General features: G+C 44.6%; 2 protein-coding genes, 1 long non-coding RNA gene and 4 pseudogenes across 3 annotated transcripts; 5 read left to right on the top strand and 2 right to left on the bottom strand.

Annotated features, from left to right (window-relative positions):
* LOC147957100 (uncharacterized) overlaps positions 1-259 on the top strand; it is a 6,876-nt pseudogene extending 6,617 nt beyond the window's left edge.
* Positions 260-5,320: 5,061 nt separating this feature from the next.
* LOC147957099 (uncharacterized) lies at positions 5,321-7,083 on the bottom strand. The gene is made up of 2 exons (XM_087531579.1): positions 5,835-7,083; positions 5,321-5,667 (listed from the first exon to the last, which is right to left on the bottom strand). The coding sequence occupies exons 1-2, from the start codon at positions 7,081-7,083 to the stop codon at positions 5,321-5,323; spliced, it is 1,596 nt and encodes a 531-aa protein (XP_087387705.1).
* An 8,680-nt stretch (positions 7,084-15,763) lies between these two features.
* LOC147957098 (uncharacterized) lies at positions 15,764-17,259 on the bottom strand. Its single transcript, XR_015612363.1, has 4 exons — positions 17,171-17,259; positions 16,738-17,087; positions 16,450-16,647; positions 15,764-16,361 (listed from the first exon to the last, which is right to left on the bottom strand). It is a non-coding gene; the product is annotated as an uncharacterized LOC147957098 (long non-coding RNA).
* Positions 17,260-25,055: 7,796 nt separating this feature from the next.
* Positions 25,056-28,522, top strand: LOC125525839 (lipoxygenase 2.1, chloroplastic-like; annotated as a pseudogene).
* A 2,293-nt stretch (positions 28,523-30,815) lies between these two features.
* On the top strand, positions 30,816-33,048 carry LOC147957097 (uncharacterized; annotated as a pseudogene).
* Positions 33,049-33,129: 81 nt separating this feature from the next.
* LOC147957096 (uncharacterized) lies at positions 33,130-34,045 on the top strand (annotated as a pseudogene).
* Positions 34,046-34,069: 24 nt separating this feature from the next.
* Positions 34,070-62,075, top strand: LOC147957095 (uncharacterized). The gene is made up of 8 exons (XM_087531578.1): positions 34,070-34,147; positions 34,331-34,421; positions 34,614-34,730; positions 60,751-60,819; positions 60,881-60,976; positions 61,113-61,376; positions 61,489-61,508; positions 61,995-62,075. The coding sequence occupies exons 1-8, from the start codon at positions 34,070-34,072 to the stop codon at positions 62,073-62,075; spliced, it is 816 nt and encodes a 271-aa protein (XP_087387704.1).
* The last annotated feature ends 10,014 nt before the right edge of the window (positions 62,076-72,089 follow it).

Below are 72,089 nucleotides of genomic sequence, written 5' to 3'. Positions count from 1 at the left end.
TACGGAACTGCAACGCAAAGCCATGTCCAAGCTCGTCGGGCTGCAATTCTCGTTCAACTATAAGAAGGGAGCGGATAATGGTGCAGTTGACGCGCTCTCGAGGGTGGGACACAGACACGCGCTCGACGCGCTCTCGACGTGTCACCCGCAATGGCTGCAAGATGTGGCCAACTCTTATGAAACCGATGCGGCGTCACAGGAACTGCTGGCTCAGCTCGCTATTCAGAGTCTGGATGACCAAGGCTGCGTACTCCGCTAAGGGATCATTCGCCAGGGAGATCACTTATGGATTGGGGCCAACACTGCACTCCAAACGAAGCTAATATCTGCACTACATGACAGTGCCGTTAGGGGGCACTCCGGCACGGCCGCCACCTATCAGCGTGTCCGCGAACTATTTGCCTGGCCGGGTCTCAAACGTGTGGTGGAGGACTATGTTCACCAATGCCTCACTTGCCAGCATGCTAAGCACGAGCTGCGCCACCCAGCGGGCAAGTTGCGGCCACTTCCGATTCCGGCTAAACCATGGCACGATCCGACGATGGACTTTGTCGAAGGCCTTCCAACCTCAGAGGGATTTGACACGATCGTGGCGGTGGTCGACCAGCTGACAAAATTTGCTCATTTTGTGCCTCTTCATCACCCATTCAATGCCGTGCAGGTGGCCCGCGCATTCTGGGATTCTATCATCAAGCTCCATGGAGTACCGCACACCATCGTGTCTGATCGTGACAAGATTTTCACCAGCGCAATGTGGCGGGAGATTCTCACGATGGCTGGAACAAAGCTACTCTACTCCACTGCCTATCACCCCCAGACGGACGGCCAAACGGAACGAGTCAATCAATGCCTGAAGATGTTCCTGAGGTGCGCCATCAATGACCGGCCCAAACAATGGGCCAATAGCTCCTGTGCGACGTTTTTCATGCGAATTGGAAGGAGTGCGACGTTGTTGGAATGAATGGCTGTGATGCGATCTTTTAGAAACAAACAATAGCTCCAATGCGACATGGTTCTGTTTAACCATGACATGAAAAACACGAGGGGTTAGCGATTCGAGTTATGACACGCGGGACCTAGAAGTTACTCGCATGCGGGTGGGACCCACAACTTATCCACGCAAGCATGCCCGTGCTAGCATGCGGGTGGGACCCACAACTTATCCACGCAAGCATGCCCCGACCCGAGCCAGCCCACCCCACCCCCCCCCCCCCCCGCCCTCCATTGCTTGCCCTGCCCCTTTCCTTTCCCACCTTCTTCTTCCTCTGCTCCGGCAACGAAGCGCGCCGCCGGCGAGTGATGTCTAGCTCGACTTCGGCCTCCCGCCAATCATGGACGTAGTATGGTCCACTGCCGTTGACAAGATTCCCCGATTGCCCGCGCATGGAGCCTCTGAAGCGTTTGACTTGTGTGAGGGAAGAAAATGGCAACCGTGGGCGCGAGTTTGTGAAATGCTTGAGCAAGCCACAGCCGGGGCAGGTTAGATCTGTGTTCTTGACCAATCCTATGGTCTCCTTTCTCCCGATTTGTTTCTTTTTTCCTCGAATTAGGGCGGTGGATCTGGGTGGTGGATCTAGGATTCATGCGCCTCCGGCGCACTGTTTTTCAGGTTCTGAAGAAATGTGGGCATTTTGAGTGGCTCGATGACTATGTTGAAAGGTTGAAATTGGAGGGATCAACCGAAACCCAAGAGCTCAATTTTGGGGGGCGGCTTGCCGTGGAACAAGCCCCCAATTTGGCGGACAGAGCCGATCCGATGATGCATAGTGCAGAACTGAAGTGTGAATTGAAGAAAATTGGCAAGCAACTAAAGCATCTGATCGATTTGAAGCAGCAAGCAAATATGATGGCTGGAGCATTTTATGGTTGTGTCATTGCTATGGGTTTATTTTACTTGATGTTCGTCAATCGCTAGAATTTGTTAGAGTTTCAGTTAGTGTGTCAACTAGTTTCAGGGGTGCCCAGTAGTTTGAGTTAGCCAAGGACCATTTGTTAGATGAATTTGAATTAGTGTGAAGGAAAACTTGCTTGAATTATTGTAATGATATTCTCAGGGGCCCTATTCAGTGTTCATGCTCTGTTTCCTCTGTTTTTGTTCTTCAGTTAACAGAGTACACACCCAAATTCAGTTTCTAGTAAAAAAAACAAAACTGGGCTGCCCAATAGATGTTGGGCCATGAGAAAATGGGCCCTGAGAAAATAACCATGCCCAAGACCAGCCCACCCGCGTAGGGGCACCAGCCCACCTCTAACTTCGGCAAATAAAATGGGGCCCAATAAAATGTTACTTGTCCTTTTATTTTGCCTTTTTCTTGCACTAAATTTTGTGATGGATCATTTTTTGATGCACTAAAGCTAAATGTTAATTGTTTTTATGCATGTCTACTGTTCCATGAACTAAATGAGTTGCATGCTTGCATGAAGTGCCCGAAGTAAATTAGTTTGCATTTTCTAGTTGCACCCATGTCCATAGTGGGTTTGCATGGGGCTCCTAGTTGCATGTCCATGGTTTGGGGGCGCCCATGGTTTGGCCAATATTTTGAAGATGTTGTGTGTGGTGATTGGGGTGTAGAAACCCGGGCCCGTAGCAACCCATAGCAATACACCAATAATAAGCAAAAACAACCCCTAGCAATCCACAAATAATAGCACAAAACACACAATATATATAGTAGCATACCCTATGATTATATAGAAGCATAACGATTATATAGAAGCATACCCAACGATTATATAGTAGCATACTCATAGTTCCACGGGCCATGATAGCCTTACAACTTAAAGTACTAATAAAACTTAATAATAGTAGCATAACTATTACAACTTAAAAAAACTAATACGATAGATCTAAGCTAGATAGATAGGGGGCACCAAACGCGAGTTCTTCGGGTTCTTCTTCTCCTCCTCCTCCGGGGCCACCTCGCTCCTCGGGTGCCCTCGCTCCTCCGGGCGCCGCCCTTCACTCCTCCCCCTCCCTGTTGTTGATGGGGTACGGGAGCGTGTGCATCACGCCGTTGTTGGGGAAGATGCCGTTGAAGTCGGTGAAGATATTGTAGGTTGTGAAAACTATGAACTCACAACCTACCCAAAACGCTCGCCCGAGGAGATGGAAAGCATCGAAAGGGTTAGTGAAAGTGGCGAGGAGCCCAACCACAACGCCGTTGTGGTTGACCTCCTCAACATGGTACATCCGAGGAGAGCCGCGGGGGAGGTGGCGGAAGCCAGCCGCAAGGAAGAACTCCGTTAACTCCCTTGCGCCCCTCCACCTCGAGATCGCCCAAACCCTAAGGTTTCTCTCGACAAACACTCTAGCCGGGTAGAGCCTTTCCGGCGTGGTTGGGGGGAAGCGGTAGGTGGGGTCAGTGTACTGCATGGTGGCGGGGTGGCTCGAGGGCTCGATCGGATTTGATGGAGAAGAAGGAAGAAGGAGGGCAGAGGAGGCAGAGGATGGGGTGTGGATGAGGAGGGAGAGGAAGATGATAGTGCCCGGCTTAAATAGCCCAAGTGCGACGTGGTTTCACCGGTGAAGATGGGCGGGCGGCATTTGGTGGCGCCCTAGAATTAACGGGCGGGCAGCGTTTGGTGGCGCCTCATGAAAGTGTGTACACGAGCGTGGGAAACGGGCTGCGATCCTTCTGTGCCACCGTTCGCGGGTCAAGGGGGACGGGTTCACGCACGCGTCTGTGCCGTCGTGGGTCAAGGGGACACGCTTGCCCCGGGTTCTCTGCGTGTGCCGCCCGTGCATTCATGCCGTAGCCCATTAATTTGCACATCTTGCTAGTGCCTAGCTAGAGGGAGACGTGACAATAATGGACGCCTTCATTTGCCCATCTTGTAACGGGCAGCACGCCATTTGAACTGCATCGATACCCACATCGATACCCCATGCCAGTTTTGCGTCCTCAAAGAGGAGCACGCCATGTACAGCACGCCATGCAGCGTTGGCTTTTTGGTTGTCTTCATCGGGCTGCTGCATTGTGGCTGGGTGCATGCTTTGATGCGACGATGCATCAGTTGTAATGGTAGGCATGCGACAGCTTACTGCGTAGGGGTGGCGGAGCAGGGCTACGTCGAGGCCATGCATGCAAGCGGGCCCGCATGCAAGCATGGGCGCAGTTCTGCGGGTGAGCATGCATGCTGCGGGTGGGCACGGGCACGCATGCAACAATGGGAATGGGCACTGCGTAGGCTTGGTCCATGCACCGCGTCAACTCTTGTCGTTGGATTCAAATGAACGGTCCTGATGCCCCAACGAGAGAGGCTGATCCAAATCCCACCGATTCAACCAATCAGGGTATCTCATGCGGATCGATATACACTGTAGCTAACCCTAGCGCCTGATCTCAACCGTCCACGCACAACGATCGATGACCCAGTAGTGTGCGGGGTTTTGAGAGGGGTTTTGGCTGATTAGGGTTGAGCATAACTAATTCAAAAAAAATCAAAAAAATATAAAACTTGCGCACATAGTCTTATTATGTCGTATAGTAACGAGAAAAAAATATAAATATGATTTACATACACTTTTACGAAAAATCCTTCACAAAATTGTCATTCCTCGAACAATGTAGTATGGAGTTCAAGGGAGAGAGTAGTGGGCACCCGAGAGTATAGGTGGGGTTTTGAAAATGAAAAGTGTGAAAACCTCACCAAAACTTCATTTTGGATTGACTAAGAAAGATCTTAACTTACTTTTCTCATTTTCATGTTTTTAAACTTGTTTTATATATAATTTTCTATTAAACCTTGTTTTTCCAAAAAAAGGAAAATAATAGAAAATTAATTCAATAAATAGTGAGACTTTAGATTTACACTATATAGGTAGAATAGATGTGTAGAAAAATTATTTGTCTGGTTTAGACAAGGTGCAAAAAAACTTGCTTAAATATGAGGCCGTTTACCCTACATTTGAAGGTCATTTGAGACACACTTTTCATGACTATGAGTTCAACTTACCAAAAGGGCTGGGAATGATCAGCGAACAAACATATTTCAGTTGAGGTACTTTAGATAGCATTAAAACATCAATACCCCATCCCTAATTCAAATTTGAGCGCAAATTTGAATTTAAATTTGAATTTTATTTGGCTGGTTTAGACAAGGTACCAACAAACAAGTTTGAATAGAAATACGGGATACATAGTGACTACCAGTACGCACCAAGTTACAAATATTATTACATGCCCCAAATTTCAAAACTGTTCTCTGTTCTACCTCTTCCTACCACGTCGCATGCCCTTCTTCGCCTTACCACTTCTTGTTTTTGGTTCAACTACACACACAAGTTCACTGATCATCTTGGTTTTTTTCACTGGTCTTTTCAACACCTCGCCAACACCCTCGTGATCAGTGTCTTCAGTCTCAATGTTGACAGCAGTTTCAGTTTCTTCGGTGTGTACCTCAACATGGGTTTCTTCAGTCTGAACCTCGACACGCTCAGGTTCAGTTTCAACCTCGAGAGAAGTTTCTTCAGTCTGAACCTCGACACGCTCAGGTTCAGTTTCAACCTCGAGAGCAGTTTCTTCAGTCTGAATGTTGACTGCAGCAGGATTTTCTTCACTCTGCTCATGCTGAGGCACACTTCTCTTCTTTCTACCGCCATTGACTCTTGCTTTTTTTGTTGGCCAACACTATTCAACAACAAGGGGCTGACTTGCTCGCTTCCTCCTGGCCATTGGGAAAATGTTATAGATATAGTAATTGGAAAAAAGCACCAAATCAAAACAGAGACAAATAAACAAGAACATACTTTGGCTTATCAGCAGTGTAACGGCATTTGACAGATCCCACTCTGTGCCCAAGTTCCTGGCACAACTTGCATCTGTTTTTGTTACCTTTTTGGGCCCTTTTTGGCTTTCCATCTTTATTTCCCTTCTTACTACTCCCACCTTTCTCAAACCATGCCTTGAATCTACTCTGTTTAGGCCTGCCAGCCTTTCTTTTCGTCAAGGGAGGACACATGGAAAATTCAATGTCCACTTCAGGCCACTGAGACTGATCTGTTAGTGCTGGAATTGAAGTAGCATATGCAACTTTGAATTTTGCTACCGAATAATATTCATGCAAATATGGGTGCATGTTTATCTTTGGTTGGGATGCTAAGAAGAGAATGGTATGCTCACATGGTTTACCAGTGTGTTGCCACTCGAGGCAAGTGCAATCATGCAATTCAGTGTTAACAACATGTCTCCTTCCAATTTTGTTATCTCTAACTTCAGCACCCCAAGGTGAAGATTTTTCAACAAACAAGTGTGAAAGACATCTGCTCCTATTGACCACCTGTTGTACCACTGCTGGAAGCTTATCACCTTGCAGACAATCACCTATCCTTCTTCTCAATTCCCACAACCGCATGAGCATGATCCTGATTTGGTCAACCATGTCATGCACAGGCAAATCTTTTAACTCCTTCACCTTGTTGTTGAAACTCTCTGCCAAATTGTTGTTGATGTGGTCACACTTGATGGCAGTGTTGAATGCTGACCTATACCATAACAAAGAATGGTAGGTGTTCAGCCATGAACCAAACTCATCACATGCTGCCATTATCTTATCAAGATGATATTTGTGTGTCTGTCTAGTGTAAGATCTTGCTGCTGGCCACATGCGCCCAAATTCTTCTCCTCTAATTTTTTTGATCAAATTCATCCACAAATGACCGAAGCACTCCCTCTGCTCAGCATGTGGGAAAACATTTTTCACTAAATTTTCAAGCCCCTTGCATGCATCTGTGTGTATAGCCAAAGGTGACACTGGCCCTAGGCATCTTTTCAACTGGATCATGAACCATGTCCATGAAGTTTCTGTTTCTGACTGAAACAAGCCAACAGCAATAGGAAACATCCAGTTGTGTCCATCTAGAGCATTGCATGCTGCCAACTGACCATTCCACTTGCCTGTCAAAAATGATGAGTCTATGCTCAAATATGGACGGCACCCTGCTTTGAACCCATCAATGCAAGGCTTCAAAGCCATAAAAAACTTGGAGAACTTGACTTCACCTTTGGCTGATACCTCTGTATCTATCTCCACAACACTGCCAGGTGACCTCTTTTCCACCTCTGCTTTGAAGTTGTAAAGCATCCTAAATGTATTTGCCCAATCACCATACAAATTTTTCATTGCCCTGTGTTTTGCCTTGCACACTGTGGTATATTTCAGTTTAATGGGGTACATCTTTTCCAAGTCTACTTTGAGTTTCTTCGCAGTAGTGTTTGGTGTTTTGGCTAAAATTGGGGTGATCTTTTCTGCAACCCAAAGTTGTGATGTCATGGTTGATACTCTCTGTGAACTTGTAATACAAGTATGTTGATTGGGGATTTGGTTAACCCTGACAGTACTTTCATCAGGTTGCAGTCTAGCAGATATGTACCACTTGCAAGGCTTCACACTACCATCAAATCCTCTGCACCTCGCATAAAACTTCTTTCTATCAGTCCAAACAGTCTTGGCATCAAACTCATGTTTCACTGCATAAGTCTTGAAACACATCCTAAACTCCTTCATGCTTGGGAACAACTCACCTACTTCAATGACAGGGTTTTCTTTGTCATACACATGCACCAGCTCATCATCATGTGCATCATCTACCTCATCTGCAGCTTGTTCCATCAACTGTCCATCTACTTCTTCATCAGCATTAGCAGGCAAACTAGATTCACCCCTCTCCGGCTTATCTCTGTCATCGACTGGAATGCCAAAAAGTTTGGCCATCTCAATGTCAGGCATTGGTGCAATGACCAAATCAGTAGGCTCATCTAATTCAACTACATTCCAATCAATAGTTGCTGCAGTTTCAGTTTCAGTTCCAGTCACCTGCCCCTCTTCGGGTATTACTGTAAGTTCAGTACACATGGGAATCAATGGCCTCTGTGTAGTCCAATCATCATCTACCATCTGCGCTGCCAATTGTGATGGCACATATCCAACCTTCGAAAAAATGTTCAGATCAACGAGCTCAGCAAAAAAATTAGCCCGTTTGCTTGTCCAGCCGTTTTGCCGATCGATTTCTTCAACAATCTGTTCACCATCTTCTTCTCACATACTCTCCTTTCCAATCATCAAACCGCAACAGTGATACTTCTTGCTCTGGACCCCAAACAATATTCTCACCAATTTTTTCCACCCATTTCTTCACTGCCGTCTCTCCCATGTTCTGTATAACTTGTGGATCAATCTCTGTAAACTCAACCTCTCATTTAACAATAGTGTCTCTCTCAATGTTCTATATGCTACCATCAACTAATTTTGCCTTTGATGGAAAGAAATTGACTGTCAATTCGAAGGTCCGAGCGGCAGCATCCCCTCTGTCAGTAGAGGACAGTGTGAGCCCGTGAGAAAAAGCAGACGAGGCCACCCCCTAATTGCATGCAAAATTGGATCGGAGAGAGGCGCATTACCTATTCGAAGTTGAATCTGGTGGCTCCATCTCAGTATGCCCACGGGCTCCCCTCACAACCTATCGATTCCGCAAGCGAAAACAGAGGAAACGAGCTGAGATCTACGGGCCGGAGAGAGGAACGGGAGGGCGACTAGGGTTTGAATTCACTCACCATTTTCTGAGGACGAAGGCTCCGCCGCCGTTGAGAACGAGGGCTCCGCTGCCGCCACCGAGAACGCAAGATCCGCCGCCACCGGAGAAGAAGGGGGGCAGAGTGGCGGGCCCGGCACGGTCGGGCGGCAGGGCACGGTCAGCTGTTTTGAGGAACAATTAAGTTGGACCCACATGTCCTAACATAAACGGGCGGGCTTGGTTGACGACCAATTTAACCACATTTAACAGCCATGTCGTGCGTGGGCTATTTGCCTTCTCAAAATTGTCGCACCACAGCCATTTGCTCGAACAACGTCGCACTCCGTCCAATTCACCTCAAAAACGTCGCACAGGAGCTATTGGCCCCACAAACAATGGCGCAAGTGGCTGCCTGCCGCAGAGTTCTGGTACAACTCCACACACGACTCGTCTCTTTGATGCTCTCCATTCAAGGCTCTCTACGGGCACGAGCCCAATTTGGGAGGTTTGCCGCGTTCTCAGATGCGCTGCCATCGGATGCGGCGGTCGGTGACCTTGATTGGGTGGCGCACACCGAGCTACTGCGTGGACACCTCAATCGAGCTCAGGATCGCTTAAAGAAGCAGGCTGACAAGCAGCGCTCCGAGCGCCAATTCACCATCGGGGAACAAGTCCTCCTCAAGCTGCAACCCTACGTCCAAGTCTTCGTCGCCAGCCGCCCCTGCCGCAAGCTCGCCTACAAGTTCGTCGGCCACTTCACCGTGCTGGAACGTGTGGGCAACCTCGCCTACCGGCTGGATCTTCCTTTGGATGGCCGAATCCACCCAGTGTTCCACATCTCCCAACTGAAGTCATTCATCCCCAACTACTCGCCCGTCTTCGCGGAGCTGCCCAAGACGTTGGACCTGACCAGCACTCCGGTGCAGCCTGTCGCCATTCTAGAGCGACGCATGGTCAAGAAGGGAGATGCAACCCTCACACAGGTACGGGTGCAATGGTCTTCTTTTCCAGCGGACGCAACCACATGGGAGGATTACGAGGTCCTTCGCCGGCATTTTCCAGAAGCCACGCTATGGGAAGAAGATGAACCAGCCGCTCAAGGAGGGGCGAATGTCACACCTTCAGGTTCAGTACCGTCAGCTACCTGAACCAGAAGTGTTCCTGGTGCACGTTGTGCATCGTGGGTTCCCTGGGCTGAGGCCCATGTAAGTGTGAGCGTGTGTGAGAGCAAGGTCGTGGCCCTCGGCCCGTGGTGCTCAGCTACTTAGTCCAGTGTAATCGATGGAATCGCTAAGTTGAATGAGATCAGAACAATCTTCCTCTCCCCTTGGTCCTCACCTACCCTCTCTTCTCTGATCTCATCCCGATCTTCATCGGAATTAGCCAATACATGATTTCTTTCAACTGGCGGCAGAACGGTTTTCTGTCATTATCATCTGAAGCTAATGCACTCTTGCCATGCTTTATTAGAACTAGAAAATATGCCCGTGCGTTGCATCGGGAGAAAAAAAATATAGGCTCCAGACTCAATAACCACAACTGATTTTTTCACGAATACGCAAAGCTTGCGTATCATTAATTGATAGAGAGAAGATTAGTAGTACAAGCGTTCATGTAATCTAGTTCAAATTATACTCCTCATCCGAGTGGCCACAGTGTTCACCTGATTGCAGTTCATTCGAGCGTGATCAATTCCAATACGATGATCTTTGTCACCGCACCACGCACCTACAGTTGAGCCACACCAGCACAAATGCTTGTTTAAACATTTAAAACTAATCCCGCCAAGCGCAAGGGAATATTTAAACTTTTGAAACTAATCCCATCAAGCTGGTCGTGAGGGCCGCACTCTAAGAGCTACACCCTACACCTGGTCCATACATTATCTCTTATACTCCCACTTGTTTATTTTTTTAATGCATAGAAATTCTGCTAAAACATGTGAACACTTTTGAAATCACATTAACTTTAGAAAAAAAATGCATGGTACTTTTTATGAACATTTTATATGTCAAAACTTTTTTGAATTACATGGGCACTTTTGAAAAAAAAGGTGAACATTTTCAAATTATATGAACATTACTTCAATACATGAACGCCTTTTTTAACTACAGGGGCATGTTTAAAATGCACGAGTACCTTTTTAAAATTACATAGACATGTTTCAAAAGGTATGATACATTTTAAGTTTCAAAACATTTTTAAAAAGTGTGAACACTTATTAAAATTATATAAGCACATTTCTAAAACCATGAACCACCGAGCCCTTGGGATGGGAAGAAAATAAGTAAATTTGTGTGATCAAAGAAAGAACTATTGCCCAGCTTGGCCGTTCTTCACCACATGCAGCTATCTGTTTGCGCTCAGGTCCTGATGAGATTGTAAGCCTTTGTGGCAAAACCACTCATTAATATAATCTCTTTTACCCGCAAAAAAAAAGAACTATTGCCGCAAAAAACAGAACTATCAAAAGTGACATGGTTAACACGGTAGAAAGAAGGGGCATTATTACGTTAATTGAGTTCCCTAAATTTGAGCCGCCTTCCCCAGCGCACAAGCAAACCACCTGCGCCATGGCTTCGCTTGGCTTGCCTTGCCTGCGCTCCATAGTCGGCGGGCGGCGGCCACGACAATGGAGCACTACCAGATGCTCGAAGAAGATCGGTCAGGGCGTGTCGGGTGTTGTCTATAAGGCACGAGACCATCGCACCGTCGCCACCAACACCATTAAGCGTGCCTCAGTGGTTGCAGCTTCCGCAGTGAGGGGCTGCTCTCCGAGGACTTCCTATACGAGGCGGCATGCCTGGAAGCGTGCAGCAGCGACCCCGTCTGTTGTTTTCCCGCGGGCCGCGCACCACACTCCTGGATGGCGCCACGGGGATGCACGAGCTCTTGGTCCTGCACTGCGACCTCAAAGGTTGACAATGTGATTCCCGTCTCCATAATCCCTTCTTTTATTATATATATAGCAATGTCCGTACCTTACAACGGGAGAAAACGATTTAACGTTCTTTGTTAATAGAGCAAACGCAAAATGATGGATCAATTGAAAGTAGGGTTTGTTAGGGCGCTAGTTCAGGACATGGATAGTCAGCTGATTCAGGTGATTAATGCTAAATATGATTATTCATGTATAGTGGATATGGGCCACGTCTTCCTCGACTCTACAGAATGCCAAACGGTTTTTCTGACATTCTTAAATTCCCAAAAGATGTGTTGAGTAATAAGCAGAATTCACATTTTGTTTATAGAGTAAATAAGAACGAAGGGAGTAATAAAAAGTGATATTTGAATAAACCGAAAGCTGTCCCTCTTGAGTAATATTTAATATTGAATGAAGGTCCCTCTTGAGTAATATTTAATATTGAATGATGGACTGACTCGCAGCACACGTCAAGCTGATTGGTCCCGAGAAGACACACACACACTCCCGATCCCTTCCTCCTCTTGTCCTCCAGCAGACAAGCTTCTCTTGAGACCACCAGATATTTAATTAGCCACCTTGATCATGACCATACCTCTCTTCTCTTGCAACCATCAGATATTTAATTGGGGAGTGCTAGGCGCCGGCGCGCCGGGTCAAATTTGGACCGGTCGAGCGCAAGCCACCGGATCACAGTCGCCCTGGCTGTTGGATCTAGCGGAAAAAAGGGTTCGCCCAGAGACTTCCTCCTCGCGCAGCTTTCCCCGCATCTCACACAGTTTCTCCCACATCTCACCGTCTCCCATAGTTCCTCCATCGCCGCGCCCGCCCGCGCTCATCACCGGCCTCGTGCTCGACGGCAACCCGCCATCTCCTGTCACTGGTTGGCCCGCAGCTCATAGCAGGGGCAGATTGCAACAAAAAAGAAATACAGAAAGCAGCTTGTCACTTGTCATGGTCACGGTCAAGGAAACAAACGCGGTCGCTGTCGACCGCCGCCGGCCGACGCTCGCCCCTCGTCGGTGCTACTCCCCTCGCCCCCCTGCAGAATCATTGGCGACTACGTCATTTCTTGTATCGAACAACAGTGGTAGCAAAAGTTTGTGCTGGTTCCAGCAAAACCAAACAGGGTGGAAGTAAAAATGCCAAATTGGATGATGTTCCAGCAAAAATCGAACCACCGGTGGTAGCAAAAGCTTAAGCTGGTTCAAACAAACCAAAACACCATTGGTAGCAAAAATGCAAGAATGGAGTTGTTCCAGCAAAAGCAAAAAATGACGGTTGTAGCAAAAATTAGAGCTGGTTCAAGCAAACCAAAACACTGGTGGTAGCAAAATTGCAAAAGGTTGAAATCGATTCCAGCAAACCCAAACTGGGGATGGTAGCAAAAAATTATGTTGGTTCCAGTAAACCAAAAAACGGTGGTAACAAAAACAATGTAAAAATTGAGCCAAACCAGAATAGCACGTGGTGGTAACAAAACTGGGCGGTGGTCCCAGCATCAGGCTACCGCGGTTGTAGCACTCGCCGGCCATGGTCGCCCCGTCGTCGCCTACACGTCTCAGCTCGTGGCCAGCCTGAGATGCAGCTGCGAAAGGTCCCGGGGTCCCAACTCACAGATGTGCCGGATGCAGCTCGCAGCCATGAGAAAATTCGAGTGAGGACGCACAGGGGAAGAGCAGCCATGAATGGAGCTTCACCCGTGAGCCATGAAAAAAGGAGTTGCAAGGAGAAATTTGATCAGTTATCTCTCTTCCACTGGCCATGCAGAGTCACATCAGTCCATCACTTCGCATCTAGAAATCCATCCTTTGATTGGCCCATGCAGCGATCAGCCATCGTCACATCTCGTTTTCACATTCATTCAGCAGCCAGCTCCCACGTTAGTGCAAGTTTCATAGACATATATGAATTGGTCTAGATGGATCTAAGAGACCGAGGTGGTATTATTTAATGGCTGAAACTTCCTTTTTGAGACAAATTTAATCGCTGAAACAATCGATGCAAGAGACACGGGAGGTCCTAGTCGGCGCCTTAAGCGCCCGCGAACCTAACCGGCGCTCACAGGAGAACCTTAGTGGGCCAGCCCATAGACACGCAATGTACCGCAATACTGCTGTAGCGCGAAAATACCACCCAAACAAAAAACGGCATCCTGGGGAATTGAACTCATGCCACAACTATCCTCCAATAGACTGGCTACCACTACATCACCAGGCTACTAATGCCTCAATGCAGCGCGCACTGTTTAAGAACTACTCTAGATGCGCTATTTGAATTAGAACAAGTTCACTAATTTGAGGAAAAAAGTTCACAAATTGACTGGTCTGACCGGTTGACCATTGCATGTTCAAAAAATATGTGCATCTTTTCTCAAAAATTAGGAATTAAAAAAAACATTCACAAGAAAAACGTTCAGGGCTTAAAAAAAGGTTGACGAATTTAAAATAAAAAACTCATAAAGATGGAAAAGGTTCATCAATATTCAAAAATAGTTCATCAATTTTGAAAAAAGTTCACTCGATTTGAAAAAAGTTCATCGATTTTGGAAAAAGTTCATTTGATTTGAAAAAAGTTCATCGATTTTTGAAAAAGTTCATTCGATTTGAAAAAAGTTCATCAATTTTTGAAAAAGTTCATTTGATTTGAGAAAAAAGTTCATCAATCTTAAGAAAAATTTCATAAATTTTGAAAAATGTTCATCGAATTTGAAAAAAAAGTTCATCAAACTAGAAAAAGTTCATCAAATTTGAAAAAAAGTTCATTAAACTAGAAAATTTTCATCGAATTTGAAAAAAGTTCATCAAACTAGAAAAAGCTCATCGAATTTGAAAAAGAATTCGCGCATTTAAGAAGAAGAAAAAGGAAAAACAAAGAAAAAGGAAAAGGAAAAAAGAATAAAAACGTGTGGAAACTAAACAACGAACTGGGAAAAAAACCCGATGAATGTAATAATAAAAGAAAGAAAAACGCAAGGTGCAGAAGTCGAGGATGCTAGCGTGCTGGTTCCCGCTATTACCTACAATCGCAGGCGGTCTCTTCTCGATCGATTTCAATATATGACACGGAGCCATATGAACAGTTGTTTTTTTTCGGAAATCGTACAAACAATTATTATAAGGTGCCTTTCATTTATATAAGCAGACGTATGGGGAACTATGAAAGCCTCCGTCTTTTAATATTAGCTATAGATATAGATATAGATATGTTTCTATCATTGCGCTCTGAAACTAATGCACTTCTTCCTTAATCATGTTCTTGTTTTAGAGTGCAATACCTCCCATTTTTAGTGACTTGCTGCTATCTTTTCACAGGACCAGGCGACGAAGACAACAGGAGGGGCTAGGTGCCGTTGTCGGTGCTGGGATGGATCTTAAATTGTCGGTCGCCGGGTGAAGGCGAGGTAGGCACGTCCTACAGCCACGGTCCTGCTCGTGGTGAAGATTCCCTGGAGTCTGAGATGAGCCATTCTCAAGAGGAGAAGCATAGGTCACCCACCGAGTTTGTGTGAAACGATGCGGCCTCTGCACCACCAACCTCCATATGAATGGCGGTTGCTCGAACTCAACATGGGCGGCGAATCCGGGGTGGTCTGCTCGAGGCTTTCAACCGGAGATCCATGGCTCGCTCGCGTTGTCGCTACCCTTTGCTTCTCCCTCACGCAGCAACCTTCTTGACCATATGGTCTTCCTCCTCTCCCCATCCCTTAATTTCTAGGGTTTTGAAATTGGCTCAGTAGCTGGTTCACGGGCCATAAATTTGTGTAAAACGACCTTTTGGTTGGATGCACGGTGCTCCTTTCTCCAGCACCTCCCACCGCAGGTTGCACATCCCCACGTGAGCTCCGCCTTCTGATCTTGTCTACTTTATTTTAACTAGCAAAAATGCCCGTGCGTTGCAACAGGAGAAAAAATCATACTTTTTAAACAAGAAAAAAAATCATACTTTCATATCCATATAAGATGACCTAAGACTCTTCCCCTCGGCTCCACACACACACAGGTCCACATCCTCAATTTCAACACGGCCCTCATCCACATTGCCACTTATCCTCTCGCTCCATGTGTTTTGTGATCGCAATATTCCCATAAAATGCAAAAGTTAACAAGCCTATGAAAATGAAATCCAACTTCCCTAGAGTTTATGGAAGGTGAAAAAATCCCAACACATTTTTCCAGAAAAAGTAATAAAATAGAACAACACCTTGCCATAACATTATATTTTTGCTATGCACAAAACATTTATGCATAACCAAAAGTTGTAACTCATTGTCAACAAATTGGTAAAAGGTTGGCATTCATGGGGTGACGGGCGGGGGTCTCCACAGATCAATTATTCGACCATTATATTTATCTAGAATATAAGTCATATATTTCTAGGAAAGTGCTATTTTGAGCTCGAGCTCAGATGCACTTCATCTCCTGGGCCAGAGTCCGGTTTTACAAGTGCGTCAACCACACACACACACACACACGCGCGCGCGCGCGCACGCACGCACATCTAAATGTTTTAGCATCGTGCTACTGGTTATGCATTTAGGCAAATGCAAAAAAGTTCCAATACCTTTTTGGTCCACTCTATCCTGTAGCCAAGAACATCTTCCCGCATCATATTGCCCAGGAGTTCATAGTCAGTTGCAGCAGAATTTGTACATTAGCTCCTCCTGCAAATTGTATTTGGTTACAGCAGACGATGTACTATGGACACGCAACAGCCAGTAGACAAAATAGATTCACATAGCATGAAACGGATATCAAACAGATGCCTCTATCTTATTTTCCATGATCCATACATTTTCCCATCCTTGTATGCCAACATGCATGCAATCGCTGACCAACCAAGTCTACTTAATTTCCCATCAGGACAGCTACAAAATCATCACCATATAGCACGATCAAGTTCGTCACGACATGTTTAAACCATTTCCTGTGAACAATCACCCCAGAATTATTTGTTATGCCTTTGCATGAGTACGCCGATATAAGACAAGGACAACCATTACTGATGTACTTACTTGTCAAGGTCCAACCTTGTGTACTCCAGCATCTTTTCATAGAAATGAAGGAGATTTCTAGTATTAGGTTCATCGTGTTAAAGCCAAAACTTCTTTGGAAACTTATCACCCATCTCCCTTTTCACCTTAACTCTCACACCCATCTCCCACATGGCCTAGTACTAATATCGTCAGTTCCAACTCGTTCTAGAGCAGTGCCTACAATTGCAAACCATTAATACACATTGTCCAATAGAAAATTATTTAGTACAAAAACATGTTTGTCACAGGCGTGAGGGAGGCACATACCATCTGCACTGCTTCCTGCACTTCCTAACATGGCTGTCCCTAGCTCTTCCACCCTGTTTGACTTCGCTGACACGATTTCACTTGCCACCAATGTATGTAATCCATCTTCGTTGCTATCAGGGACATGTGCAGACTCACCGTCATCCTCGCTTTATGTGTTCTTCTCATCGCTAGATCTGCCTTTGCCCTCAGAGGATTCTCATGGGCATATTGTCTCCATAATGTTTGAGAACCGCACCCTCCGCCTCCTCTTGGATCTTCTTTTCGGCTTCTTCCCTTTTCGCCTTCAAAACCGCTTCATAGAACTCATGTTCGCAGACCGTGACGCACCACCAATTTTTAGGACCATCCTGCAAAGCAAGGTTGTCTCTACTTAATACTCAAACCGCATTCGGAAAACAAAGTTCCAAAAATTGCGTTTTCATGTACTAACTACGTTTGGTGTCACTAATTTCCGATATTTGCCAACCAGCGACGGCTACTCTCATCAGCATGTTCATTAACCTGAACGGTTGCATCTACAATAGTCAAAGCAGCTAAATTAGTCTCAGCATATTTCACACTTGCGGTATTGTTTTCACTTGAAAAATTTGTAACTATATGGCATGACATAAACAACCTCTAACCTACTCTGTTACAATCATACCTCTACGACCACACCTCCATGGGGCTTGCTTCTTGACCTGCATGTTTGACCTCCTGAGCAAGATTCCTGCTTGCTGATGCACTGCCTATCTGAGCTTCAGTAGCTGTAGAAAAACATAAATTAAATTAGTTTATTCATATCCAATACATTAGCACAATCTTTTGAATCACCTCATTTGCCTTCAGCCACACTTGCCATTTTGACCATACAGTTTTTGATACATCATTGCAACCTCGTGGTCTTCTTCTTCTTGAGGATCTTCATTTTTATCATACTTTTCGTGATGCATCTTCGCGACCTCTGCATCTTTCTCCTCTTGCTTCCTCAGCCTTCTCTCTGTCTCAACCAGTTTGGCGTGCTCAGGATCATCAGCAAGAGGAGAAACACAGAGGGCTATTTTCATTACCATGAAGTAACTAATTCAGCATTAGCTATATATACCACCTGTCCTAGAATGCCCACAACATGCATCAGGACCATTTACTGTTGATGTTATAAAATCAATGGAAGAACTCAAGATTAAAATTGTGGGCGTAACATGAACGACTTGAAGAAAAAATTTATGAGTAAAATATATTTAAAACATAGATTTCAAGGATACAGAGTTACTTTCCAGTTGAGTGGGAATGGGACTGACCGGCAACAAAATCGAATCTCAAGGAGGTGAACAACTTTTCTGCTAGTTGACTGGCTGCAGTGTTTTAATCCAACAGCGTCACCAATGGTGGCAGCCACACTATCTACCTCAAATAGTCGTTCGTACACCCCCTCTACTGCAATAATCAACTGGGAATAAATACATGAACTGAAGGCATTGGTCTGATGCATGTTCAGAACACGGAAGTTATGGAATTTCAAAGGATTCAGGTTGTAGAACAGATCACAGATTCATGGATTACTTGCCTACTTTTTAAGGATAGGAGTGCTCTAGTGCCATAGTTGCTCCACTCTGCAATCTGACCAACATTGGCGTCCATCTGATTTGGTTCTTCAAACTGCCTTTGATGCACACCTCCTTCTCCAATTTATGCCAATCAAATAGCAGTCCAAACTACTTACTCATGGCAAGCCTAATGACAATATATTAACCGTTTAAAACAACAAGCTTTCACACTAATTCGTACACAGCCGTGGTACACGGTAATGGAATCCTTCATAGCACAGCTCAAAACAACACTGTACGGCCGCGCACAGCATGAAAAAAATGCTACTGTACTGAAATTATTCATACTACACCTCAATTTAAATTCAGTTCCTCTCAGATCTTATTCCAACCAAGAGCCTGGGCATTCATCTTACCCGTACAGAGCCTCCTCCCATCGGCTGCCTCCCGCAAGGTCACCACCAGTAGGTGGAGGGGAGCCGTGAACGGCAAAGAAAGTTGCGGGTGAGGAGGAGATGGGAAGCAGGAGGCGGCCGGTGGCTCGCAGTGAGGTGTTGCGGGGCAGGAGGAGGGAGGCAGGAGGCGGTGCGGGTGAGGAGGATATGGCACCCGCCGGTGGTTATTACTCCTGGCGGGATCTAGACTGGCCCCACAGATCAATACTAGTTTTTTCTGCGCACTTTGTCCTCACTCATGCGCACCCAGGAGCGACTTCCCGGTCGGTCACCCATCCTGACACTACTCCAAGCTGAGCACGCTTAACTTTGGAGTTCTGTCCGAATGAGCTCCCGGAAAAGAAGGAATTCCTTATTGATATGAGTAGTCTATCATCCCTAATAAGCCAGGCCATCACATACACCCCCACTCAGAGAAACCGACGTCCTCGTCGGGCAACAGGAACGTTCCCTCTTGGCACATACGTCTGTGCTTCCAGTCCGGTACATGTGCCATGTCGTGTGCCATGACGGGTCACAAACGTCATGAACAACATGACCAAGCACCTGTCCGCAACCATCCGTGTAACCGCGAGGGTCGGCTCTGATACCAACTTGTAACGCCCTGGACACACCCGCCGGTGGTCATTACTCCTGGTGGGATCTAGACTGGCCCCACAGATCAATACTAGTCTTTTCTGCGCACTTTGTCCTCACTCATGTGCACCCAGGAGCGACTTCCCGGTCGGTCACCCATCCTGACACTACTCCAAGCTGAGCACGCTTAACTTTGGAGTTCTGTCCGAATGAGCTCCCGGAAAAGAAGGAATTCCTTATTGATATGAGTAGTCTATCATCCCTAATAAGCCAGGCCATCACAGTTGCGGAGCGGGGCGGGGCAGGAGGAGGGAGGCACGAGGCGGCCGGCGGCACGCGGGGCGGGGCAGGAGGTGGGTGGGGCGGGGCCCTGATACTTCGAAAGAGATTGTTCGTTTTGTACCCGAAGTGAATCCAGTTTTTGCCGTAACCCTCTCAATTTTTTAGCACATGCTATGTGGGTGGAATGATGATACCATGCCAACTTTCAACCTTTTTAGAGTTCATTTGAAGTGCTTTTGAATTTCAAGGTCATATAGCTTAAAAAAATCAGTAAATGCATGAAAAATAACAAATGAAGCCAGAAAGGGTTGAAAATTGATGATGTGCCTTTGAATGGTGCATTTTGAACATACAAAAAGTCTGGAGTTCAAATAAGTTCAAAAAAATAAAATCCCTTTGTAACAGATGAGCTTTCGTTCGAAACCCTGATACTTCAAAAGAGATTATCCGTTTTGTACACGAAGTGCATCCAGTTTTTACCGCAACCCTCTCAATTTTTTAGTACATGCTATGTGGGTAAAATGATGATACCATGCCAACTTTCAACCTCTTCAGAGTTTATCTGAAGTGCTTTTGAATTTCAGGGTCATTTAGCTTAAATAATGAACTAATATAAAAAAGAATGATTTGGAACACTTTTACGAAACTCTAATAGAAAAAATAATAAATTAAAAGAATGAACTAGAAAACTTTAATGAAACTCTAAAAGAAAAAGTATTATTGAAACTAAAATTATATAAAATTTATGAAACTAAAATTATCAAAGTATTTGGTGTTCAAAACATTATAAGAAAAAAGAATTTTCATAAAATAAATAAAAAAGAAAAAATAAAATAAAATAAATAAGTAGAAACAAAACAAAATAAAATAAAATAAACCTTAATAAAATGAAATAAATTTTTTAATAAAATAAATAAAAATAGCAACAGTAAAAAAGAAAAAAACTGGAAAAAAAATAAAAAAATGCCACCTACTGGGCCACCACGGCCTGAATACGACTAGGAACCCAGCTAGTTGGGCCAGGATTCAGGCCCGTAGAAGGCAAAGCAGGCCCACAGGCATAGCAGTGTGAGATTAGGCCCACATGCCTGTAATTCAGAGGAGTTCGAGAGATATGGCAGGGCGGCGCTTATAAACAGGTGCGGCAGCTCCTCAGCTAGCGAGGTGGGACTAAACATCCCACCCAACCACGGCTTTGGCAGGCACAGACCATTGGTCTCGGTTGGTGCCACGAACCGGGACCAATGCCCTACTTTGGTCCCGGTTTGTGGCACCAACCAGGACTAAAGGGGGGCATTGGTCCCGGTTGGTGCCACGAACCGGGACCAATGCATTGGTCCCGGTTTGTGGCACCAATCAGGACGAAAAGTCTTTGTTTCCCGCCCTTTGGGCTGCTGAAAAAAGACCTTTGGTCGCGGTTGGTGGGTCCCGGTTGGTGCCACGAACTAGGACCAATGCTTTATGTATATATAGCAACCACTTAGAAAGTTTCAGTTTTTGTCTAGCAGTTGCCACCGACGACGCGCGCGGAGGACCTCCTCGACGCCGCCAGGCTGCCGGACGTCGTCGCCATCGCCCCCGCCCCGGAGCCCACGCCGACGACGTCCGCCGCCCACAACGACACCGTCCCCGGCCCGCGCGCCCCCGCACGCCGTCGCCGTCGCCCGTGTCGCCGTCGGCTGCCCTCGCCGACCGGCCCCGCTGTGAGCCGCCGCCCCGGCTCTCTTTTTTTCATTTTTTTTCATATATGTATTTTTTTACTAAATTTTCTATTTGAACATTTCTTTTAAAAAACTAAGCAATACTATTTTTTTGAACATTCTCTGATTTAGGTTAGTGCATTAGATGTTAGGTTAGTGTGCATTTTAGATTAGTTGAGTTCGATGTTTTTAGTAAGTGTTTAATAGAATTAGTTAGAAAAAATAATAGAACTAGTTAAACTAGTTTATTTTTAATAAGTACTACTTTATTTTATTTATAGTAAGTGCTTAGTAGTTGAACTAGTTGATTTAATAAAACTACTTTATTTTACTATAGAAGTAGTTTATTTTTAGTAAGTATTACTTTATTTTATTTATAGTAAGTGCTTAGTAGTTGAACTAGTTGATTTAGTAAAACTACTTTATTTTACTATAGAAATAGTTTCTTTTTAGTAAGAAAATTAATTGAACTAGTTAGTTTTTTAGTTAAAGCAATTATTCCCGCATCGACGTGGACGATGCCTACCCCGCATCCTCGTGGTCGACTCGACGGAGGAGGCCTGCTTGATCAGATGGGCCATGTCTGGGACTAGGCTCCGCCGGGCTAGTATTGACATGCATTGTGTTGCATTTGTTTGCTCTGTTATTTATCTATTACCCCCCCCCTCCTTTATTCTTTCAGTAGACTCCGAGACTGCCGTTGCCCCAGAGTACGAATACGTCGACGATGACCGTCCTTCTTAGCAGAGCTTCCAGGCAAGGAAAAGCCCCTTGATCATCCAGATATCGCCCATTATTACTCTCTTATTCTTGCATTAGGTTTTGCTACTGTTATTGATCCGATAGCCCCTATTCCGATGCATAGTTTGTTTTTGATAACCTGCTATTGATACTTTATGTATCATCATATCTGCTTAGAATAGCTAAGTTAGTGTACCATCAGTGGCCCTAGTCCCTTGTCCATGTTGCCATGCCATACTATCTGGGTTGACCGAGATGATGCATCACTGTACCGACACCAGGACACCCCTAAAGTCTCTTACAACTGTACAACTCTACCGAGCCATACCAAGTGTGATCTACCGAGGATGATTCTTTGTATTTCACTCTCGATGGCGACTATGTAGTGTAGCACATCTAGTGTGATCTACTGATGGTGATTCCTCGTATTTTTCTCTAGGCGATGACTTTGCCGTGCAGTATATCATGGGAAACCTATCGAGCGTGATTCCTCCAGTTTCACCTTGATGGTATGGGCCTGAACCCCGACTGTTACAATGATAAAGACGGGTCGGCCCCAAGGGAACCCAGGAGAGATAATGTGGCGGAACAACAGGGTAGGTGGAGACCACCTAGTTGAGACGTGAGCCTCGTCCATGGTCATGGTCAGTGAGTTACCTAGTCGGTGCGATGGCCCTGGGCCGTCTCCGCGAGATGCTAATAATACACTAACGGATTTGGGCATTTTGCCTGAGTTGGGCTATGTTCCTTTGTCGCACTAACCACCATGCGGGATAATTGTATATGGGAACCTCGGCGTTGTACGTTCCTTCCGAAAGTGATCCAGATGTACAGTTCAGAGATGCGAGCTGATTGCTGGGGTGGGCGGCATGCCTGATCCCGACGCGGGCCTGGTCCCGGGCCAGTCAAGCAACGTGACGGAGTACTTAGGGTGATGGGCCCAGGACCCCTTCGTACATAGGATTTTGATTGGCGTGTTGACCTCTCTAGAGAGTCTAGGTTACTCTATGGCTTGTCGATCAGGCAAGCCCGGACATTACCCAGGAAAATGTGTCCTGCCAGATTTAATCATGCGTGTTGGGTAACTTGGTGCACCCCTGCAAGGAAGTAATCTATTCGAATAGCCGTGTCCATGGTAACAGGACGACTTGGAGCTGTATCCTAATCAACTACAACTAGAACTGGATACTATATTGAAACTTAAATGTTGTTCTGCTCCGGAATCGTTTTCTCGCAGGGTAGTCGAGGAAGGATCTCAAAGCATTGTTGATATAAACATGTTACTATATATTATTATATGCTCCTCTCCTATATTGCTGCAAGATGATGGCCGCCGATGATTAGTCCTCGATAGGACGAGCTTCTCCCCCTTAGTCTGGCATTTTCCCAGTATAGTCCATAGATAGTACCCCCTTTCCATCGATACCGATGCATATCTAGTATATATCTGATGTAAGTCTTGTGAGTACTTCGTATGAGTACTCACGATTGCTTTGCTACCTCTTTTCTTCTTCACGGATGTTGCGATCAGACGATGGACCCCAGGAGCTAGAGGATCCCGAGCTTGGCTACCGCGTGGAGATCTAGGACCAGGAGTAGTTTGGAGGTCCTAGGCCGCATGCCTTACATTTCGATCTAGTGTCGTTGTTTTGCTCAGCCCTCTTAGGGAAAATTTGTCTAACTATATATGTAGTCAGATATTATTCGCTTTGATGACTTATGTATTTTGGGTCCTTGTGACCCGGGCTTGTAATATATGGGTTTTGTGTTTATCCTTTGTGTCGTAGAGTTGTGTTGTGATATTGATGTGAGTCACCGTTCGTGATCGTGCATGATGCATGTATTATTAGGGCACAATTATAAATGGAGGCGTCACAGCCGGTCCTGAGGAGTATATTGAGTGGGAGATGTGTGCGGAGTATGTTTGAAAAAGTATTCACACATTTTATGGTAAAACTCACATATAATTAGAAACATGTTCACGCACTTCAAAAATGTGCAAGTAATTTCTAAGGTTTTTTCGAGTCAAATGTATTCATTTATTTTTGAAGTGTTCACGCACTTGTAAAAAATGTTAAGTTTGTCAAAAATAAATGCTCGCATATGCCAAAAATCTGTTCGTGTATATAGAAAAATATTCATGTCTTTTGTAATAAAAATCAGTATGTAAAAAAAGAAAATAGTAAAAAGACAAAAAGGAAAAAATATAAAAGAAAATGAAACCACAGAAAACGGATAGAAACAAACAAGGTAGATAGAAAACTGAAAAACCCGTACATATGATTCAGTGGAGCAATACATCCCAGCACTACCGAAGTGAAATAACAGAACACGCTTGCTAGCACTTGTCTCTTTTCTGTCTTTTCCTAGAATTGTAACATTGTTTCGGTACAAATGCAAACTTGCTTGCTTGTTAAGGACACAACGATCCATTGTGTAGACACAAATTGGCATTCCTATACTTTTGCATGTTTGAAACATGCATGCCGGTAAACATTCACCATGCATGCATTCCCAGTATTAGTAAACATTCACCATCCATTCCCTTTCTAAATTGGGATGCCAACGGCTCTGGGCGGTCGCTTTCCCCTCAAGAAACATTTGTCCACATTCCTAGCAGGGAGACCTCGCCGGAGCAGAACGTGGAACACGCTTCCGCGTGACGCCGCGAGAGGTGTCGCCAGCATCCTGGAGCGGAATCGTGGCCCACGCCTGCGGGCGCCGCTGGACCTTACAACTCTAACGCACACGCACATGCGAGCCCATATTGCAGACTTTTTTCATGTAAAAAATAATACTGCACTTAATATTGCATGGACCGTATGCATGCAATGCCAGATACTCCGTACCACGTAGTACCTACACCTCAGATCTACATGCGTTCCGCCGCTGGATACGTAAATAGATAAACAAATGCTAAATACTACTTCCATCGCTCTCTCTCTCTCTCGCTCTATTTAGAACGTGGACGATCTCTAGCTATAAATAGGACATCCAGGGCACACTCTCTCCGACACCAATCACTGCCATTTAGGACAGTGAAACTTGCACTCTTTCAGCCCTCTAACACTCCATCTCCCTGGTCGTCCGAGACTGCTAGCTAGCTAGCCAAAATGATAACGGCGACGAAGCCTCTAGTAGGCGGTGCGTGTGCCGCCCCGTCGTCGGCCTGGCGGCGGAGTTTCGTGGTGCCCGAGGCTCGCCGGAAAACAGGCAATGGCCGCCGCACAAGTGTCTCCAAGGTTAGCAGCACCAGCACAACCACCACTACGACCACCACCTTGTCCGACTCTAATGAGCCGGCCGCTGCACCACCACCACTCGCTCGCCCGGACGTCCACGTCGAGGACCGCACGCAGATCACCGAAATGAAGGCTACCGTGACAGTGCACATGAGTAAGGCAGCGGGCGTTCGTGATTTCCTGTACGATCTCATCCTAAAAACTTGGTTGCACGTTGACCTCGTCAGCTCCGAGTTGGATCCACGTGAGTGACAAACATCCCTTGTACGTACATTAATGCATGCATATGTACGTACAAGATTGATAATATGTGTTTGTGTGGTGTGCAGAAACGGGGCAGGAGTGGGAACCCATCTCCGGCGCCGTCAAGCACTCGGGTAGAGTGGACGACGAGTGGGACATGTACGAGGCCAGCTTCAAGGTGCCGTGCAGGTCACCAACTACCACCACAGTGAGATGTTGCTGGGGGACATCGAGGTCTTCCCCATCGGCCAGGAGGAGTCCGCCGCCACGTTCCACTGCAACTCCTGGATCGACCCCTCACACTGCAGCCCTGACAAGCGTGTTTTCTTTCCCGCGGTCTGTCAACTAATTAACTATCCAATCAGTCTTTGTTTACACGTAAATGGGGTCCTTGTTTTTTGAGTTGAAAACGCCATTGATCACTTAACGTTTTTTTTTTTAAAATTCATTGACCCCCTTAACTTTTTCCTTTATTTAAATTCACTGATCCCTTAACAGATTTAGCATGTATATATGTGTGTGGTGCAGTGCTCGTACCTTCCTTCGCAGACGCCCAAGGGCGTCGTGGGGTTGCGCAAGCGCGAGCTCGAGGTCCTCCGTGGCAACGGCTGTGGCGAGCGCAAGGATCATGACCGCATCTATGACTATGACGTGTACAATGACCTAGGCAACCCAGACGACGATACACGGCCTGTGCCCGGTGGCAAGGAGCACCCCTACCCGCGACGCTGCCGCACGGGCCGTCCTCGCAGCAAGAAAGACCCATTTGCGGAGGAGAGGAGTCACAAGGACCACATCTACGTGCCCCGGGATGAGGCCTTCACGGAGCGCAAGACGGGAGCATTCGAAACAAAGAAGTTCATGTCAGTGCTGCACGCCTTGACCACGGGCCTAAAGACGGCCCGTCACAAGAGCCAGAGCTTCCCCTCCTTGTCGGCCATTGACAAACTGTACGACGACAACTTCAGGAACCAGCCGGTGCAGCCAGAAGGGGGGAAGCTCAGGTTGGTCATCGATTTGATTGAGACCGAGCTGCTCCACCTCTTCAAGCTCGAAGGGGCCGCGTTCCTCGAGGAGATACGCAGAGTCTTCAAGTTTGAAACTCCCGAGATTCATGACAGTACGTACACCAGAGATTCATTTAAGGCTACACACGTACATCATGCTTGCTTAATGGATCGATAATTGCTGTTGCCTAATTAGTAGACTTGCTGGAAATGCAGGGGACAAGTTTGCTTGGTTCAGAGACGAGGAATTCGCGAGACAAACCATCGCAGGGATGAACCCAATGAGCATCCAACTAGTCACGGTATGTTGCCATTATACATGGCTTTATTTATAAGTCTGGCACTCTGCCTTTTCTCTAAAAGCTAGCCACTGCAGTGCCTTTTTTCCTTCATTTTCCGGGAAAGGAAAATTCTTCATTGATTGTTTTACTAATTTCGATATGAAAACTATACATGCAGGAGTTTCCTATCAAGAGCAAGCTGGACGAGGCAACCTACGGCCCGGCAGACTCCTTGATCACTGCAGAGCTGATTGAAGAGCAGATCAGACGTGTCATGACAGCTGAGGAGGCCCGCGCTAACAAGAAGTTGTTCATGGTGGACTACCACGACTTGCTGCTGCCATACGTACACAAGGTCCGCAAGCTTGACGACACCACCTTGTACGGCTCGCGCGCCCTCTTCGTCCTCACCGACGACGGCACGCTCCGGCCGATCGTCATCGAGCTGACCAGGCCCAAGTCCAAGCGCAAGCCGCAGTGGCGCCAGGTCTTCACACCTGGATGCGACGGCAGCGTCAGGGGTCCTGGCTGTGGCAGCTGGCCAAGGCCCATGTCCTGGCTCATGATGCCGGCGTCCACCAGCTCGTCAGCCACTGGCTGAGGACGCATGCCTGCACCGAGCCCTACATCATCGCCGCCAATCGGCAGCTCAGCCAGATGCATCCCATCTACCGCCTGCTGCACCCGCACTTCCGCTTCACCATGGAGATCAACGCGCATGCTCGTGAGTTGCTCATCAATGCCAATGGGGTCATCGAAGGCACCTTCGCACCGGGGGAGTACTCCATGGAGCTCAGCTCTGTGGCTTACGACCAGCAGTGGCGATTCGACATAGAGGCTCTGCCGGAAGACCTCATCCGGAGGGGCATGGCGGTCAGAAGGGACGATGGCGAGCTGGAGCTGTCCATAGAGGACTACCCCTATGCCAACGACGGCCTTCTTGTTTGGGACGCCATCAAGCAGTGGGCGTTGACCTACGTGGAGCACTACTACCCGTGCACTGCGGACATCGTCGACGACGAGGAGCTTCAGGCTTGTTGGACGGAGGTGCGCACCAAAGGCCACGCCGACAAGCAGGATGAGCCATGGTGGCCCGAGTTGGACAATCACGAGAACCTGGCGCAAGCTCTGGCCACCATCATGTGGGTCACCTCAGCGCATCACGCTGCCGTGAACTTCGGTCAGTACCCCATGGCCGGGTATATCCCCAACCGCCCGACGCTCACCCGGAGGAACATGCCGACCGAGATGGGCGCCGACGACATGCGCGCATTTGTGGAGGCGCCGGAGAAGGTGTTGTTGGACACGTTCCCGTCCCAGTACCAGGCTGCCATAGTCCTTGCCATCTTGGACCTCCTATCGTCGCACTCGTCAGACGAGGAGTACATGGGCACGCACGAAGAGCCGTCATGGAAACAGGATGGGGCGATCAGGCAGGCATTTGAGGAGTTCAAGGAGAGGACTAGGGAGAGGAGCAGGTGGACAAGTGGAACAGTGACCCTGACCGAAAAAACCGGCACGGCGCTGGCATGGTGCCGTATGTGCTGCTCAGGCCATCGGACGGTGATCCTATGGACGAGAAGATGGTGATGGAGATGGGAATCCCCAACAGCATCTCAATTTGAGCTGAGTTGAGTGCGTGGCTGAACTAGCCGCAAATAAGCGTGTCTTCTCGTCTCTTGGCCCAACGGTGGGTATAATGGGAATGGACACAAAAAATGCTAATAAAAGACACGAGGATACTTGTTGCATGAGATAATATCTTTTTAGAGTAACAAGATATTATAGAAACAAGGCAAGATAAAAAGCCTTTTTTACAGTACTAGCAAAAACGCCCGTGCGTTGCAATGGCTACGGAATAAATTTGGAAGTGTGTGTGTTATTTACCCAATCCATCTGCTTCTACCTCATTGTATCTTCCTTTTGATGGGAAACTGTTTTGCAGTGAATACTGCAATTGCAAATGCCATGAAAAACTGAAGAGGTCCAATTAGAATTGCTCTTAGCTTCTAAGAAATTTTCACCATAATCGTTGTAATTATAAAGTAACAGCCCAAAGGTGGTGACCAAGTGAAAAGGGAAAATAACTTCATACACATAAATGGAATAGCAAAGAGATATTGCTGGAAATATCACACATCCGTTTTGAGCCAGTGAAAATATCTCCCATATGTATGAAAAGCACATAATGATTATTAAGTAGAAAAAATATGCAAATACTTTCCTTTCCATCGGTCCAAACTTAGTGCAAGAGTTATTTGGTTGTCGCTATCAACTAAATGGAATATAAAAAACTGGGCCTTTGCTCATGTGCACCAAAACAATATGTAAAGGGCGTTCTTTCAAAAGAAAAAAATAGCATAACAAACATGTGTTAGCGACAACATTTTAGGCATCTGAAAATTGCCTCGAAGAGGTTGATCTGGAGATGCCCTGGTCTCCTAGACCTGAAACATAGTGTTAGATATATTTATTTGCAATTCGTTCCATGCACCCTCAATAATGACTTGCACATGGCACCATGGCTAGGCATTATGTCAAAGTCAAATAGATGACCAGTATTGCAAAGAACAAGACATTAAAAATCATGTTGGTGATAACATCCCTAACTTGCTCTCCCCTGGTCATGGTGATGGATGCTCTCGGCAGTATCATCGAGGGGGCATTGACTTTGTATGCAACCTTTGGTGTAAGGTTTTCGGAAGTAGCATCGTTATCTCAATCTTATAGAAATTTAAGTCAGCGGGAATTCCAACTATACTATAACTTATAGGAGATGCTATCTTATAAATATGAAAAGAAAAATGTATATATAAAATTTGGATAGTTATAACCACAGTTCTACACAGTAAGTACTCCATTCACTCTTCTTAATAGTATTTTGGCAGAGCTCCTACTTGGTTCTTCAAAAAACAAAGTACAAATACATTGCATTGGCAAAATTTTAGTTAATAATTTGAATCTGGTATCATATAAGTTGTGCTTGGTTGACTACAAACCGTACTGAATGTATGTTTGACGAAAAATACCAACACAAAGTAATAATACGTTGCCATTGGCAAAATTTTAGTTAATAATTTATACTTTATAATGTAGCTTCAGGGAAGAAGACGATAGTTGGGAAGGCGTCACAGGGAGGCCACAACGGCAATAGAGCATTATCCAGCGGAAATAAATACATACCAGGAGCTAGTGAATGTTCAGGTTGTGGATTCTATCAGGTTCTGCGTCTTCCCCACGGGCTCCATGGCTTTCGCTGAGTATGGTGCAGGCCACGGTGTCGGCACACCGTGCACATTCATCCACGGCAAGCCCCGACATGCACCTCTGCTACCAAATCCATAATGTTCAGCATATGCCAATCTAACTCATTACAAGCATCATACAGGGGAGCTGAGCATTGAGAAAAGAAAGAAAGAGAAAAAAAAAGAGGAATCCGTAGATGCACGCATATATGCTAATGAAAGATGATAAGAGTGGTAATATGTTGTATTCAACTAAACATGTTTGAGCCGTCAGGATGGATTCAGAGGATGGAGTCTATTGGTGGTCCTTGTGTTGTATAATAGGATAGCTAGAGGTCTTATGTGTAAAAAAGGGAACCCTGTAAATACTCTGTACTGAGGAATGGATGAGTAGTTTTCTCCCCCCGAACAGAACTTCCAGAGTTTTCCCCTTTTCTCTCCACCCCCCACATCTGAACCCTAGTCCTGGAGGAGATCCTGATTGTGTTCTTCAAGATGGTATCGGAGCAGATCGGGGTGGCCAGTCCAAGCCTCAGCCGGAGGTGATCTGGCAGCAGTGGGAGGGGGTGCAGCATTTCGGCCAGAGGTTTGGTCGGAGGCAGCGTTGGTGGAGCAAATCGAGCTCAAGGAGGTGACTAGGCACAGCGAGGGTGTGCGGCGTCGGTCAGGAAGGAGAGCCTCACCAGCAACTCAGTTCCCCTTCGTTGCTGTAGCTAAACAGGTCAGGTGTTTGTGTTCTGAGTCAGAAGAGTTGAGTTGTGGGTTCGTGGAGAAGGAGGAGGTCAGGGAGAGTGTGAGATTGAGAAGCTGCAACAGTGAATCGCAGGGGAAGGCATGTGTGCTGAGTGTGGAGGAATTGAAGGTATGGCAGGCAACAATAATGCTCTAGCAGCTGTCACTGCAGGGGAGCTAGCTGCTGTCTTGCAGGCAATGGATGAGAAGTATCAGATGTTGTTTGATGCGATTAGCAAGCAAGGGGCCTCAAGATCAGAAGGGGAGACCAAAGAGGAAGTACATCCTTTGCGAATTCCTCTTGTAAAATTAGAAGGACCTGAGAACTATGCGAGCTGGGCAGAGCATGCAGAGACAATTTTGGTTTCTAGGAGGCTTGAAGGTTACATTCTAGGTATAGTGGAGAAGCCTCTGAAGGAGAGTTCTAAAGAAGGTCAGAAGTGGAAGATGATGAATGCACTAGTGAGGGCCTGGCTATTGAGCTCAATATCACCTCAAAATTGCCAAGCAAGTTGAAAGGATTAAAGAAGCATCTGAAATCTGGAGGTTATTGAAAGGGACATTCTCAGGAGTAGGAAATGAAATGCTTGCTTGCAAGATTCAGAAGGAGTTACAAGACCTGAGCCAAGGCGAGAAGACAGTGGTCGACTATGTTTCGGAGCTGAAATGGCTTTGGAGCGATTTGGACTATTACGATCCAATTGAGATGGAGTGTGGCAAATGCATTGAAAAATTCAATAAATGGACGGAAAGGAGGCGTGTTAGGGAATTTCTGAATGGACTTAATCCTAAGTTTGAGAATAGGAGGGCCGCACTTTATGGCAGTGGCAAGCTGCCTACTTTGGAGCAAGCAATCTCTGCGGTCATGAGTGAGGAGACACGTCTGAAATTGGAGGTTGGAGGACCATCTATACAGGGCATAGCACAGAGGCGTTCAGCACTTTTTGTCACAGAAAATGCAAATTATCAGCGGTCTGGGTTGAACTCTTCTAATCGGAAGTGCTTTGAGTGTGGCCAGCCAGGACATGTAAGAGCATCTTGCCCTGGATTATTTGGGGGAGGACGCGGAAGAGGTCAGGACTGGCGCGGAAGAGGTCGCGGCCGGGGGCTTGATGGACGTTGTACTGGTCGCGGACGTGGTATGCGACCAGCAGGCAGGGCAAATGCCTCCGCTATGACAGAGGTGCACTCGCAAAATGTGAGTGTGGAAATGAGCGCGGATGATTGGGAGAAGTGTCAGCAATTCAAAGGGTTAAGTTTAAGTGATAAGCAAACCACCGAAGTGCCAGGAGCCTCAACCTCTGCCGCTTTTGCAAATTTTAGTGGTAATATTTTTAATGATAATCATCCTTATTTTGCTGATGCACCATGGTTGATAGATTCTGGTGCATCTAGACATATGGCTGGTTCACATAAGGAATTTACTAATTATGTCCCTGAATTAAGAACACAAAGCGTAAAGTTGGCTGATGGTTCCACGCAAACTATTATGGGTTCAGGGACGGTCATCTGCAACTCCAATATGCCTCTCTCTTATGTGTTACATGTTCCTTCATTTCCAATTAATCTTTTGTCTATAAGTTGCATTACAAAGGAGTTGAACTGTGTTGCCATTTTTTTCCCATCATGGTGTTTAATTCAGGAACTTGGGACTGGAAGAAGACTTGGGACAGGGAGCATGCATGATGGATTGTATTATTTGGAAAATGATACATCACCTATTGTAGCTGCTGCTCTATCTTCTTCACCACTCGAAGAATTTCTGCTACAACACCGAAGACTTGGGCATGTATCTTTTCCTATTTTGGGCCCGCTTTATCCTAAACTCTTCAATAAAGTTAGAAAGCAGGACCTGGTATGTGATGCTTGCCAATATGGAAAGCAAACTCGAAGCACTTATATTCTATCTAATCATAGAAGTGATGTGCCACTTCAGACAATTCACTCTGATGTATGGGGTCCTAGTGGAGTAGTGTCTATTAATGGATATCGCTATTTTGTTACCTTTATTGACTGTTGTACTAGGACCACTTGGGTGTATGTGTTGAGGAACAAGAATGATGTATTCGAATGCTTTAGAGATTTCCATAATATGATTTTGACCCAGCATAATGCATGTGTTAAGGTACTTCGGACCGATAATGGTACGGAGTATGTAAATAAGGAGTTTGATGGTTATTTGTCAAGTTTTGGGATAATGCATCAGACTACCTGTCCAGGTACCTCTGAGCAGAATGGCTTAGCTGAGAGAAAGAATAGACATTTGTTAGAAGTTACTCGCTCTATGATGATGGCTATGAATGTTCCTAAGTTCTTGTGGAGTGAGGCATTGATGACAACAGCCTACTTGATAAATAGAATGCCATCTAGAGTACTTGGTTACAAGACACCAATAGAATGTTTAACTGGCAAGACTACTTATGTTGTCCCCCCAAAGGTGTTTGGGTGTGTGTGTTTTGTAAAAGATTACAGGCCATCGGTTGGGAAGTTAGATCCAAGGGCTTTGAAGTGTGTGTTTGGGGTATTCTGGGAAGCAGAAAGGTTACAAGTGTTGGTGCCCATCGGAAAGACGAATGTTTGTGAGCATGGATGTAATCTTTAGGGAACAAGTTCCATTTTATGGAGAACCTGAAGATTTAACTGATGTCTTTCCTGATCTGTTTCCTAGTGATGTTTCAGATCTGGACAGCGAGACAGGGGGAGGAAAAGAAGAAGAAAGCAACTCTACACCATTAGAGAAAATCATGGTTGGGGTAATACCACATGAAGACAAGATTGATGATAGCGATGTGGATCTTATTGGAGAACAAGGGAAGATGCAAGGGGAGCAACATGATACACCAACTAAGGCTATACGGTGGTCAAGACCGAATGAAGAACAAAATCTACAGGTGTATACACGAAGGCATCGAACTGAGGAAGAACAGGTGCAGGGGGAGGAAATAATTTCGATGGAGGATGATTCAGAAGTTCAAGTTCAATCCGACATGCATGATTCAAGCTCACGACCATCAACTTCATCCAATACTTCATCACCAGCCTCCACACGTGATGGTATACTTTCTCTTCATTATGATGACTTGAACGTTCCAATTGCCCATAGAAAGCAGCCTCGCACTATTGCTAGAAAATTGCCCTCTAAGTTAGCCCCATATGATGTTTCAAATTATGTTTCATACTCTTCTATTGGGCCTTTATATAAGTCATTTATAGCTTCCTTGCATTCGGCTGTGCCTATACCACGTGATTGGAGGGAAGCGAAGCAATATCCATAATGGAGGGCAGCAATGTTGGAGGAAATGGCGGCTCTTGATAAGAACCAAACATGGATACTTACTTCTCTCCCTGCTGATAAGAAAGTTGTGGGTTGTAAATGGGTATTTATAGTTAAACAAACTCCAGATGGCAAGGTGGAAAGATATAAGGCTAGGCTAGTGGCAAAAGGGTATAGTCAAACCTATGGGGTAGATTATGATGAAACTTTTGCACCGGTGGCGAAATTGAGTACTGTCAGAACTTTAATCTCGATAGCTGTAAATCAACACTGGAAATTGTTCCAGATGGATGTTAAAAATGCTTTTCTCCATGGAGATCTGCAAGAGGAGGTTTATATGAAAATTCCTCCTGGGTTTAGCAGTCGGGAAACAGCGGGTAAAGTATGTCGGTTAAGAAAATCTCTCTATGGACTAAAACAATCACCTAGGGCATGGTTTGGAAGGTTTCGAAAGGAAATCTGTTCTATGGGGTATCGACAAAGCAATGCAGATCATACCATGTTCTTTAAATGTCTGCATGATCAGATTACTATACTTCTTGTTTATGTGGATGACATTGTGATTACAGGTAACAATGAGATGGAGATATCTCACTTGAAGAAGATGTTAGCAAATTCGTTTGAAATCAAGGACATGGGGTATCTCCACTACTTCTTGGGAATTGAAGTTGCATATGGCCCAAAAGGTATTTACCTCTCACAAAGAAAATATGTGCTTGATTTACTTGAGGAGACAGGGATGTTAGGATGTAAACCTGCAGCCACCCCAATAGAACAAAATCATCGGATCTTGGTAGATAGTGGTGATCCTGTTGATAGGCATCAATATCAAAGGCTAGTTGGGCGATTAATCTATCCGTCGCATACAAGACCTGATATAGCATATGCTGTTAGTATTGTAAGCAGATACATGCATGATCCTAGAACTAGCCACTTAGATGCCGTGAATAGAATTCTAAGATACTTGAAGAGTTGTCCTGGGAAAGGAATCTTGTTCTCTAATCATGGGCATCTGAGAATAGAGGGGTACACCGATGCAGATTGGGCTGGATGCTTAGATGATAGACGTTCAACTTCAGGCTATTGCATGTTTGTAGGAGGAAATCTGGTTAGTTGGAGAAGTAAGAAGCAGAGTGTGGTGGCTCGATCGACAGCGGAAGCGGAGTTTAGATCAATGGCTTCAGGGTTGTGTGAACTGATGTGGCTGAAAACCTTGCTAACTGAGTTGCAATTGTGTGCTGGTGCACCTATTCAAGTCTATTGTGATAATCAGGCCACAATTAACATAGTGAATAACCCAGTTTATCATGATAGAACTAAACATATAGAGATCGATAGGCACTTCATTCGAGAGAAATTAGACGAAGGGTTATTCCAAATTAGTTATGTTAAGTCTGTAGATCAGCTTGCAGATGTATTGACAAAAGGAATAGGAGTCGTATCATTTATGAGGATTTGTAACAAGATGGGGCTTATTGACATCTTTGCCCCATCTTGAGGGGGAGTGTTGGTGGTCCTTGTGTTGTATAATAGGATAGCTAGAGGTCTTATGTGTAAAAAAGGGAACCCTGTAAATACTCTGTACTGAGGAATGGATGAGTAGTTTTCTCCCCCCGAACAGAACTTCCAGAGTTTTCTCCTTTTCTCTCCACCCCCACATCTGAACCCTAGTCCTGGAGGAGATCCTGATTGTGTTCTTCAAGAGAGTCAGAGCCTCATTGCCACCTGCAACGAAGAAGTGCAGCTATGACAGATTTAACAGGACTCGGTCATCATCACACTACAGTAAGAGATGTAAGCAACATACCAGCGTCAGTTCCCTTGATCTGATTGCCGGCGCCATGCAGTCCCAGCCATACCTGTTATCGCAAACCTCGCAACATGGAAAATCATGACACAAAATCCAAATCATTTTGATGAGCGAAAGATGAGCGTACACCATCTGAATCTGAGGATTATGGTTGCTCACAGGAAACATTGCCGGTGTCGTCGTCAAGTCGCTTGGTATTCAAGGATGACCCGCCGGGAAATGACCATGGTGATGGCACTAAAATCAGTGCGCCGATGCCAGCGTCGTGGGATCTTTCACTCTTACCTCTCACATAGCAGGGCAGCAATTCACACACAGGGGCACATCAACTGCAGCTCTGTCTGAATCATCTCTTCCTCATGCTCTGTTTGGTTAAGATGTTTTTGTGGATTCCGTTAATTGTGTGAGCAATCAGGTAAATGATTATTATTTTGCTTTGAATATTATCCTTTCCTTTGGATTACTAAACTGGATGTTATCTCTGGTGGAAATCGAACATGCTCTGTATGCTAAATTTAGGAAAAGCCAACTGGGAGAATTATAACTTGGCACCTTGTTTCTTCTTCACGGGCTGCACAACTTCTGGGAGGAGAACGGGGTGTGTGACCATGGTTGGGCTAGACGACTTCGTCAGCGTTGAACTCGAAGTTCGGCGACGTCCTGCCCGAGCTTGTTAGCGCAGACCAAATACTCCCAAGGCAAGTAGCTGGCGGAGCTTGGGGCGTCGGAGCAGGCCGATGAAGCCCAAGGCCGGCGACCACATGGCTTGAACGGGAGGCAGGGGATCTGGTGGTCGTCATGGTGGAACACTTCTTATGACATCGATCTGAGGGCAGGGACGAGCAGCTATGGGCCCGGCATGGACGGACGGTGGTCGGTCGAAGAATCGTCGAGCTAGGAGCACAAACGAACGACTAAGTCAACCGGAGAGACTTGCGGCAGCCTTCGAGACAGCACCGGCGGCAGGTCACATCCCGTAACCCTAGAGAGAGACATGCCTTGTCCAAAAAAAAAGAGACGGGATAAAGAGCGATGATGGCATTTGAAATTAGGCATCTACACATGCGTATGTTTTTTTAGAGACACACCTACATTTTTTTTGACACACGTACGTGAGATGGATGTATGCATTCAGGATTTCATGCTTCATGCTAGTCGTATGTTTGGGTCAGCCCGTGACTTTCTCCAGCAAGCTGGGGCACGGTTTAATGATCTCTACTTCTAATGGAGCAGTTGGTGGATAGTCCACGCGGTTTTTTTTCGCTGGTTTATTTTCGTCATACTCCCACCACCGATTTTTTTCGTCGTCGTACGACCTGTGCACTACCCTCGAACGAAAAAACCCGCTACATCAAAAACCGCTGGTTTCGCTCCCTCGTTCACGCAGCTGATCTATCTCCGCCCCTGCCCGAAACAGCAGATCGATCTCCGACGCCGCCCGATCGCACGCCCGATCCAACCCTACGCCCACTCCGCGGCGGATCCATCCCTGGACCGCGCCGCGGCGGATCCATCCTGTGCCGCGCCGCGGTAGATCCATCCCTGCGCCGCGCCGATCCATCCCTCTAACGCGGCCTAACGAAACCTTCGCCGTCGCGGTTGCAGGAGGCGGCGGTCTGCTGTTGGATCGGGCGAGGAAACGGGGACGCGATCCCGCGTGTCGTGTTCGCCGGCGATCACGACCCCGATCCGACGGCGCCACCCTGTGACCACCCACAGGTTCTCAACGTAATGCAAGTTCATACACATTATTTTGTACTTAATATTACATACTGAAGGCCATACAAAAAATCGTCTCAGGAGGCGGTGAACTACCGTGGGATCGCTTCAGGAGACGCGAAGCGATCTGTTGTGTGATCTCTTCAGTAGACTGTAAATCCCCTGGTGATCCCCTCCTGGATGCGCCCAAGATCCAACTTGTGCTGTACGTATTGCAAGTTTATACTCAATAATCGCTCATTACTTAATTTACTCAATAATCCCTCGGTTATGACTATATTTGCTGGAGCATGGTAGGCCAAACAGCAGTAAAGAAAATGCATATTTGAGTTGGTTGCAAGTGCTTACTTGGAATGCTCACTGTCGGCAATCTTATATTACATATACATCAAGCACATGACCTCCTTTCCTGGAGCATGGTATGCCGGGCACCATTTCTGAAATTTGCAACAGAATCGTTTAGGACATCTTTACGCATGATGCTGATCATGTTTAGTTGCTGTACATGTTTGCATAAATGAGTGTGCAGCTTTTACTTACTTTGACTGGTTGGTTGTGTGGCTTGGTCTGCTAACTTTACACTGCCAAGAAGCAGCCTGTCCAATAAGCATAGTCAAACAATTTAGAAGCAGACTGTTTACATACTTAATGTTGTCTCCAAGTTCACTAACGAAAGTACATGAATGTTGAAAAAAAAAGTTTAGAAACATTCTCATTAAAGAAAACCTCCCAATACGGAGGCCAGGACCGTTGTATACCTGAATATATCAGAAATGACCAATTCCTCAAACTTGCAACCAAATAGCAATACTAGCAACAACCACGTGTATTTATATTCAAGGATTAGCTTGTAAAAAGATGATCAAAAAAATCAATACTAGCATGTGAAGGTTGACAAGATTACAGCATCCAGGATGCCAACTAAGTTGACACTGGGCACATAACAACCATTGTGTTCTGACTATTCGATATACTAATACTGGGATTTTTTTTTGAAAGAATACTAATACTGGGATTTAATAACATGTACCTGAGTAGGTGAAGTTGCTGTCGGACTCTTCGTACTCAAAACTGCAGTAGTGGAAACAGCAGCAACACCCTGGCAACCAAACAAGAAGCGATGTTGAGAAATATATAATTACCCATAAAAACATGTTAGAGAAATGGTCTGCACCAGCATAGCAGAGTAGCAGTATGAGTGGGGAAAAACATAAGAAAGTTTGCCAGTCGATTCTATTAACAGCTCACAGCTCACGTTGATAAGAATGGAAGGAGCAAATGAAACCATGTCTTCGAGTGCTTCAACCTTCTCCATAGGGAATGTGCTATAGAGATCCTCAACATCACTAAATTCATCAAAATCTTCCTGAATTCGGATTAAGAAATCTATAGTCAGAACAAGCACCAGATCCACAATGCTTTTAGGTCATCACAATTCCGACTTGACTATATAAAAAATTCAAAAATGGATATTATGACAGCTAAGCAGGAAGACAATCCCACCTGATTAATATGATGGTAGATAACTTCAGTTCACAACCAATTGTTAATATGATGAAATCTTTGCTTGTAGGTATGTACGGGGAATCCACAAAGCAAATCTGCGGAACATACAACATCGTCAGGTGTCCCTAGAGGTAAATCTTTGACTAATTTTTTTTCCATGATTTAATACTAATTATTTATCGAATTTATCTCGCTTACTTGTATGAATGACACTCAGATGGGCTGACACTTGAACCGTCTGGGCAACCGGTTCTTCCGGATAATGAACTTGTGGGTACTGAAGGTGTAGGATCATTGGTAGAAAAAGGGCCTATAGTCCCGGTTCGTAAGGGCCTTTAGTCCCGGTTCCTGAACCGGGACTAAAGTGTCGGTACTAATACCTCCCCCTTTAGTCCCGGTTCAATCCAGAACCGGGACTAAAGGCCCTCCACGTGGGCAGTGCGCAGAGCCCAGTCAGGAAACCCTTTGGTCCCGGTTGGTGGCACCAACCGGGACCAATAGGCATCCACGCGTCAGCATTTCTGTGGCTGGGGTTTTTGTTTTGTTTTTTGAAGGGGGGGGGGGGGTTGGGGGTTTTGGGGGGTTAATTTAGGTGTTTCATATATTGTGTTAGCTAGCTATAATTAATATAGAGAAGTGTCCTCTCTTATGTCCGTGCTTGGTCGACGCTACGTACTATACATACGTATAGAGAGGACTAGACACGCTGGCTAGCTAGTAAAGCAAAAGGAAACAGAAGATCATCATGAACATATATGCATACAGAGAGAAGTGATATCGACCACCTCTCCTTCTCCGAGAGATTGGTCGAACAACAAGTTCTCGTATATCTATCTGACACTACCGGCTACATATATACAATAATTATCTCTTACAAATATAATCATACAGACTCAGGGTCCACATAGAATTCTCCGTCTTCAGGGATCACGTGGTCAAGAAAGAATGCCGCCAATTCCTCTTGAATTGCTCACATGCGAGCTGGTGCTAGGAGTTCATCCCGCTTCTGAAACATCTAATTTGAAGAAGGGGGTCAATACATATATATATGAATGAATGAAACTCAACACAAATGATGGTAATAAAATAAAATTGTGAATGTTGTTATTTACGTACTTCATATTGTTCGTTAGAGTACCCGCCCTGCTCACACGTCGTGTGGCGGATGGACTCGCAGATGTAGTATCCACAGAAATCATTCCCTTGTTCCTGCCACAACCACTTTACAAGAAATAGAGGTCAATCAAACTGATAAACAAGAATGCTAAATGGTATTGATGAAACTAGCGCTTGAATCACTAGGAGATGCGCAGAACATGCTACTATAGTACTTACTTTCGGGTGTCTAAATTCCAGCTCCTTCGGCAGTCCCGTAACTTTTTTGGTGAATTTTCTCCAAACCCTGCCGGACAAAGAAAATAATTACTTGATATCAGGAAATGAACAAAGTTACTGATATGGTGGATAATGATCGATTTAACTTACTTCTTGAGGATTTCAGTCATGTCTGCATAGTCCTGGGGATCTTTTCGTTTTGAGTCTAAGACGGTTACTAGTCCCTGCTCAAGCTTAATCTCTAGGAGAATATAGTGGAAACTGCACACGCATGCATAACTCATGAATTACATTATTATAACCTTGACTAATATATAAGGGAAACCGAATACGCACAAGACAGTAACACTCACTTGAAGTTGTAAGGAAAGAGTATTATATCTTTGTTTTGATTTATTACGAATGATTGTAGCAAGTTGGCCTCGGTAGCTGCGGCATGAAGTTTAACCTGAGTTGCATCTATGAGATATGTGTTAATGAACCCAATATCACCGACTTGTCTTTTCTTCAATTCGACGATCTTCAATCTGCATAATATAGTGAGGATGATTATAAATACATGCAATGAAAGAGCTAAGCTATATAGAGAAACTTAATGACAGAAGTAGTACTACTTACAGACAGTAGCAGGCGACCGTTGTTTTATCGAGGGCCAATTGATTGAAAAACTGATAGAACTCCTCAAATGGAACATGCAACAGATCAATTCCAACGAGGTCATGCTCCTTTTTAACTTTCACATACAAAGTACTCCTCCCCCCAGAGTCTCTGCAGATTTTCAAGTACCAATCATGCAATCTTCGCATCATCGTTGATAGAGATCTTTCATCTTTGACGAGAGGCTTCCCGTACTCGTATCTTTGTATCTGCATGTCCATGGGTTCATAATGTACTTCGTCGGGCAGGTAATCTGCAAGATTGCTATAACCGGGCACCATCCTCGGATCATTAGTGACGTTGTGGCTAGGCACCTTGAGCGGGGGGCATGATTGCTTCGCTTGTTTGCCGAGCTGGGCAATTTGTTTCCCAGCTCGTCGTTCTTTCAGCCTTTGATCACTAACAGTACTTCCCGACCGCTCCGCTTCAGCAAATTCCTTTCCAATAATGCGGTCATAGTTTCCTTTCGGCGGATCAGACTTCGGTGGTTTTGTCAGGGCAGCCAGAGTGCGCTTCACTTTCACCCGATCTACCTTCTCCTCCGGAGGTGGATGTTTCTTTGCTTTCACCCCTTCAAAGAATTTCCTCACTTCTTCTCGCGCGATCTCGGCGTTCTCCTCCTGGGTCCTCTCGTATGGTAACTTCTCTGGAGTCTTCAGAGAAGGACCGAATCTGTATGTCCTCCCGCCTCTGGTTGTACTGCTAGACGCCGACCGAGCAGACGAAGCGGTTGTCTTCTTTACTTGCTTAAGAGGCGGAAGGGAAGGACTATGACGCGCCGGAGCAGCTGGAGCGGCGGCAGATCTCTTCCGCCCTTGCTGACGAGGCGGAGAAGGAGGAGGCTGGCTGCTCGGGCGCGTCGGCGCAGGCGGAGACGGAGGCGGAGTGCCGCCACGCGCCGGAGAAGGAGCCGGCCGAGGGCCCTGATCGTCACTCGCCGGAGGAGGCGATGGAGGAGGCGGAGTGCCCTGACTCGCCGGAGGAGGAGGAGGAGGCGGAGGCGTCCAGTTCGGAAGGTTGATGAGCTCCTTCCGCCATAGGCATGGAGTCTTCAGAGCAGACCCCAGCCGAGTCTCCCCTTCACCGGTAGGGTGGTCAAGCTGGAGGTCCTCAAATCCCTCCGTTATCTCATCCACCATCACCCTAGCATATCCTTCTGGAATCGGCCGGCAGTGAAAAGTTGCGCCGGGTTCAGTAGGATAAACAGAGCCAACAGCCGCCTTGACCTTCAAATTCATCCATTGCATCATAAGGTGGCAATTTTGAGACTCCGTTATAGCATCTACGGGATAGCTGGCAGGAGCCATCAAGGCATGCTCCGGCTGAAGCAGCTCGGTGGAAGCCACGCTGCTTCTGCGCTGAGATGGCGGGGTAGCTTCGGGGGAGGCTTCGGCAGTACGTTTGCTGCGATTTGCTTCTCGTTCCTCTATCGCTTGTACCCTTGCGTGCAGCGCCTGCAGTTCGGTCTACTACACTTTTTTCCTCCTCTCATGGGATTTGTAACCGCCTGCGTCCGGAAACCCAACCTTCCACGGAACGGAGCCTGGCGTGCCTCGTGTCCGTCCAGGGTGATCAGGATTCCCGAGGGCCATTGTGAGCTCGTCGTGCTCTCTATCTGGAAAGAACGTCCCTTCCCGCACTGCTTCGATATACTGCTTAAGCTTACTGACTGGTATGTCCATTTGTTCGTTCGTCCAAATGCACTTCCCTGTTTCAGGGTCCAAGGTTCCGCCAGCCCCGAAGAACCAAGTCCGGCAATGGTCTGGCCAGTTATTTGTCTCTGGTTCGATCCCTTTATGAACCAGATCATTCTCAACCTTGGACCACTTAGGCCGGGCTACGAGGTAGCCACCTAACCCTGTGCGATGGTGAAGCTTCTTCTTCGCAGCATTTTGCTTGTTTGTCGCCGACATCTTCTGACTCTTTTCCGATGTCTTGTGGGCCACAAATGCGGGCCAGTGATCTCTGATCTTCTCATATCTGCCCTTGAATTCTGGTGTCTCATTATTTTCGACAAACTTATTATTCAGCTCTTTCTTCCACCTCCTGAATAGTTCTGCCATCCTCTTCAGAGCAAAAGACTTGATTAATTTCTCTTTAATTGGGTTCTCTGGACTATCCTCTGGCGGTAGGGTGAAATTTGACTTCAGCTCAGTCCAAAGATCATTTTTCTGCATATCATTGACATAAGACACCTCAGGGTCTTCTGTAGCCGGCTTAAACCATTGCTGGATGCTTATCGGGATCTTGTCCCTAACCAGAACCCCGCACTGAGCAACAAATGTGCTCTTTGTCCGGAGGGGTTCAATAGGTTGGCCGTCGGGCGCGATTGCTGTGATCTCAAGCTTTTCATCCGAGCTCAAATTTTTCTTCGGGCCTCGTCTCTTTACCGAAGTTGTGCTCGATCCGGAGGGCTAGAAAAAAGAACAAAGACTTAATTAATATGTGTACACACCAAAACAATGAATGCATCAATCAGCTAGTCAACATAGGCTTAACTAATATATATACCTGGCCGGACTCGGTTCGGTCACCGGAGCCGTCATCACGGTCTCCTTCTTGCACCGGCATTGGGTCACCGGAGCCATCCTCATGTTCTTCTTCTTGCACCGGCATTAGGTCACCGTAGCCAGCTTGTTCACCCTCTCCTTCCAGACCATCGGTTTCGTTGAGATAGTACGAGACGGCATCACTTCCTTCTGCGATTATATCCCTCAACAACGCTTCTTTTGTTGCTTCGTCTAGGGTGGTGTCCATAGTTTCTACAAATATTTACAACATGGCAATTACTTTCAAACATGACAGATGGATATATTAGTGCCAAACGTAGAACTAGCTACCTAATCATAGTAAGCTATCGGGAGGGGGTATATATCGACAACGACGACACTACATCTATGTCCCTCGACGACCCTCGTTCCCGATAAAAAAAGAGGAAGAAGAAGAAAAAAAGAGGAGAAGAAAGAATAGAGGAGAAGAACCCTCGAACCCTCGACCCCTAGACGACCCTCTTCTTCCTCTCATGTTCGAGAGGATCGCCGAGGGGTCGGGAGGTTGCCTAGTGTCAAAGGATTCAACAAAACCATGTCTTCATCATTAGGCGAAAGTAACATGTGCATGATGGTACAAAGCTCTTCAAAGTTGTTCTGGAACGGAGTCCCAGATAGGATAATTCGCTTTTTGGTACAAAGTTCAGAAAGAGTCTTCCGAATATCGCTATTTGGAAGGCATTTGCTGAATTCGTACCAAAAGGCGGATTATTCTATCCGGGACTCCATTCCAAAACAACTTTGCAGAACTTCGTACCAACATGCCCTGGTTACTTCCGGCTAATGATGAAGGCATGGATTTCATAAATACTTTGACACTAGGAAACCTCTCTCGACCCCTCGGCGATCCTCGACCCCTCAAACCCTCGACGACCCTGAAACCCTCGACCCATAGACGACCCTCTTCTTCCTCTCATGTTCGAGAGGATCGCCGAGGGGTCGGGAGGTTGCCTAGTGTTAAAGGATTCAACAAAACCATGTCTTCATCATTAGGCGAAAGTAACATGTGCATGATGGTACGAAGCTCTTCAAAGTTGTTCTGGAACGGAGTCCCAGATAGGATAATTCGCTTTTTGGTACAAAGTTCAGAAAGAGCCTTCCGAATATCGCTATTTGGAAGGCCTTTGCTGAATTCGTACCAAAAGGCGGATTATTCTATCCGGGACTCCATTCCAAAACAACTTTGCAGAACTTCGTACCAACATGCCCTGGTTACTTCCGGCTAATGATGAAGGCATGGATTTCTTCAATACTTTGACACTAGGAGAAGAAGAGGAAGTCTTCTCCACTATTCCTTTCTTCTTCTCCTCTTCTTTTTCTTCTTTTTTCTTCTTCTTATTTATTTCTCCTCTTCTTTTCGGTAGAGGAAACCCTAAATAGAAAGTATCGTGGGTGTGAGATACATGTGGCCGTCGGTGTCGGACACTACATCCACGTCCCACAAGTGACGTGGGCGTCGAAGGCCGCGCCACTTGTGGGATGTGGATGTAGTGTCCGACACCGACGGTACATGTATCTCACACCGACGATACTTTCGATTTAGGGTTTCTCCTCTACCGCTCGGCGACCCTCGATGACCCTCGTTCCCGATAAAGAGGAAGAAGAAGAAGAAAAAAGAAGAAAAGAAAGAATATAGGAGAAGACTTCCTCTTCTTCCTCTCCTCTTCTTCTCCCTCTTTTTCCCCTTCTTCCTCGCCTCTCTCATGAATGTCCGACGTTCTCGACCCCCCCATGTGTCGAAGAAAAAAAAGAAGAAAAAAAAGAGGAGAAGAAGAAAGGAATAGAGGAGAAAATAGAAAATTAGAATATATATTCTAATTTTCTCTTCTTCTCCTCTATTCTTTTCTTCTTCTCCTCTTCCTTTTCTTCCTCTCCTCGTCTTCTCCTTCTTCTTCTCCTTCTTTCTCTACTTATTTTCCTTTTCCTTATTTTACTTTTTCCTCTCCACTAACATAAAATGCACTAACCTAAAATGCAACAAACATAAAATGCACTAAAGAGGCTCAACTAACCTAAAATCAGTGATAAAATGCACTAACCTAAAATCGATATCTACTAACAACTTAAAAAAATTAATACATATATGAAAAAATGCATATATGAAAAAAAACATCATCACATATATCATCAACAGAAAAAAACATCATCATATCATCAACAGAAAAAAACATCATCATATCATCAACAGGAAAAAAAACATCAGCAACATCATCATATCATCAACCTAGGGCCGGCGCCGGCGCGGGGCGACGACGGGGCGGGGCGGCGACGGGCCCGGGGCGGCGACGGGGCGGGGCGACGGCGGCGGGCTCGGGGCGGGGCGACGGCGGCGGGCGCGGGGCGACGACGGGCTCGGGGCGACGACGCGGGGCGACGGCATACGGGCTCGGGGCGGCGACGGGGCGGGGCGGGGCGACGGCGGGGCGGGGCGACGGCGCGGGGCGACGACGGGCTCGGGGCGGCGACGACGACGACGACGGGCTCGGGGCGGCGTCGGGGCGAATGGGAGCGGTTGGCCAAAATTTCGCAAGTGTTGGCTTATATAGCCGGAGCAATGGTCCCGGTTCGTGGCACGAACCGTGACCAATGCCCCCCTTTGGTCCCGGTTGGTGCCACGAACCGGGACCAAAGGCCAATTTTCGGCAGCCCAAAGGGCGGGAAGCGAAGGTCGTTGGTCCCGGTTGGTGGCACCAACCGGGACTAAAGGGGGCATTGGTCACGGCATCAACCGTGACCAATGCCCCCTTTAGTCCCGGTTGGTGCCACCAACCGGGACCAATGCCCTTGTGCGCCCCGCGCCCAAAAGTTTAGTCCCACATCGCTAGCTGAAGGGCGCCGGCACTGGTTTATAAGCGCTGCTCTGCCTCCCCATTCGAGCTCCTCTCTAATGCAGGCTTTCGGGACTAAACTTGCTACTGCCTGTGGGCCTATTGGGCCTCTGCGGGCCTGAATCCTGGCCCATGTAGGGTTTCTAGTCGTATTCAGGCCGTGGAGGCCCAGTAGGTGGCATTTTTTTGGTTTTTTCTTTTTTATTTCTACATTTTTTTGGTTTTTTATTTTTTTATTTCTACTTAAAACTAAATACTTAAAGTTTTTTAGTGATTTCTTTTTGCTTTTAGGTCACAAAAATTATAAACTTTCTGTTAGTGCCATTAGTTTTAAATTTTGAATAGTTTAAATTTGAATTTTTAAAAATTTGTGTGAATCACTAGTTTATGAATAACTTTACTATAAAAATAGATTTTTTTTCTATTTATTTTTTATTTATACTTACAACTAAATACTTATAGCTTTTAGTGATTTCTTTTTGATTTTAGGTCGCAAAAATTATAAACTTTCTGTTAGTGCCATTAGTTTTAAAATTTTGAATAGTTTAAATTGGAATTTTATAAAATTTGTGTGAATCACTAGTTTATGAATAACTTTACTATAAAAATAGAATTTTTTTTTCTTCTTTGCTATTTATTTTTTATTTATACTTACAATTAAATACTTATAGTTTGATTTTAGGTCACAAATATTATATTCTTTTTGCTATTGAAGAATATTATAGTTTTATTTTAGTTGATCATAACATAATATTTTAATTGATTGTTTTTATTTTCATAAAAGTTTTGTAGTTCATTCTGTTTGCTATTAATTCATTCTTTGAGCTAAATGACTCCGAAATTGGAAAGCATTTCAAAATTAACTCTGAAAAGGTTGAAAGTTGGCATGGTATCATCATTTCACCCACATAGCATGTTCCAAAAAGTAGAGAGGGTTACGATAAAAACTTGATGCACTTCGTGTACAAAATGGACAATCACTTTCGAAGTATCAAAGTTTCGAACCATAAGACATGAAAGCATTTCAAATGAACTCTGAAAAAGTTGAAAGTTGGGATGGTATCATAATTTCACCCACATAGCATTTGCTTATTGCGGGAGAAAGTCTTCACTTTTTCTTCGCTTGTGTCATCTGCTTATTGCGCCGTAACCATGAATAATCTTCATTGTTTATCAGAATGCTTGGGTCAGCCTTGACATTGAAGGGAGGAATTTCATGAAAATTTTCATAATCTTCAGACATGTCTGTCTTGCCGTCCACTCCCAGGATGTCCCTTTTTCCTGAAAGAACTATGTGGCGCTTTGGCTCATCGTATGATGTATTCGCTTCCTTATCTTTTCTTTTTCTCGGTTTGGTAGATATGTCCTTCACAAAGATAACCTGTGCCACATCATTGGCTAGGACGAACGGTTCGTCAGTGTACCCAAGATTTTTCAGATCCACTGTTGTCATTCCGTACTGTGGGTCTACCTGTACCCCCCCGCCTAACAGATTAACCCATTTGCACTTAAACAAAGGGACCTTAAAATCAGATCCGTAGTCAAGTTCCCATATGTCCACTATGTAACCATAATATGTGTCCTTTCCGCTCTTGGTTGCTGCATCAAAGCGGACACCGCTGTTTTGGTTGGTGCTCTTTTGATCTTGGGCGATCGTGTAAAATGTATTCCCATTTATCTCGTATCCTTTGTAAGTCAATACAGTCAAAGATGGTCCCCTGGACAACAAGTACAACTCATCACAAACAGTGTTGTCACCTCTGAGACGTGTTTCCAACCAACTGCTGAAAGTCCTGATGTGTTCACATGTAATCCAGTCGTCGCATTGCTCCAGGTGTTTGGAGCGCAGACTGTTCTTGTGTTCATCGACATACGGGGTCACCAAGGTAGAGTTCTATAGAACTGTGTAGTGTGCTTGAGACCAAGAATATCCGTCCCTGCATATTATTGAGTCTCTTCCAAGAGTGCCTTTTCCAGTCAATCTCCCCTCATACCGCGATTTAGGGAGACCTATCTTGTTAAGGCCAGGAATGAAGTCAACACAAAACCCGATAACATCCTCTGTTTGATGGCCCATGGAGATGCTTCCTTCTGGCCTAGCGCGGTTACGGACATATTTCTTTAGGACTCCCATGAGCCTCTCAAAGGGGAACATATTGTGTAGAAATACGGGCCCCAGGATGACAATCTCGTCGACTAGATGAACTAGGACGTGCGTCATGATATTGAAGAAGGATGGTGGGAACACCAGCTCGAAACTGACAAGACATTGCGCCACATCACTCCTTAGCCTTGGTACGATTTCTGGATCGATCACCTTCTGAGAGATTGCATTGAGGAATGCACATAGCTTCACAATGGCAAATCGGACGTTTTCTGGTAGAAGCCCCCTCAATGCAACCGGAAGCAGTTGCGTCATAATCACGTGGCAGTCATGAGACTTTAGGTTCTGAAACTTTTTCTCTGGCATATTTATTATTCCCTTTATATTCGACGAGAAGCCAGTCGTGACCTTCATACTGAGCAGGCATTCAAAGAAGATTTCTTTCTCTTCTTTCGTAAGAGCGTAGCTGGCAGGACCTTTATACTACTTCGGAGGCATGCCGTCTTTTTCGTGCAAACGTTGCAGGTCCTCCCATGCCTGAGGTGTATCTTTTGTCTTCCCATACACGCCCAAGAAGCCTAGCAGGTTCACGCAAAGGTTCTTCGTCATGTGCATCACGTCGATTGAGGAGCGGACCTCTAGGTCTTTCCAGTAGGGTAGGTCCCAAAATATAGATTTCTTCTTCCACATGGGTGCGTGTCCCTCAGCGTCATTCGGACCAGCTAGTCCACCGGGACCCTTTCCAAAGATTACGTAGTGTAAATCATTGACCATAGCAAGCACATGATCACCGGTGCGCATGGCGGGCTTCTTCCGGTGATCTGCCTCGCCTTTGAAATGCTTGCCTTTCTTTCAACATTGATGGTTGGTCGGAAGAAATCGACGATGGCCCAGGTACACATTCTTCCTGCATTTGTCCAGGTATATACTTTCAGTGTCATCTAAACAGTGCGTGCATGCGTGGTATCCTTTGTTTGTCTGTCCTGAAAGGTTACTGAGAGCGGGCCAATCGTTGATGGTCACGAACAGCAACGCCTTAAGGTTAAATTCCTCCTGTCTGTGCTCATCCCACGTACGTACACCGTTTCCATTCCACAGCTGTAAAAGTTCTTCAACTAATGGCCTTAGGTACACATCAATTTCGTTGCCGGGTTGCTTAGCGCCTTGGATGAGAACTGGCATCATAATGAACTTCTGCTTCATGCACATCCAAGGAGGAAGGTTATACATACATAGAGTCACGGGCCAGGTGCTGTGATTGCTGCTCTGCTCCCTGAAAGGATTAATGCCATCCGCGCTTAAAGCAAACCATACATTCCTTGGGTCCTTTGCAAACTCATCCCAGTACTTTCTCTCGATTTTTCTCCACTTCGACCCGTCAGCGGGTGCTCTCAACTTCCCATCTTTCTTTCGGTTCTCACTGTGCCATCGCATCAACTTGGCATGCTCTTCGTTTCTGAACAGACGTTTCAACCGTGGTATTATAGGAGCATACCACATCACCTTCGCAGGAACCCTCTTCCTGAGGGGCTCGCCGTCAACATCACCAGGGTCATCTCATCTGATCTTATACCGCAACGCACCGCATACCGGGCATGCGTTCAGATCCTTGTATGCACCGCGGTAGAGGATGCAGTCATTAGGGCATGCATGTATCTTCTCCACCTCCAATCCTAGAGGGCATACGACCTTCTTTGCTGCGTATGTACTGTCGGGCAATTCGTTATCCTTTGGAAGCTTCTTCTTCAATATTTTCAGTAGCTTCTCAAATCCTTTGTCAGCCACAGCATTCTCTGCCTTCCACTGCAGCAATTCCAGTACGGTACCGAGCTTTGTGTTGCCATCTTCGCAATTGTGGTATAACCCTTTTTTGTGATCCTCTAACATGCGATCGAACTTCAGCTTCTCCTTTTGACTAATGCATTGCGTCCTTGCATCGACAATGACCCGGCGGAGATCATCATCATCGGGCACATCGTCTGGTTCCTCTTGATCTTCAGCAGCTTCACCCGTGGCAGCATCATTGGGCACATCGTCTGGTTCCTCTTGATCTTCACCAGCTCCCCCCGTTGCAGCATCACCGTATTCAGGGGGCACATAGTTGTCATCGTACTCTTCTTCTTCGCCGTCTTCCATCATAACCCCTATTTCTCCGTGCCTCATCCAAACATTATAGTGTGGCATGAAACCCTTGTAAAGCAGGTGGGAGTGAAGGATTTTCCGGTTAGAGTAAGACCTCGTATTCCCACATTCAGTGCATGGACAACACATAAAACCATTCTGCTTGTTTGCCTCAGCCGCATCGAGAAACTCATGCACGCCCTTAATGTACTCGCGGGTGTGTCTGTCACCGTACATCCATTGCCGGTTCATCTGCATGCATTATATATAATTAAGTGTCCAAATTAATAGAAGTTCATCATCACATTAAAACCAAAGTGCATACATAGTTCTCATCTAATAACATATAGCTCTCCAGAGCATCTAATTAATTAAACCATACATTGAAACTATGTAAAACATTTCAATGCGAAAACAAATGCGATCATAATCGCAACCAAGGTAACAATTGATCCAACGGCATAATGATACCAAGCCTCGGTATGAATGGCATATTTTCTAATCTTTCTAATCTTCAAGCGCATTGCATCCATCTTGATCTTGTGATCATCGACGACATCCGCAACATGCAACTCCAATATCATCTTCTCCTCCCCAATTTTTTTTATTTTTTCCTTCAACAAATTGTTTTCTTCTTCAACTAAATTTAACCTCTCGACAAGGTCGGTTGGCATTTCCGCTTCACATACATCCTAGATAAATAAAATCTATGTCACGTTGGTCAGCATAATTTTCATAAACAATAAATGAACCAATAGTTATAAAGATAATATACATACCAAATCCGAATCATAGACAGGACGAGGGCCGACGGGGGCGGATACCAAAACCATCGACCTATATAAGATGCAATAAAAATGTAAGAAAATGATACAAGTATCTATATAAACATACAAGTAAGAATATTTTTCCTTTTAGAAAGAAGATAAGAACAAGAGGCTCACCACGGTGGTGTCGGTGATGAGATCGGCGCGGGTGATCGACGGCGGTGAAGACGGGGACGGTGTTGGGTTTCGTAGTAATTTCAAAAAATTTCCTACGCACACGCAAGATCATGTGATGCATAGCAACGAGAGGGGAGAGTGTTGTCTACGTACCCAACGCAGACCGACTGCGGAAGCGCTGACACGACGTAGAGGAAGTAGTCGTACGTCTTCACGATCCAACCGATCAAGCACCGAAACTACGGCACCTCCGAGTTCGAGCACACGTTCAGCTCGATGACGATCCCCGGACTCCGATCCAGCAAAGTGTTGGGGAAGAGTTCCGTCAGCACGACGGCGTGGTGACGATCTTGATGAACTACAGCAGCAGGGCTTCGCCTAAACTCCGCTACAGTATTATCGAGGAATATGGTGGCAGGGGGCACCGCACACGGCTAAGGAATAGATCACGTGGATCAACTTGTGTCTTTCTGGGGTGCCTCTGCCTCAGTATATAAAGGAGCCAAGGGGGAGGGGGGCGCCGGCCAGGAGGAGGGCGCAGGAGGAGTCCTACTCCCGGACTCCTACCGGGAGTAGGACTCCCCCCCAATCCTATTCCAACTAGGATTCCCAAGGGGGAAAGAGGGAGAGGGGTGGCCGGCCACCTCTCCTAGTACTAATAGGACTAGGGGAGGGGGGGGGGAGGCGCGCAGCCCTTATGGGCAGCCCTTTCACCTTTCCACTAAGGCCCACTAAGGCCCATATGATTCCCGGGGGGTTCCGGTAACCTCCCGGTAACCCGGTAAAATCTCGATTTCACCCGGAACACTTCCGATATCCAAACATAGGCTTCCAATATATCAATCTTTACGCCTCGACCATTTCGAGACTCCTCGTCATGTCCGTGATCACATCCGAGACTCCGAACAACCTTCGGTACATCAAAATGCATAAACTCATAATATAACTGTCATCGTAACCTTAAGCGTGCGGACCTACGGGTTCGAGAACAATGTAGACATGACCGAGACACGTCTCTGGTCAATAACCAATAGCGGGACCTAGATGCCCATATTGGCTCCTACATATTCTACGAAGATCTTTATCGGTCAGACCGCATAACAACATACGTTGTTCCCTTTGTCATCGGTATGTTACTTACCCGAGATTCGATCGTCGGTATCCAATACCTAGTTCAATCTCGTTACCGGTAAGTCTCTTTACTTGTTCCGTAATACATCATCTCACAACTAACATATTAGTTGCAATGCTTGCAAGGCTTATGTGTTGTGCATTACCGAGAGGGCCCAGAGATACCTCTCCGACAATCGGAGTGACAAATCCTAATATCGAAATACGCCAACCCAACATCTACCTTTGGAGACACCTGTAATGCTCCTTTATAATCACCCAGTTACGTTGTGACGTTTGGTAGCACCCAAAGTGTTCCTCCGGCAAACGGGAGTTGCATAATCTCATAGTCATAGGAACATGTATAAGTCATGAAGAAAGCAATAGCAACATACTAAACGATCGGGTGCTAAGCTAATGGAATGGGTCATGTCAATCAGATCATTCAACTAATGATGTGACCTCGTTAATCAAATAACAACTCTTTGTCTATGGTTAGGAAACATAACCATCTTTGATTAACGAGCTAGTCAAGTAGAGGCATACTAGTGACACTCTGTTTGTCTATGTATTCACACATGTATTATGTTTCCGGTTAATACAATTCTAGCATGAATAATAAACATTTATCATGAAATAAGGAAATAAATAATAACTTTATTATTGCCTCTAGGGCATATTTCCTTTAGTCTCCCACTTGCACTAGAGTCAATAATCTAGATCACATCACCATGTGATTAACATCGATAGTTCACATCATCATGTGATTAACACCCATAGTTCACATCGCCATGTGACCAACACCCAAAGGGTTTACTAGATTCAGTAATCTAGTTCACATCGCTATGTGATTAACACCCAAGGAGTACTAAGGTGTGATCATGTTTTGCTTGTGAGAGAATCTTAGTCAACGGGTCTGCCACATGCAGATCCGCATGTATTTTGCAAATTTCTATGTCAACAATGCTCTGCATGGAGCTACTCTAGCTAATTGCTCCCACTTTCAATATGTATCTAGACCGAGACTTAGAGTCATCTAGATTAGTGTCAAAACTTGCATCGGCGTAACCCTTTACGACGAACCTTTTTTTTCACTTCCATAATCGAGAAACATATCCTTATTCCACTAAGGATAATTTTGACCGCTGTCCAGTGATCTACTCCTAGATCACTATCGTACTCCCTTGCCAAACTCAGTGGTAGGGCATACAATAGATCTGGTATACAACATGGCATACTTTATAGAACCTATGACTGAGGCATAGGGAATGAATTTCATTCTCTTTCTATATTTTGCCGTGGTCGGGCTTTGAGTTTTACTCAACTTCACACCTTGTAATATAGGCAAGAACTCTTTCTTTGACTGCTCCATTTTGAACTACTTCAAAATCTTGTCAAGGTATGTACTCATTGAAAAAACTTATCAAGCGTCTTGATCTATCTCTATAGATCTTGAAGCTCAATATGTAAGCAGCTTCACCAAAGTCTTTCTTTGAAAAACTCCTTTCAAACGCTCCTTTATGCTTTGCAGAATAATTCTACATTATTTCCGATCAACAATATGTCATTCACATATACTTATCAGAAATGCTGTAGTGCTCCCACTCACTTTCTTGTAAATACAGGCTTCACCGCAAGTCTGTATAAAACTATATGCTTTGATCAACTTATCAAAGCGTATATTCCAACTCCGAGATTCTTGCACCAGTCCATAGATGGATCGCTGGAGCTTGCATATTTAGTTAACACCTTTAGGATCGACAAAACCTTCTAGTTGTATCGTATACAACTCTTCTTTAGTAAATCCATTAAGGAATGCAGTTTTGTTTATCCATTTGCCAGATTTCATAAAACGCAGCAATTGCTAACATGATTCGGACAGACTTAAGCATAGATACGAGTGAGAAACTCTCATCGTAGTCAACACCTTGAACTTGTTGAAAACCTTTTGCGACAATTCTAGCTTTGTAGATAGTAACACTACTATCAGCGTCTGTCTTCCTCTTGAAGATCCATTTATTTTCTATGGCTTGCCGATCATCGGGCAAATCCATCAAAGTCCATACTTTGTTCTCATACATGGATCATATCTCAGATTTCATGGCCTCAAACCATTTCGCGGAATCTGGGCTCATCATCGCTTCCTCATAGTTCGTAGGTTCATCATGATCTAGTAGCATGACTTCCAGAAAAGGATTACCGTACCACTCTGGCGCGGATCTTACTCTGGTTGATCTACGGGTTCAGTAGTATCTTGTTCTGAAGTTTCATGATCATCATCATTAGCTTCCTCACTAACTGGTGTAGGTGTCACAGAAACAGTTTTCTGTGATGTACTACTTTCCAATAAGGGAGCAGGTACAGTTACCTCGTCAAGTTCTACTTTCCCCCCACTCACTTCTTTCGAGAGAAACTCCTTCTCTAGAAAGTTTCCGAATTTAGCAACAAAAGTCTTGCCTTCGGATCTGTGATAGAAGGTGTATCCAATAGTTTCCTTTGGATATTCTATAAAGACGCACTTCTCCGATTTGAGTTTGAGCTTATCAGGATGAAACTTTTTCATATAAGCATCGCAACCCCAAACTTTAAGAAACGACAGCTTAGGTTTCTTGCCAAACCATAGTTCACACAGTGTCGTCTCAACGGATTTAGATGGTGCCCTATTTAACGTGAATGCAGCTGTCTCTAATGCATAACCCCAAAACGATAGCGGTAAATCAGTAATAGACATCATAGATCGCACCATATCTAGTAAAGTATGATTACGATGTTCGGACACACCATTACGCTGTGGTGTTCCGGGTGGCGTGAGTTGCAAAACTATTCCACATTGTTTTAATTGAAGACCAAATTCGTAACTCAAATATTTTACCTCTGCGATCATATCGTAGAAACTTTTATTTTCTTGTCACGATGATTTTCCACTTCACTCTAAAATTCTTTGAACTGTTCAAATGTTTCAGACTTATGTTTCATCAAGTAGATATCCCCATATCTGCTCAAATCATCTGTGAAGGTCAGAAAATAATGATACCTGCTGCAAGCCTTAATATTCATCTGTGAAGGTCAGAAAATAATGATACCTGCTGCAAGACTTAATATTCATGTATGATCTCCAACAAATCTGTTGCTTGCTTCATTGTTCCGGAGAACGGCGTTTTAGTCATCTTGCCCAAAAGGCATGGTTCGCAAGCATCAAGTGATTCCAAAATCCCATCAGCATGGAGTTTCTTCATGCGCTTTACACCAATATGACCTAAATGGCAGTGCTACAAATAAGTTGCACTATCATTATTAACTTTGCATCTTTTGGTTTCAATATTATGATTATGTGTATCACTACGATCGAGATCCAACGAACTATTTTCATTGGGTGTGTAACCATATAAGGTTTTATTCATGTAAACAGAACAACAATTTATTATCTTACTTAAATGAATAACCGTATTACAATAAACATGATCAAATCATATTCATGCTCAACGCAAACACCAAATAACACTTATTCAGGTTCAACACTAATCCCGAAAGTATAGGGAGTGTGCGATGATGATCATATCAATCTTGGAACCACTTCCAACACACATCGTCACTTCACCCTTAACTAGTCTCTGTTTATTCTGCAACTCCCGTTTCGAGTTACTAATCTTAGCAACTGAACTAGTATCAAATACTGAGGGGTTGCTATAAACACTAGTAAAGTACACATCAATAACATGTATATCAAATATACTTGTGTTCACTTTGCCATCCTTCTTATCTGCCAATCACTTGGGGTAGTTCCGCTTCCAGTGACCAGTCCCTTTGCAGTAGAAACACTTAGTCTTAGGCTTAGGACCAGACTTGGGCTTCTTCACTTGAGCAGCAACTTGCTTGCTGTTCTTCTTGAAGTTCCCCTTCTTCCCTCTGCCCTTTTCTTGAAACTAGTGGTCTTGTCTACCATCAACACTTGATGTTTTTCTCGATTTCTACCTTCGTCAATTTCCGCATTACGAAGAGCTTGGGAATCGTTTCCGTTATCCCTTGCATATCATAGTTCATCACGAAGTTCTACTAACTTGGTGATGGTGACTAGAGAATTCTGTCAATCACTATCTTATCTGGAAGATTAACTCCCACTTGATTCAAGCGATTGTTGTACTCAGACAATCTGGGCACATGCTCACTAGTTGAGCGATTCTCCTCCATCTTTTAGCTATAGAACTTGTTGGAGACTACATATATCTCAACTCGGGTATTTGCTTGAAATATTAACTTCAACTCCTGGAACATCTCATATGCTCCATGACGTTCAAAATTGTCTTTGAAGTCCCGATTCTAAGCCATTAAGCATGGTGCACTAAACTATCAAGTAGTCATCATATTGAGCTAGCCAAACGTTCATAACGTCTGCATCTGCTCCTGCAATAGGTCCGTCACCTAGCGGTGCATCAAGAACATAATTCTTCTGTGCAGCAATGAGGATAAACCTCAGATCACGGATCCAATCCGCATCATTGCTACTAACATCTTTCAACACAATTTTCTCTAGGAACATATCAAAATAAACACAGGGAAGCAACAACGCGAGCTATTCATCTACAACATAATTTGCAAATACTACCAGGACTAAGTTCATGATAAATTTAATTTCAATTAATCATATCACTTAAGAACTCCCACTTAGATAGACATCGCTCTAATCCTCTAAGTGATTACGTGATCCAAATCAACTAAACCATGTCCGATCATCACGTGAGATGGAGTAGTTTCATTGGTGAACATCACTATGTTGATCATATCTACTATATGATTCACGCTCGATCTTTCGGTCTCCGTGTTCCAAGGCCATATCTGCATATGCTAGGCTCGTCAAGTTTAACCTGAGTATTCCGCGTGTGCAAAACTGGCTTGCACCCGTTGTAGATGGACGTAGAGCTTATCACACCCGATCATCACGTGGTGTCTGGGCACGACGAACTTTGGCAACGGTGCATACTCAGGGAGAACACTTCTTGATAATTAGTGAGAGATCATCTTAAAATGCTACCGTCAAACTAAGCAAAATAAGATGTATAAAAGATAAACATCACATGCAATCAAAATATGTGACATGATATGGCCATCATCATCTTGTGCCTTTGATCTCCGTCTCCAAAGCATCGTCATGATTTCCATCGTCACCGGCATGACACCATGATCTCCATCATCTTGATCTATATCAATGTGTCGTCACACGGTCGTCTCGCCAACTATTGCTCTTGCAACTATTGCTATCGCATAGCGATAAAGTAAAGCAATTATTTGGCGCTTGCATCTTATGCAATATAAAGACAACCATAAGGCTTTTGCCAGTTGCCAATAACAAAACATGATCATCTCATACAACAACTTATATCTCATCACGTTTTGACCACATCACATCACAACATGCCCTGCAAAAACAAGTTAGACGTCCTCTACTTTGTTGTTGCATATTTTACGTGGCTGCTACGGGCTTAAGCAAGAACCAATCTTACCTACGCATCAAAACCACAACGATAGTTTGTCAAATAGACTCCGTTTTAACCTTCGCAAGGACCGGGCGTAGCCACACTCGGTTCAACTAAAGTTGGAGAGACAGTCACCCGCTAGCCACCTTTGTGCAAAGCACGTCGGGAGAACCGGTCTCGCGTAAGCGTACGCGTAATGTCGGTCCGGGCCGCTTCATCCAACAATACCGCCGAACCAAAGTATGACATGCTTGTAGGCAGTATGACTTATATCGCCCACAACTCACTTGTGTTCTACTCGTGCATATAACATCAACACATAAAACCTAGGCTCGGATGCCACTGTTGGGTTTTGTAGTAATTTCAAAAAATTTCCTACGCACACGCAAGATCATGTGATGCATAGCAACGAGAGGGGAGAGTGTTGTCTACGTACCCAACGCAGACCGACTGCGGAAGCGCTGACACGACGTAGAGGAAGTAGTCGTACGTCTTCACGATCCAACCGATCAAGCACCGAAACTACGGCACCTCCGAGTTCGAGCACACGTTCAGCTCGATGACGATCCCCGGACTCCGATCCAGCAAAGTGTCGGGGAAGAGTTTCGTCAGCACGACGGCGTGGTGACGATCTTGATGAACTACAGCAGCAGGGCTTCGCCTAAACTCCGCTACAGTATTATCGAGGAATATGGTGGCAGGGGGCACCGCACACGGCTAAGGAATAGATCACGTGGATCAACTTGTGTCTTTCTGGGGTGCCTCTGCCTCAGTATATAAAGGAGCCAAGGGGGAGGGCGGCGCCGGCCAGGAGGAGGGCGCAGGAGGAGTAGGACTCCCCCCCCAATCCTATTCCAACTAGGATTCCCAAGGGGGAAAGAGGGAGAGGGGTGGCCGGCCACCTCTCCTAGTCCTAATAGGACTAGGGGAGGGGGGGAGGCGCGCAGCCCTTATGGGAAGCCCTTTCACCTTTCCACTAAGGCCCACTAAGGCCCATATGATTCCCGGGGGGTTCCGGTAACCTCCCGGTAACCCGGTAAAATCCCGATTTCACCCGGAACACTTCCGATATCCAAACATAGGCTTCCAATCAATCTTTACGTCTCGACCATTTCGAGACTCCTCGTCATGTCCGTGATCACATCCGGGACTCCGAACAACCTTCGGTACATCAAAATGCATAAACTCATAATATAACTGTCATCGTAACCTTAAGCGTGCGGACCCTACGGGTTCGAGAACAATGTAGACATGACCGAGACACGTCTCTGGTCAATAACCAATAGCGGGACCTGGATGCCCATATTGGCTCCTACATATTCTACGAAGATCTTTATCGGTCAGACCGCATAACAACATACGTTGTTCCCTTTGTCATCGATATGTTACTTACCCGGGATTCGATCGTCGGTATCCAATACCTAGTTCAATCTCGTTACCGGTAAGTCTCTTTACTCGTTCCGTAATACATCATCTCACAACTAACATATTAGTTGCAATGCTTGCAAGGCTTATGTGATGTGCATTACCGAGAGGGCCCAGAGATACCTCTCCGACAATCGGAGTGACAAATCCTAATCTCGAAATACGCCAACCCAACATCTACCTTTGGAGACACCTGTAGTGCTCCTTTATAATCACCCAGTTACGTTGTGACGTTTGGTAGCACCCAAAGTGTTCCTCCGGCAAACGGGAGTTGCATAATCTCATAGTCATAGGAACATGTATAAGTCATGAAGAAAGCAATAGCAACATACTAAACGATCGGGTGCTAAGCTAATGGAATGGGTCATGTCAATCAGATCATTCAACTAATGATGTGACCTCGTTAATCAAATAACAACTCTTTGTCTATGGTTAGGAAACATAACCATCTTTGATTAACGAGCTAGTCAAGTAGAGGCATACTAGTGACACTCTGTTTGTCTATGTATTCACACATGTATTATGTTTCCGGTTAATACAATTCTAGCATGAATAATAAACATTTATCATGAAATAAGGAAATAAATAATAACTTTATTATTGCCCCTAGGGCATATTTCCTTCAGACGGGGCGTGACGGACCGCTAAATCTAGACAAATCTCGAGGAAAATGGAGCTTGGAGGTCGAGCTTCGAGAGGAGAAAGCTTAAGTAGTGTGGCTCGGGCATTCCATCGAACAGCTCATGTGCATAGGAGGTGAGCTAGAGCACCACAAAGCCCTCTCCCCCTCGGCCAGAGAAAAACAGAGCACTGGGGTGCTCTGCTCGCGAGCGAGGGGTATATATAGGCACCTCATTGGTCCCGGTTGGTGACATGAACCGGGACTAAAGGGGAGCCTTTGGTCCCGGTTCAAGCTACCAACCGGGACCAACGGTAGTGGGCCAGGAGGGAGGCCCATTGGTCCCGGTTCATCCCACCAACCGGGACCAAAAGGTCCAGACGAACCGGGACCAATGGCCCACGTGGCCCGGCCGGCCCCCTGGGCTCACGAACCGGGACCAATGCCCACATTGGTCCCGGTTCTAGACTGAACCGGGACTAATGGGCTGATGCGGCCTGGACCATAGCCCTGTTTTCTACTAGTGGATATCAGACGGCTGGGACAAACGTTGTTGATAATCACCCTATTAGTCCAGGTATGAGGCTGTGCGGATAGAGTACTCGTCACTTTATTCTCTTGTATGAACCATGCTCCAGGCCACTCCATACCTGAACAGACCGCGGACCCGGTCGTTCCCCAACCCAGTGATGGTGATATCACATGTGATCAGCGGCCTCCCAATTTGATCTCACGTGAGCAAAAAACATATTGAAAATGAGAACCGGCAAAAAGAACAGCATAAGAAAAATATCATGCTTATAGAGATCGTGTTGCATATGTTCAAGAACAGCATAAGAAAAATATCATTTTGCTTTTGTTTTGTTCCAGATGTTCTTGATGTGTCTCCTATTGACGGAGGAATACACCTGTACACTATGTCAACTGCTCAAGTTTTATCCCAAACCGTTTCAACATCCGAGCACATGACTACAGGATCTTTCGACAACGTCACCAAACAACCTAAAAAAGGTATCTTATCTGATGAAAAAAGGGAGCAGATAAACGCCAAGAGGCGAGCTACTTATCGCCGGAAAAAAGAGGAGGAAGCAAAGAAACTTGAGCATGAAAGTCAAGCTTACCTTTCAATTTCTGGTATGATTGTTTGATTTATAATGAAAAAAATGTGCATTCCTGCTTTGACTACCCTCACAACTTGCTGAATCTATTACAAGATCGTCTATTTACTTTTATGAACCAATTTCAGATCAATCCATCACTGAACATGTTGGAATCCAGGACACCTCCAGCTGCACTCTCACTCTCTCTCTCTCGCACGGACGGAGGAAGAAGAAGGACAGTGGAGCACACAAAGGATATTCCGGCGACGAACGCCTGTATCTTGGCCTTTTTATTCCTCTGGACTCAAAACCAAACAAACATGAGTACAAGTGCTTAAGTAGCATCCGACCACACACACGCACGCAATCAGCCGGAGCAACAACCTGTCCAGATTTTGTGCCACTCACGCACTAACCAACTAACCCACACATGCACTATCCGGTCATCTAGGCCACTAGCTAACCATGCGCATAATGCAGCCCGCCTCCCCTATTCTAACGCTCGCGTCTTGCTCGCCCAGGCCAACCCACGACGCGCTCTAAAGCGTACTCTACGGCTGCTACTAACTACGCCAATGAACTACGCGACCGGGGCTCATACCACCGCGACGCACGCAATGACACACTCGTGGTTTATTTCCTAACAGAACAGACCGCAGTTGTTGTTGTTCCTAAAAGCACTGATGGTGATATCACACGTGTACCGCGGCCTTACGAACTGAACTCAGGTTAGTATAAAACATAATGAGTACTCTCTACAAGCCGAAGGAGAAGGCCAACAAGCTAAAGGACAATTCAAAGAAGCGAAAAAGACCGACTGTGTCCTTACTGACCTCGATGAAGAACATCGTCTACAAGGAAGTTCTTACAGGCTGAAGTTTGGTCTTAATAGACTGGCAGGTTTAGTAATGACAGAGCATTTACTCTTGCGATGGTCAAGATGAACCTTAATTCGTCTATTTACATATATATTTCTATTTTGATATTTTGAAATTCGCAGTTAAAGATATTCTACAAGCGTACTTTTTCATGCTTACTATGTGATTCAGATATAATGATTGGCAGGATAAAGACCTGGAACATGCAATGAATCTTTTGTATTACGGCAATTTAACATATCTGTTGTTATTATTTTGGTATTTTGATAGTATGTTTGAATGTAAGTTTATGGACGACCTTATTATCCTATGAAATCATCTGCTAGGTCAGCACTATATAATTCTGATTGGTGCTGTAGCAGGAGGGAAATTGTGTAGGTTGTGAAGATATATTTTGCATATGTACTTCAAATAAATAATAAAATGATAGCCTGCGTACTTGCGAATAAGTTTAAATGCCCGTGCGACTTTGGAAAATGTGACAACTCACATGTCTGATCGCTGAAGTGTACAATCTTTGGGAAAAATTTATTAATAGTTGGTACTTTTACTTATCTAAACTAATTACTTAACATTTCAGTTCAGGTTACATATAATTTTCTTGCATTGGTTCATTTACCCTCATGAATTTACTGCGCATCTGAAATAGTTCAGACCTAACAAATTGTACAATGCTGCATTTCATGGGAGTCTGGTCCTTGAGAACTTGTGTTGGCTGTTATTGAGCATCCTGTATTGTGGTGCTGTAGCGGGACAAGAAGGATTTGACTTAGAATGACAGCAGCGTCAGGTGGCTGTCAGCTTCTGGAGAATATGATATTTCATTTCTTATTTCATTGTAGTTTGAACCAGTATCAAAAGGATACTGGTTGGGCTGTTGTGGAGGAAATGTATGTTGCACCCAGCCAATATGATTGGCTGTGCAGGTATCAAATGTTTTTATGTAGACCAAGTTTTGAATTAAGAGGACTGAGTTCTTTGGGCATGATTTAGTTACTTTAGTAAACAGAATACCATGTAAAACATAAATGGGCAATGGAACAGGTAGGATAGATACACCAGATTGTATGCAGAGCAGAGTTTCGACGTGCTTCTTCGTTTTGGAATTATAAGAATTGATTGCACTTACGTCCATACCTCTATGTTTACATGCTTGATGTCCTGAGTTGTTAATTCTAATGTTTGGTTGTGCAGATTTTCTTATCAACATTTTGTATGTAACTACAAGCAAACTGCAGGTTTGTTTGTTTGTGTAGATTTTCTTATGTCCACAAGGTATCTGATGACAATCGAACTAGACTGCAGATGAAATGGAGTGTATGAAAATTCTGGTTCAGTAACAGACTGTTTATTCTTTAATTTCTATGTGAATATCTAAGGAGAACCCGATAGTCCTATTTAAAGACATTTGTTATTACCTTGATCCTATCATATGGCGTGTGGTATTTTCTGGTCATGGAATGAGAGATTGCATTCCTTGTACAGGAGATCTTTCCAGCGTTGGAATATTTTTGACATGTTTTATAAATCTTTTATAGGTAGTTGCAATTTTCACTAACATATTCTAAAGAAATTTGGATTGGACTATTGCTGCCTTTTAATTTTATTTTTAGGCAAATGTCCACATGTAATGTTAGAGCAATTATTTTGGTGCTATACTAATCCCAAATAAGTGTCACCAATGTGTGAAAATAAAATGTGTAATTATGATCTTTTAATTTTCTTCTGAATATGATTATTATGAAATTTCTAAGTTGTTGACATTCTAGCTATCACATGTAGATTGGAAGACTTCTCTTTTTGATGGACTCTGGATCTAAAGAAGCATTTAAGCAATTAGAGAGGAACATGTTGTCCACCTTGCTGTACATTTGTACTACACGATTTTACACATGTGTTTGATTAGATGATATTTGATGATTTGATCATTGTACTGGTGGGATTTCCACAACACTACGTATGATCTAAAAATAGACTGAAAATATTTATCAGAGTATTCGTTTCAAACAATTAATTTTGCAAAATATTGCACTTATCATGTTGTACAGTGATGGTTGTTCATTACAAATTTCATTCCATTTTTTTGCTTTGCCTATTTGAAAAAAAATTGTAGACGAAGATGGAATTCAGAAAATGGATTGCATTATCGAACATGCATTGCACGTGCACGCTTACTATTTTGTAAAAGGCAAGAGAAATAACTTCCATATTTTAGCAATAAATACAATATAATTTATTGCACAAAATGATCCATCTGGATACTCACGAGTGCGAAGTAGCAACGCACTGGCCTTCCAAAGTCGATGCCATTAGTTCAATATTAAGTTTGTGTCCTACTATTTAGCATGCAGGTTATAGTTTATTGGCATGTTTAAAACATAACCTCAAACCGAAATAGGAAATAACTTAATTTTAATAAATGCAGACTTAATAATATATATCCAAAATAAAAGAAGCCATTATACAGATATAATATCCGGAAACAAATAATATATTATCGGCATACTTAGTATTTATTACGGCAGGTGATCATATCCGGTGTTTATATAAAGGCATGTTCGGTGTTTTTCCTTGTAATATACTATTGTGTTGATCACATCGAATAACAAATCTGATTCCATTAAATAATCTGTGATTGTGATCAACAGAGTTTATTCATTTCCCGATTTTGTAATTATTGTTTCCTTATGTAATAGATATGTAATCCGGCGTTTATTTATTAAGCAAGTGCAGTAAGGAACGAAAATAAATGTTTTCCCGTTTATTAGCAAGGTTTTGTAATGGAAAAATGCAAGGATGGAATGATAAGGGGCACTTTCCAACCTGGTTAGCCGGACAATTCCCCTCCGACTCTCATATATATATATATCGTCCGGATGAGGGTCCACCATAGTCTAATTTCCCCTCGCTCGCTCATCCTGGTGCTAAGACTACTTTCTGCCCGCGGTAATGGCTGCAATGCCGATTTTTGATGGAGTGGACGACGCAGTCGAGTAGATCTACAACTACGTCATTGTTTCCTCCGACGAGGAGGAATTAGAGTTTGTTCTGGCAGCCCTAAACTCCATCTATACTGTATTTGCAATTGTTAGCTGCAGATCACTACCATTATAGTTTGCATTATCGGCTTCTTTTTTTAAACCCGAGTAAAATCTGTTCTTTCACCTAATCCATGGCGATTAGTTGGTCATGTTCATAAGTTCTTGCATGCATGTACTAGTTAGGATCATGCTATCCTTTCAAATTCCAAAATCTTCTTAAGATCTAACGTAGTGGCTGCAAAAAACTGGCCATGGACGGTAGTATATTATAACGGGTCCTGCTGCATGATACATGTACCATCTACATAATTTTTCTTAGTGTAATACTACAGAAATACATTGCAACCTAACATGTCATAATAGATTTTGTTAACTTTTCTTACTGTAATACTACAGAAAGTCAACCTGACCTTTCAATAGTACTTATCTCCTCAAATGACAGTACAACTCTAATTATAAGATACATACATTTCAGACCTTACTAAAGTTTTGAAAAAATGTACTGTTGTTTGCCCACACATTTAAGTACTACATGTTTTTGATACTACAACAATACATTGCAATCTACAGAATTTTTCTTACTGTAATACTACAGAAAGTCAACCTGACCTTTCAATAGTACTTCTCTCCTCAAATGACAGTACAACTCTAATTATAAGATACATACATTTCAGACCTTACTAAAGTTTTGAAAAAATGTACTGTTGTTTGCCCACACATTTAAGTACTACATGTTTTTGATGCCCCTTATTTTTCTAACAGATTTGCTATCATGCTGGTTTGTTTGCAGCACAATATGGATTAGGAGCCCTCGTCCATTCTTAATCGAGTTAAGTCTACGGACTATCCAAGACACCATGCGAGGTGATACATGGGTCAATCCGAGCTGCTTCGATCTTGCAGTTCGTAAGCTTATTAGCGACGCGATACAGAGGAACGCAAGAACAGACTTTGTTGGCTCCACGCATATGTTTGATTTGCAATTCCATCGCCTAGCACGGGTGATGAGTCAGACTGGCTTAGGCCAAGCTGAACGCACCAACTTGTTGATCAACCATGTCATTGAACGGCCTTTGCCGAAATACAACGTGCTCATGACCCCGTCCATTGTAAGGATTTTCATTCTTAAAAATTGGTCTGTATACTATCTGTTCGCCATTAACTTTGTATACCTATTGCAGTACCTATTGCCGTTGTATTTGGTGGATTCCTCCTATGGCCTCCTTGCAGTTAATATTGAAAATAGGAGGACTCTCATAATTGATCATTCCAATGAGTCATTCCTAGGCTCAGAGGACTTTCATGACAAGGAAATTAAGAAGGAAGCCCTGATAGTTTTGCAAGAATTTGGCAGTGTACTGCAACAGGGGAGGCCTGGGTTGAATCCCCAACTCGTGGATTGGCCACAAGATCATACCTATATTACAGCTCCGCGGTAATAGTTTAAATTGGTCATGCATATTATAGTTACACTGATATAGGTTCTAACATATTGAGTTTTTTGGTCACAGCCTAGAGTCTGGATTCAAAGTCCTACAGGATATGGCTCACCAAGATGATACTCTCGGGCATAACATGTCCAGGACTTCGGTATGTGCATATATAACAAGTTTCTGTCTTACATAGCTTTGTTAATTATAAATTTATGGGCATCCTATCACGTAGGTCTGTTGTGCAATTCATTTTTCAGCTATTTATTAAATTGTTGTTTATGTTTTCTAGGATTCACTACAGCTCAGAAAGCACCTGGTGGTCCAGATACTGATGATCAAAGGCAATGAAGCAGCTGGAAACATCCCAACTGAAATTACAGCATGCTTGAGGTTTTTGGAGGAATGACTATGGACTAATGCTAATTCGAATGTCGCAAATATAATAAGCTAGTAGAACCTTGTTAGGGATCAAATTGAGATTTATCCTTTTGGCATTATGAATAATGGATTTGATTATATATATGTAGGGAATAAACTGTTTGATGGCACCCTCTAGCTTCGTATTCGCTTAAACGTTGTCTGCTTGTTTTCGTTCTATCTATATATTTTGGCTTCTATGTATATTTTGTACTATAATATCCATGCGGTTAGGAGCAGGTTTGTAAAGGACCATTGCAGGTTCAGCCGGCAAATGAGGTTTTCAGTCATGCCTCACATCATATACTAACTCGTATCGTGTAACTCCATCCATACACGCACTGCTATACGATACGAGGTTTACTTTGTCGGCAATCGTCACATGCCAGCTATGGAATAGCCAAATTAAAAACATGCTGGATATAAGGCACGTACCATCAATTGTCTTTTCTATAACCACCCCATTATGTGTACCAACATTAATTTGTGCCATCAGATTATCCCACTTAATGATATCTAATGGCCTAAAACGGAGGTTAGGATTGCACGTAGCAATTAATTGATGGTCTATACTCTGTGGGGAGGACGAATATTCACTCGCCATGCCCCGCTCCATTCACGAAAAATTATGCCGAGGATCACTCCCATTGCCGATGTTCCCGAGATCCCCGTGCCCCTCTCCCTCTCGCTGCTCCTTCCCTCTAAACCCCCACTGGTTTCCATTGCCTTCAACCACAACTAACTCTCGCCCCCACCGCTTAGGGCGCCTACGACAAACCAAAGAAGGATGTGGAGGCGGACGTGGGTTAGCTATGGATCATGAGCGTCTTGGACGTCGACGACTGGTCGTTGATGGCAATGGGGGTGGCGCATAAGGAGTTCTCCTTCTTCCTCCATGATCCTATTCCACTCGCTTGCCGGCACCATGCGCCTCTCCCTCGCCCTCTGCTCTGACCTCTGCCACGCTCGGAATTTGGGATGAGCAGGAATATTGTAAGGAAGAAGAGGACGAGCAAGAAGCCGAGGTAGTGGGTACGGCATAACAATAGCAAGGAAAACTTGGAATATGTGGGACCATGAATAAACTCGATCTGTTTATCTCCCTCTCAAGTAACAGTTTGGTTTCTACATTTTTGGGGGAGCTAATGTTGATGTGTAGTGATTAATCATCCATTTCATTGAAAGTTCAGGTGGTCTTGGGTATCTCTATGTGGCAGAAGATAGAGATTTGGTGCCTTTTTGTTGCAAATATTTCTAGCTTTCTAGGTAGGCCAATATTTCTCAACATTCTGCAATATTCAGTTGTTGTATGTTGTCTTAGGCTCACACCAAATGCTGAATTATAGCAGTGAATGTAAGTTGTATTCCATGTAGAGTATGTAGCAGATTTATAGCTTACTATACTTATATAAATCCTACAACTCCCATATTAACGCACGAACCATAAAGTCATGAATTACAATTGGCAAAAAGAACTATATACAACAACTGAGAAACTGGAATTAGTATTGGTTACCTTTGGCATTGGGAAACCATGGAGAAACTAGAATTGAAATCATTCATCGAACTTGTGTGGTCTCTGATATATTACAACTGCAAATAGTATATTGAGACTGTACATTAGTACGAAATTATGGAATTAAGTATTAGTACAATCTGTTAAATCATACAAAATTAGCTAAGCAGGAAAATGATTAGTGTGCATGCCGTGAATTTAACTTTGCTGTAGCTAAACTTGGCATGCAAGCAATGAAAAGTTCTTTATTTAATTAATACAGTAATTTAATTCTTCTTAGTAAGTTATGATTTTTTTACATCTTTCCTAGTTTATTAACAGGTGTGCATTTGATGGAAAACAATGGTATATATGGTAGAAAACAATGGTATATATGGTATAACTATATTCAGCCATGATCTGCTACCCAGTTATTCTCCGCATGGGCTACCTATATATGTTATTCTGCTCTGCCATCCCTCCTCCCTCCCCTTGCTCTTCCTTCGTCCAGCACAACAGCAGACCTGGAGGAAAATTTCCCAAGGAGTACCTTGTGTAAGCAAGGAGCATCAAGAAGGCGAGTTGCTCTAGGTATGAACAATTCTGGATCTTATCTTCTCTAAAAGTGTAATAGTTGTTATATTAGGATCATGTTTGGTTGATGTATATTATCAGAAGTATGTTTTATCTTGCATGTTATGTATGTGGTGCTAAAATTTAGTGAACAATCATAAGTTGAACATCAAGTTAAGCAAGCAGAACAATTTACCAGAGCAATCTGTCCATTTGAGGACCTCATGGTTTTATCCATGCCTGTCTTGTAAGTCCATCTTAGTGATTCCATCAAGGAGCTCTCAGCGAGAATATCTAGGCTTGGGAAAGATCTGTCATGAGAAACGTAAAACAGTTAAGGTATGTGCATAACTACAGGTAATAGATGATAACACCTAAAAAGTCTTCCTTTTGAAATCTTTAAAAATATACACAAGATGTTCTAAAATAAAAATATATTGTGAAGATTTACAATCAAAGACTGTTTTGTCTATAACAAACTCATATTCCCAAGATATTCATCATGGTGATGCACATGGCACATAGGGAACAACAACTATTGACGATGATAGTATTACCAGGTTGTACTTTATAGATTTATTAACTGTTAGCTATCTAGAAGCTGTCGCGTGCTTTTCCGCGCCGTTCTTCATTCGCTGGGTCAATTTTTTGGGTGGTCATAGCATGATTGATCATTGGACTACATACTTCAGTCATGATGGGCACTTTGCCGCACAACAAAATTGGCTTTATTGATCATATGTTGGCAAAAGTGTGATCCATACGTCATCAGGGGCAAATTCCATATTCCTAGGCATCTCACAAAAATTTATAGTGGGTTTAGCTGATGCAACTATTCACCAACCAGCGAAAAATTTTACGCCATACTGGGGATTAATTAGAGCCAACTCAAGGTGTGTGCAGAGAACAGGCAAGCACTTTCTATATATATATATATGTGGTCTAAGAAACCGTTATACCTCCACATGTACATTAATTAAAGAAATGAAAACAATGAAAAAGCAAACCTGGACCAATTAAATAGGACCTTTGGTTCATAATTTTGACTTACTCCGTTACTTGCATGCCCTATATACAACTACATTGCTACACATGCAAATTATCTCAAGTAAATATTTGTGTTCTTTGGAACTGAAAGAACCATAATAACCGAAGTGCTATAAATATCATACCAATAGATGTTCTCTTGATATATACTACTTCCTCTGTAAACTACTCCCTCTGCAAATATCATATCTAAAACGTCTTTTATTTGTTTACAGAGGGAGTATTTGCATATAATTTGCGAATAAGTTTATCTTAGTTGAGATTCACAAATATGTCTGAATAACTTGTGTTAATCTTAATTATCATAATAATGATTAATATATGCACCACACCTTAAGTCATGTAGGCAATAGCTTATAGGACTACATGGATAATTGCCAGCTGAATGGAATTATACTCCAGCTATTAAACAAAAAATGCGTTATTAGCTCAGTGCAATCTCTTTCAATCCTACCAATCCGCGTGTACTCAATTCTTCACACACACAAGTGATCGACTCCCCGAAAAGATACAAAATCCATGACAAAGAACAAATCACCTGGTCTCATTTCCCTTGGCTGCAGCATCAGAGGACACTTCCTCTCCTCCAACTTGGAGATCTCAAAGCCCCTTCCGCTGCCTGCGAACAAAGAAACAAAATTCAACGTTAGTATCAAGAAATTAAGTGAGCTACTATTGTTGGCCATTATAGCTCAGTAGAAATTAAGTGAGTACCTATGCACTATCCATGTTAGTATCAAGAACATAACCAAGCCAGCAGAAGAATTTGATTGAGCACCTTACCAATACTGTTGCATTTTAGAATGAACATGACATAATAAGGATGCACTCAGTTAAGGATGTACAAAAATTGGAAGCTGGAGAGGTGTATCAATCAATATACAAAAGTTATCTGGAGTTCATTTAGCACATTAGAGAAGTGGAAACTCAGTCTTTCCAAGAAACTAAGATCACAAGACTTGACAGAAAATCAAAATTGTAGCCTTTCTATACCTGGCAATGGACCATCAGGAAGGTCTAGCACATATACAATTAGTAAATAACCCGAGCATACACCTAGAGAAAAGGCATCTCGAACATACACGTAGAGAAGAGGCACAAGACTGATTGGTACTTCCTTTAACATCCAGTGGGTGCTTACAACTAACCAACGAGAAACGAACTTGCTACTAGATCCATTAGAGATTAAACAGAAGCTTTTAGAGAGGATGACTCATCTTAGCACCGTCGTAGGTCCGGCCGGTGACAGCGTTGGGGACTTGTGACGAACTGGCAAAGCACGCCATGCCGCAGAGTTGGGGATTCGTCGCTTCTTCCCGTGGCTGTGAGGCCGGGTCACGGCGCCTCGGCTCATCAGGAAAGATGAACCACATCAAACCATGATATAAAGGAATACTAAGAGGAGGAGAGGGTCGTGATCAAGAAGGGGGGGGGGCGACGTACCGGAGCTGCTGGCGATGCAGATTGAGGAGACGAACGCCGCCGCGGATGCGAGGGAAACGGGACCGGACCGAGCACCCGCGTCCGTCCCCGTTGGTCGCGCCGCACACAGCTCATCGGATCCCCTAGCCGCACAGGTAGGTGGTCGGTGGGCGGAGTCACATGGCCGACGCGCGCGACCATGCGGCGGGGGGAGTGGAGATGGCCGAGCTGCTGGTGGGGGTGTAGAGGACCGATGAGGCCGCCCCAATATATGCCGCGGCATGGGATGGATCCGGCGGGCGGAGTCGCGCGGCCGCCGGCTCGTCGAGGCGCGCGGCCATACGGCGGGGGGAGGGGAGAGGGCCGAGCTGCTGGTGGGGGTGGAGAGGGCCGGTGAGGCCGCCCGAAGATTTGCCGCGGCATGGGATCTGGCGGTCCGCG

This window comes from Triticum urartu, chromosome 7A, assembly GCF_056163025.1.
Source record: "Triticum urartu cultivar PI428250 chromosome 7A, HENAU_Tu73, whole genome shotgun sequence".
Classification (NCBI taxonomy): domain Eukaryota; kingdom Viridiplantae; phylum Streptophyta; class Magnoliopsida; order Poales; family Poaceae; genus Triticum; species Triticum urartu.
This window is presented reverse-complemented; position numbering and strand designations above follow the sequence as displayed.

What these genes read in the sequence shown, in the direction of transcription:
- LOC147957099 (XM_087531579.1), bottom strand. Translation starts at nt 7,083, where the DNA reads ATGCTTTACAACTTCAAAGCAGAGGTGGAAAAGAGGTCACCTGGCAGT. An exon ending in GCCAAAAAGGGCCCAAAAAG is followed by an intron (nt 5,668 to 5,834) that starts GTAACAAAAACA and finishes CCCAATGGCCAG; the next exon opens with GAGGAAGCGAGCAAGTCAGC.
- LOC147957095 (XM_087531578.1), top strand. Translation starts at nt 34,070, where the DNA reads ATGGCGGCTCTTGATAAGAACCAAACATGGATACTTACTTCTCTCCCT. An exon ending in AAGTTGTGGGTTGTAAATGG is followed by an intron (nt 34,148 to 34,330) that starts GTATTTATAGTT and finishes AAATTGTTCCAG; the next exon opens with ATGGATGTTAAAAATGCTTT. An exon ending in AGCTTACCTTTCAATTTCTG is followed by an intron (nt 61,377 to 61,488) that starts GTATGATTGTTT and finishes AACCAATTTCAG; the next exon opens with ATCAATCCATCACTGAACAT.